General features: G+C 38.4%; 3 protein-coding genes, 1 long non-coding RNA gene and 1 pseudogene across 5 annotated transcripts; 3 read left to right on the top strand and 2 right to left on the bottom strand.

Moving 5' to 3' along the window:
• Positions 1-13,300: 13,300 nt before the first annotated feature.
• On the bottom strand, positions 13,301-33,771 carry LOC121994641 (annotated as a pseudogene).
• A 3,216-nt stretch (positions 33,772-36,987) lies between these two features.
• On the top strand, positions 36,988-44,455 carry LOC121994640. Its single transcript, XM_042548602.1, has 7 exons — positions 36,988-37,585; positions 37,821-37,882; positions 38,030-38,093; positions 40,243-40,317; positions 41,442-42,103; positions 42,203-42,730; positions 44,105-44,455. Exons 1-7 carry the CDS (start codon positions 36,988-36,990, stop codon positions 44,453-44,455), a joined length of 2,340 nt encoding a protein of 779 aa, XP_042404536.1.
• Positions 44,456-47,330: 2,875 nt separating this feature from the next.
• On the top strand, positions 47,331-54,533 carry LOC121995925 (phosphatidylinositol glycan anchor biosynthesis class U protein-like). Its single transcript, XM_042549715.1, has 14 exons — positions 47,331-47,598; positions 47,689-47,736; positions 48,491-48,551; positions 48,748-48,780; positions 49,277-49,401; positions 49,794-49,928; positions 51,392-51,468; positions 51,558-51,823; positions 52,719-52,775; positions 52,862-53,030; positions 53,645-53,702; positions 53,779-53,864; positions 53,942-53,998; positions 54,122-54,533. The coding sequence occupies exons 1-14, from the start codon at positions 47,460-47,462 to the stop codon at positions 54,200-54,202; spliced, it is 1,392 nt and encodes a 463-aa protein (XP_042405649.1). The 5' UTR covers positions 47,331-47,459; the 3' UTR covers positions 54,203-54,533.
• Positions 54,534-54,734: 201 nt separating this feature from the next.
• Positions 54,735-56,282, bottom strand: LOC121995926 (E3 ubiquitin-protein ligase ATL4-like). The gene has a single exon (XM_042549716.1). It carries the CDS (start codon positions 56,144-56,146, stop codon positions 55,103-55,105), a length of 1,044 nt encoding a protein of 347 aa, XP_042405650.1. The 5' UTR covers positions 56,147-56,282; the 3' UTR covers positions 54,735-55,102.
• A 223-nt stretch (positions 56,283-56,505) lies between these two features.
• On the top strand, positions 56,506-66,181 carry LOC121995930. Of its 2 annotated transcripts, XR_006115935.1 has the most exons (7): positions 56,506-57,170; positions 57,243-57,395; positions 57,469-57,554; positions 57,784-58,022; positions 58,177-58,302; positions 64,465-64,749; positions 64,838-66,181. It is a non-coding gene; the product is annotated as an uncharacterized LOC121995930 (long non-coding RNA). The 2 variants fall into 2 exon arrangements; XR_006115936.1 differs by lacking the exons at positions 56,506-57,170; positions 57,243-57,395; positions 57,469-57,554; positions 57,784-58,022; positions 58,177-58,302 and adding an exon at positions 64,299-64,388.
• Positions 66,182-72,089: the final 5,908 nt, after the last annotated feature.

The following is a 72,089-nucleotide window of genomic DNA, read 5'->3' as shown; positions in this document are numbered from 1 at the left end:
AGGAAAAGCAAAAGAAATAGGCTAATATCGGTCGGGACATACCTTCAGGATGAAGGTAGGCTAATGTCGGTCGGGGCATACCTCGATAGGAGGTAAGCCTATATCGACCAAAATACGCCTCCCAGGAGGAAGATATATATACTTTAATGGGAGTAGGCTAATATCGGCCGGGACATACCTTTAGGATGAAGATAGGCTAATATCGGTCGGGACATACCTCGATAGGAGGTAAGCCTATATCGACCAAAATACGCCTCCCAGGAGGAAGATATATATACTTTAATGGAAATAGGCTAATATCGGCCGGGACATACCTTCAGGATGAAGATAGGCTAATATCGGTCGGGACATACCCCGATAGGAGGTAAGCCTATATCGACCGAAATACGTCTTCCAGGAGGAAGATATATATACTTTAAAGGGAGTATGCTAATATCGGTCGGGACATACCTTGAGGATGAAGGTAGGCTAATATCGGTCGGGACATACCCCGATAGAAGATAAGCCTATATCGACCAAAATACGCCTCCCAGGAGGAAGATATATATACTTTAAAGGGAGTAGGCTAATATCGGCCGGGACATACCTTCAGGATGAAGATAGGTTAATATCGGTCGGGACATACCCCGATAGGAAGTAAGCCTATATCGACCGAAATACGTCTCCCAGGAGGAAGATATATATACATTAAAGGGAGTAGGCTAATATCGGTCGGGACATACCTTCAGGATGAAAGTATGCTAATATTGGTTGGGACATACCCCGTAGGAGGTAAGCCTATATCGACCGAAATACGTCTCACAGGAGGAAGATATATATACTTTAAAGGGAGTAGGCTAATATCGGCCGGGACATACCTTGAGGATGAAGGTAGGCTAATATCGGTCAGGACATACCCCGATAGAAGGTAAGCCTATATCGACCAAAATACGCCTCCCAGGAGGAAGATATATATACTTTAAAGGGAGAAGGCTATTATCGGCCGGGACATACCTTCAGGATGAAGATAGGTTAATATCGGTCGGGACATACCCCGATAGGAGGTAAGCCTATATCGACCGAAATACGTCTCCCTGGAGGAAGATATATATATATACTTTAAAGGGAGTAGGCTAATATCGGTCGGGACATACCTTCAGGATGAAGGTAAGCTAATATTGGTCGGGACATACCCCGATAGGAGGTAAGCCTATATCGACCAAAATACGTCTCCCAGGAGGAAGATATATATACTTTAAAGGGAGTTGGCTAATACCGGTCGGGACATACCTTCAGGATGAAGGTAGGCTAATATCGGTCGGGGCATACCCCGATAGGAGGTAAGCCTATATCGACCGAAATACGCTTCCCAGGAGGAAGATATATATGCTGTAAAGGAGGTAGGCTAATATTGGCTGGGACATAACTTCAGGACGAAGGTAGGCTAATATCGGTCGGGGATATCCTTTCAAGGGGAGAGCCAGTACGGGCCGGTCGATCAATACCTTGGAAAGATACTGGATAAAATGCAGCTTATTAACATAAAAAGGGTGCAAATAGAAGCTGCATGAGAAAGGATCATAAATGAATATTTCAAAGAAGATAATTAATGAGGATATCTGTAAAATGTAAATGCATGACAGGTGTTATATATTTTGCCGGGAAATATGCTTCCAGATTATTTTGCAGGTACTAAACGACAAAGAAGGTACATCTGGGGTACAAAAAAGATTCCTTAAAAGTCATCTACCACAAGTACGTCGCTGACGTCATCTCATAACGAACTCTAACAAACCGGGGTCCACTTCATGAATACGGAGGTTATATGAAGTGGTATAAAAAGGGGAATCCTCTCCGTTGGCGAGGTAAGTTCACATTATTGTGCACATTCATAACCCTAATTTTTCCAGCTACTGTTCACCATCTTCTTCCTCCTTCTTCCACACCGAGAGAGATCACTGACTTGAGTGTCGGAGGGCCTAGCCAGGGATTCCCACCCCGGTCTTAGGTCACTTACGATAGTGTTGGTTGGTCTTTGGTACGCAGGAAAGCTTGGAAGCTTCGGATCAGAGTTTCTTCTCTTCCGAGTAGTCGTTCTTCTTCATCATCGGGTCTTCATACGAGGAAAATCTCCGGCGACTTTATTCTGTCCCGATCCGCTTTGGATTTCTCGGATCGGTATTCTGCAAACGTTATTCTCCATCGGCATGACATTATTCTTCATCAGTACGGTGGGTTTCTTTCTTCCAGATCTCCGTCTTGTCCAGCTTCTCAGACAGGATCAGTTAAAAAAGGAAAGTTTTAAAACTTTTAAACTTTCTTTTAAACCATGTGGCCTAATTCAAATAAGGAAAATTTTATAATTTTAAAATCTCTCTTTCAAAACTTATAAATATCTACAAAGAGAAGATTTTAAAAATTCAAAACACCCCTCATACTTTGAATTATGTGGTCGGCCCCTTCATATTGCTTGTGGTCGGCCCCCTTTGACAAAGTAGTGGTTGGCCCTTGGCTTAGTCGTCAAGCCTTGGGTCGGCCCCCTCTTAGACACCAAGATGGGCTTTTCATGGGTGGATATGAGGCATTAATGAGGCTACGACAATGACCTAGAGGAGAAATTGGTTTTGGCCTCCCGACAAGCTCGAGTATCCCATGTTCGCCCCGAACATACAATTCAAGTTCATTAATAATAACTCATTCCACTAGAGAGTTATTATTGCACTACCGCATCAATCCCAAATTACATTATGGGCTCCTTATCATGAGTGTGTTAATCTCCCTGTATTTAAGATATCGAATATCCATTAATTTAATGAGTTACTGACAACTCATTTAATTAACATCTAGCTCCGAGAGTAATACCACTCAACTTTATTGTCATATCAGACTAAATCAACCTGCAGGATTTAACATGGCAATCCTTATGAGCTCCTCTTGGGGACATTATCAACCTAGATTACTAGGACACAGTTTCCTTCTATAATAAACAACACACACTGTAGGTAATATCATTTCCCAACTTATCGGACTTTTTGATTTATCAAACTAAATCTCACCCATTGATAAATTAAAGAAATAAATATTAAATATATGTGTTTGTCATTATATTAGGATTAAGAGCACACACTTCCATAATAACCGAGGTCTTATTCTTTTATTTAGTCAGTATAAAAAGAAACTGCCTCAATGGTCCTACTCAATACACTCTTAGTATACTAGTGTAATTATATAGTCAAGATAAACTAATACCTAATTAGACTACGACTGTTCTAATGGTTTGTTCCTTTCCATCTTGATCGTGAGCTACTATTTATAATTTATAAGGAACTGATAACATGATCTTCTGTGTGTGACACCACACACCATGTTATCTACAATATAAATTAATTGAACAACTACACTTAGCATATAAATGTAGATATTTTTTACCAATGTGATTCTTTATTTTAAAATAAATGTTTACAAAAGCTAGGCTTTTAGTATGCACTCTAATAATTCTATGGGATGCTTTCTCTTGGAACCTCGATCCAAAGCGTGGGTCGACTCTTTGGAAACTTCAGGCAACTTTCACGGTCAGGAGGCGGTAGTTTGCTTCTCAGAGGCTGCTCGTTTCTTAGCTTCCTTGAATAGTTCGTACTCTTCAGCTGTCATGGTTACATTGATTTGACCAGAGTCCTCCATCTTCACATTCTAGAATAGGTAGATGTGTTCCCATAGACGGCGCCAAATTGATCCCATCCGGAAGCTGAGTCGAATAGAGGTTGGTCGCGCTGTCCTTGGTGTTGACGGAAAGTCATGGAGACGCCTTGTTGACCTGGTACCTATTGGAAAGGTTCCCATGGGTGAATGACGGGGGGTGATGACTAAGATAATGAGGCTAGGGCTCTGCACACACTCGGACAAGCCACCCTCCCGTTAGAGGCCCAAAATCAGGGAAAAAGTCCCCGGGACAGGCCCTCCGATGCTTAAGTCAAATACTTTTTCCCCAGAAGTACAGTGAACCAAAAGGATGAAAAGTAAAGGACGAATATGAAAGGATGAGTGAGCGTACCTGCATAAGGGAAAAAGCCTCCCTTTTTATATGGCAGTGGGTACTTCTGGAGTCTGACGAGTGTCAGGGAATATCGGGTGTCAGAATTTGTCTGGTGGTGAATGACACATGGCTTCTTCCTATCGGCCTAAGAAGGGATCGGTGGGCAATGAGCCCTAGACCATTAGCATATTCCCTAACATGTGATGATTATTCTCTGACAGGTTGTTACGATTCCCTGGCTTGATTGTCGTATAGTGCGTGCCCACCTAGGTCCGTTGACCCTAGACTAAGTCCTCGTACCTGCAAACCTTGACCTGTGGGCACAGAACTGCATTCCCTGGCCTATTTTTGTCACCTCTTAAATCCAGACATGTATGTACAGCCCTGCATTTGCCATTCGATAAATCTCGGTAAATCCAGACCTGTGCTTAAATCCAAAATTTGTATGTCCAGCCCTGCATTTGCCATTCGGTAAATCCCAGTAAATCCAGACCTGCACTTACTGCCCTGCCAATCGAGACCCTCACTTGTCATTTCTTAAGTCTCGTCCCATATGCACGACCCTGCTCCGTATTTTATCTTGTAAGTCCTGAACCGTACGTCCTACCTTCCGAGTTCCTACTTGCTGTTAGAGTGTATACTAAAAGTCTAGCTTTTGTAAACATTTATTTAGAAATAAAAGAATCACATTGGTCAAATGTCTACATTTTATTTGTTAAGTGTAGTTGTTCAATTAATTTATATTGTAGATAACATGGTGTGTGGTGTCACACATAGAAGATCATGTTATCAGTTCTTTATAAATTATAAACAATTACTCACGACTAAGATGGAAAGGAACAAACTATTGGAGTAGTCGTAGTGTAATTAGGTATTAGTTTATCTTGACTAATAAATTACACTAGTACACTCTAAGTGTATTGAGTAGGACCATTTTAGGTAAGTTCTTTTTATATTAACTTAATTAAAGAACTAGACCTTAGTTATTATGGAAGTGTGTGCTCTTAATCCTAATATAATAACAAGCACATATATTTAGTATTTATTTCTTTAACTTATCAAAGGATGAGATTTAGCTTGATAAATCAATAGGCCCGATACGTTGGGAAATAATATTACTTATAGTGTGTGTTGTTGATTATAGAAGGAAATTGTGTCCTATTAAATCTAGGTTGAGAATGTCCCCAAGAGGAGCTCATAAGGATTGTCATGTTAAACCCTGCAGGTGGACTTAGTCCGACATGACAATGAGATTGAGTGGTACTACTCTTGGACTTAGATATTAGTTAAGTGAGTTGTTAGTAACTTACTTAATTAGTGGATATTCGTTATCTTAAACACAGGAAGACTAACACACTCATAATAAGAAGGAGCCCATAATATAATTTGGGATTGGTGCGGTAGTACAATAATAACTCTCTAGTGGAATGAGTTATTATTGATGAACTTGAGTTGTGTGTTCGGGGCGAACACGGGATACTCAAGCTCATCGGAAGGCCAAAACCAATTTCTCCTCTAGGTCTCTGTCATAGCCTCATTAAAGCCTCAAGTCCATCCATATAAAGCCCTTCTTGGTGTCTAAGAAGAGGGTCGGCCCAAGGCTTGGTGACAAAGCAAAGGTCGGCCACCATCTTCTCTTAAGGGGGTCGGCCACAAACTTTGTAAAGGAGTCGGCCACAATAATTCAAAGATGAGGGGGTGTTTTGAATTTTTAAAATCTTCTCTTTGTAGATATCTACAAGTTTTAAAAGAGAGTTTTAAAATATAAAAACTTTCCTTATTTGAATTATGTCGCATGGTTTAATAGAAAGTTTAAAAGTTTTAAAACTTTTCTTTTTTAACCATCCTCATGGTTTTAGAAAAAAAGGAAGAGAAGTTTTAAATTTTAAATCTTTTAATTTTGAAACCATGGTTAAAAAAGGAAATTTTAGAAGAGAAGTTTTAAATTTTAAAACATGGTTTTAATTTTTTAAAACTTTCCTTTTTTAACATCCACTTTATGAAAGAGAGCTTGTAAAATTTTATAAGAGGATTTCTTCTTATAAAATTATTTTCTTCTCTACTTGATGATGTGGTCGGCCACCCTTGCTTGGTGCCCAAGCAAGGGGTCGGCCAATCAAAGTTTAAATCAAATCATGATTGATGATTGATTCAATCAAGAGGAAAGAAAAGGAAAAATTAAAAGAGAAAAGGAAAAACAAGAGGAAGATTTTAATATTTGTAAAAAGTCTTTCCTTATTTGCCTTGGGCAAGTAATATAAATGAAGGGGAGAGGAGGTCTCATGATATAACAATTCTTATTCTCTTGGTGGAGACTCTTCTTGTGGTCGGCCCTCTCCTCTCTTCCTTTCCCTTTGCTCTCTTGTTCCCTAAAGGTGGTGGTGGTCGAAACATAGAGAAGGAGAAGAAGGCTATTGGGTGTTGTTCATCTTAGAGGATCGTCAACCACACGACGTCCAAGGCGAGGCGAGGAATATAGTAGAAGATCTCGAGGTCATTAGCATACAAAGAGAAGGTATAACTAGTAATTTTCTTCCACATCATGCTAGTTATTTTTCTTTGTATGAATTCCAAACACAAGAGGCATTAGATTCTAGTTTTTCGGATTTGTTTCGAAGTTGTGTTTTTTTTGTTTTTCGAATTTGTGATTCGATTGTTCTTTTTGGTTAAACCTAGAGTTATATAAGGAAATTAAATATTAGATTTCCTTAAAAGGCTTTGTCTGGGAAGTGGTGGTTGCTCCCATATCCAAGAAGGCCTAGTGTCTCGCCATGTTTAACTTGGAAGTCAATTTTGAAAATTAATATTTAATTGAATTTATAACATAGGTGGATTTGGATCAATAGTGTTAAGTTTTGCTTGCGATCCAAGTCTAAACCATTAAGAACAGATAAGTTAAATTTGGAATCAATAATGTTAAGTTCCGTTTGTGATTCCTAATTTAATTTCTAAAGAACACAATAGGTAATTTAGGAAAGGTTCGACACTTGTACAAAATTTTTATACAGTGGAACCGGTACGATCTTCCTAGGACTAACCAACAATTGGTATCGGAGCTAGGGTTTGCCTCTGTGTGTTTTGGTTTTCAAAATTAATTATGCACATGTCATACATAATTTAGGCAGGATAATAGTAGGATGTGCTAACTTTTTGGTTGCAGACTCCAACTATTATGACATTTAGATATTATGTGTGATTGGACCCTTGGACATGTCAAGGGCATTATTTTGTGTGTGCATGATTGTATTTAACTAATATAGCAGGAGCTATATTAGCCCTAGGTTTTTAGAATTTTATTTTTTCGATCTAGATTACATGTACATTCCTTTATGGAATATAGGATCGATATATGTAAAATTCTATTTTTGTCGCGGATCGTATCTTTGCGAGACGTGGTGCTATTGGAGGACCAGAGGCACAGCAGAATAAGAACCAAGATAGATGCGACAACTCAACCCGATGGCGGTGGCTAATGATGGCAGCAGCTAGGGTTGGAGCATACTGAAGACAGTGATGGAAAAGGTCATAATAGTTGAAAAATTAATTTTCAAAGTTATTGCGTTTATTTACTGTGATGTATATGTGCATGTGATGTATGCTAGCATAGGTTAAAATTCCTTACCTTAAATAACTAAGTGATAGAGGAATTTTAAATAAATTCCACGGACTCCATTACTGGTTTATAAGTGATGTAATAAGCTTGCGTATTGGCTCTGAGTGTCTCCCTCCATAACGGATGGGTTTGTTGCGGATCACTAGATCAAACTTCCTTTATGGATGGTTATAGGAAATTATTTAGTAGCGTGTGATCTTCTCCAACTAAAGGGGCACAATCCTATTTAATGGACTAAGTATCAAGTAATGGTATACACTTAGACGCATTCAATAGTATCCTCCCCAACGGAGTCACTACTATTATTTTATGTGACCAAAGGAAAACCAACTATTAATTTTATTTGTCATAAAATTAGGATGACAAGATAATAAAATTAATGGGTTACACCCTCCTCTTACAAATGTTGAATTTGTATACGTCCACAATAACGTGGCATACAATATTCACGATGTTTTGAGGTGTTGGTAAATTTAAATAGTATTGTTTGAGGAATCAATATTATTCTAAATTTAGAGTCCTGACCAAAATTTATTTTGTAATTCTTAGAATGACTTTCAACCCACTGGCCATTATTCTGAAAGAGAATAGACTTACTGGTCCCAACTATATAGATTAGAAAAGAAACCTGGATATTGTCATTACTGCTGAAAGCTATAAGTTTGTACTGTCAGAGGTATGCCCAGATACACCTAATAGTGGCTCTACCCCAGAGGAGATTGAGTATCATAAGAAATGGGTAAAAGCAGATGAGATGGCGCGGTGTTACATTTTGGCTTCAATATCAAATGTATTGCAACATCAGCATCAAGATTTACCAACTACTTATGATATAATGAACAATCTCAAAAAATTCTTTGGGCACCAGAGTCGAACTGCTAGGCATGAAGTAATGAGAAAGTTAATGACAGCCACCATGTCTGAGGGGACACCCGTAAGGGATCATATCCTCAAAATGATGGCTTATCTGAATGAAATACAAGTCCTTGGAGGAGAAATCGATGGGGAAACCCAGGTCGATATAATTCTCCAAACGCTACCCAGAAGTTTTGAGCAGTTTCGCCTGAACTATAACATGAATAAAAGGGAGTATACGTTGGCGGAACTTCTGACATAACTACAGGCAGAAGAAGGTATATTTCGACACAGTTCTCAGATTCACTATGCTGAAAATGGTTCTACTTCTAAGTCGAAAGACAAGAAGAAGAAGAAACAGGTCTTTTCAACAAAGAAGGTGAATAAACCTCAGGGTACATGACAAAAAGCTTGAATGAAGAAGCCGAAGGGCAAGTGCTTCATCTGCAAGCAGTCAGGACATTGGAAGGCGGACTGTCCTCGTAGGAATCAGAATAATAAAGGTATATCTCATTCTCTAGTAGTTAAAATATGTTTAGCGGTGTTATCTACCAGCACCTGGTGTGTAGATACAGGAGCCACTGATTATGTCTACAACTCTTTGCAGGGGTTCCAGGAAACCCGACGACTATTTGAAGGAGAGATAACTATCTACATCGGCAATGCTACTAAGGTGGCGGCTGTTGCAGTGGGAGACGTCTACTTATCTTTTGATAGGAATAGAAGTTTGGTTTTAAGAAATTGTCTTTATGTACCCAGTTTTAAAAAGAATTTAATTTCAGTTTCTAAACTGTATTTGGATGGATATTCTGTTTCTTTTAGTAACAATGTGGTTATAAAGAGAAATAAGGTTATTATCTATTCTGGTGCATTGATTGACAATTTATATACTTTAAATCCAATTTCTCCCACAATATAAAATATGAAAATTAATAACACATCTTCTAACTCTAATAAGATAAATGAACCTTTGGAAATGAACCAAACATATCTTTGGCATCTAAGGCTTGGTCATATTAACTTAAGTCGGATTCAAAGGCTTGTAGCCGATGGACTCTTAGGTTCATTAGAGTTGGAAAACTTTTCAACCTGTGAATCTTGCTTGGAAGGTAAAATGACCAAGAGACCTTTTAAGGCCAAGAGATATAGAGCCAAAGATGTGTTAGAACTGGTTCATTCTGATTTGTGTGGTCCTATGTCTATCCAGACAAGAGGTGGTTATAAATATTTCGTCTCCTTTATAGACGATTATTCAAGATACGGATACATTTACTTGATGTGCCGCAAGTCTGAATGCTTTGATAAGTTCAAAGAATATAGGGTTGATGTGGAGAAACGTCTTGGTAAAAGTATCAAGACACTACGGTCTGACCGTGGTGGTGAATACCTCTTTGGAGAGTTTAGGAATTACTTATCAGAAGTCGAGATTCAATCCCAATTATCTTCACCTGGTACACCCCAACAGAATGGTGTGGCAGAACGAAGGAATAGGACTCTTATAGAAATGGTTAGATCGATGATGAGTTATTCAGAATTACCAAATTCATTTTGGGGATATGCTTTAGAAACAGCAATGTACATTCTGAATATGGTACCTTCTAAAATAGTTCCTTCTACTCCCATGGAATTATGGAATGGGCGTAAGCCTAGTCTGAATCATATCCGGATATGGGGTAGTCCATCACATGTGCTGAAAGGAGATACTGACAAGTTGGAATCACGTACAGAAGTTTATCTGTTTGTGGGATATCCTAAGGGAACGAAAGGTGGTTTATTTTGTAATCCTAAAAATCATAAGATCATTGTTAGCACCAATGTTCGATTTTTAGAAGATAATTATGTAATGAACCATAAGCCCATGAGTAAAATTGTTCTAGAAGAAATAAAAGAGAACACGTCTACTTTAGTACCAACAGTACAAGATGAAGTATCATAAGAGACTGTAACATGTGTCACAGATGATGCATAGTTACAGACAGTGCTTCGTCGTAGTGAGAGGGTTGTGAGGTAACATGAGATATTCATGTTTTTGGGAGAATCTTCGGATTTGATCCCGGGGAAACATGACTTTGATCCCCGGTCATATGACGAAGCACTCCAAGATAAAGATGCAGTATCTTGGCAAAAGGCAATGAATTCTGAAATAGAATTTATGTATTCTAATAAGGTCTGGGAGCTTGTAGAACCATCAGATGGTGTAAAAGCCGTTGGATGCAAGTGGATCTACAAACAGAAAAGAGAGACAGACAGGAAGGTAGAAACCTTCAATGCAAAGCTTGTTGCGAAAGGGTACACTCAGAAAGAGGAAATCGATTATGAGAAGACTTTTTCGTCGGCAGCTATGTTAAAGTCTATCCGGATGCTCTTATCCATTGCTGCTCATATGGATTATGAGATTTGGCAAATGGATGTCAAGACAACTTTCCTGAACGGAAGTCTTGAAGAAAACATCCATATGAAGCAACCAGAGGGATTCATTGAAAAAGGCAAAGAGCATCTAGTATGCAAGCTAAATCGGTCCATTTATGGACTGAAGCAAGTTTCAAGATCTTGGAACATCCGGTTTAACGAAGTAATCCAGTCATATGGATTTATTCAGTGTCCGGATGAGTCTTGTGAAGTGTAACAGAAATGTGGTAGTATTTCTTGTACTATATGTAGATGACATTTTGTTAATTGGCAACAATGTTAAAGTGTTATCGGACGTAAGGGTATGGTTGCCCAAACAATTTGATATGAAGGACTTAGGAGAATGTGCACACATTCTTGGGATCAAAGTCATAAGGGATCGAAAGAAAAGAATGTTGTTCCTATCTCAAGCTTCATATATAGATACAATCCTTACTCGTTTTAGCATGCAGAACTCCAAGAAAGGTTTCTTACCTTTTAGGCATGGAGTAGCTTTATCTAAAGAGATGTCTCCAAAGACATCAAAGGAGATAGAGGGCATGAAAACAGTTCCTTATGCTTCGGCTGTGGAAAGCATAATGTATGCAATGCTGTATATGAGACCTGATATCTATCTTGCCGTGGGCATGGTTAGCAGATATCAGAGTAACCCTAGACAAGGACATTAGACTGCTGTAAAACATATATTGAAATACCTGAGAAGGACTAGAGATTATATGCTAGTTTATCAAGCAAACGATTTGCTCCTTGTGGGTTCCACGGATTCGGATTTTCAATCAGATAGGGACAACAGTAAGTCTACATCAGGCTATGTGTTTACTTTAGGAGGTGGAGTCATTGCATGGAGGAGTGTTAAGCAGAAATACGTTTTGGACTCAACCTGGAAGCTGAATATGTGGCAGCCTCTGAGGTAGCCAAAGAAGTTGTATGGCTCAGGAACTTCCTAATGGACTTAGATGTGATTCCTGGTTTGTCCAAAATCATCACAATTTATTGTGATAATAGCGGTGCAGTTGCAAACTCGAAGGAACCACGAGCCCATAAGGCAAGTAAGCATATAGAGCGCAAGTACCACCTAATACGAGACATAGTCAAGCGAGGAGAAGTTGTCATCGCCAAGATTGCATCAACATATAACCTGGTAGATCCTTTCACTAAGGCCCTTCCGGCAAAAGCTTTTGATCAGCATGTGGAGGGGATGAGAATCAGATGTATGGCAGCAGATATGGCAGCTTAGTCTTTTAGTATAAGTGGGAGATTGTTAGAGTGTATACTAAAAGCCTAGCTTTTGTAAACATTTATTTAGAAATAAAAGAATCACATTGGTCAAATGTCTACATTTTATTTGTTAAGTGTAGTTGTTCAATTAATTTATATTGTAAATAACATGGTGTGTGGTGTCACACATAGAAGATCTGTTATTAGTTCTTTATAAATTATAAACAGTTGCTCACGACTAAGATGGAAAGGACAAACCATTGGAATAGTCGTAGTGTAATTAAGTATTAGGGGGCGTTTGGTTCAAATTTATCAATTGGAATGGTAATGGGTTTGATTATGGAGTCAATGGGAATGGGAATCAGGGTTGCATTATCAATGATTGGTTCAAAATCTAGAATGAATATGATTATAATTGATGATGTTTGTTTCGAATCAACATTAGTAATGGGAATCAAATAAATTTCCAATTTTACCCTTATTAGTTAATGCATTAAAAAATATTTAAATTTAACTTAGTATATCCAGTTTTAAGTACAAATTGAACTCACAAATTAACTTGAAAATAAATGCAAACATCGATCACAGTATGTATGTGTATATATATATATATATATATATATATATATATATATATATATATATATATATATATATATATATATATATACTAGTGTGATCATGCACACGCGTTGCATGTGTAATATAATAATATATAAATTATTTGGGCCCCAACAATAAACTACTGTAATGGGCTTTCATATGAAAAAAATTATTTTAATTTAATATTATACTTATCTTAGTAAAAGAAACTAAGAAAAGTATATTTTTTAACATCGTCGGCTTAAAATATTTATAGAAACTTCTTTAATCATAGTGTTATCAATTCTAAGATGTGGGACTAAAGAGAATTTTATTTTTTTATATAAAACAACCAGAGAAAATTAATGATGAGAAAAATTCATAATAATACGTCGTAGCTGAGTCTCGAACTCTATATCACTGATTGTTTCGCTTGTGGAATTACTAATAAACCTTGGAATTATTTTTAGTGTGAATAGAAAAAAGGACAGTAACGTAAATTCATTTTAGGCTTCACCAAAGTTAGTTAGTAAAGGGGGGAGATTTTTAATAAAATAGTAAGATATATATATATAAGAATATTAATTATAATTAGTGGCAGTCAATCCAGATTATTTTGGTTTCCACGCGCAAGCCCACACGACTGGATTCTCCTTCCACGTTAGGTACATGCCCAACGTCTCCCCCTCCACTAGTAGCAGCGACCATCCCGGCCGGTACCGCTTCAGCAACACCTTCAAGTCATCGATGATGTCATCGCTGATGTTGAACGTCTTGAAGCCGCACCGCTCCAACCGTCGGCACCACTGCCTCCCTCTCTCCCTTTGCTCACCGTCCACCACTGCGTCTGTGCCGCCCTCGCACGCCAGCAGTCCGACGAGGCTCCGGAAGCACTCCCTCTCCAGAGCAAGCCGCTCGTTGCACGTCGCCGGGAAGCTCTCCTCCAGCATATCGAAATAGGAGTCGTAGAACCACAGGCACTCCTCGAAGGACTCCATGAACTCGCCCGTGGCGCCGAAGTCCACCTTATCCTCCACTACGGTCAATACCCTCGGTCGCAGCGCCGCCGCAGCCCGTAGGAACGAGTCCCGCGAATCCCCACACCCGGCTCTCCGAAGAGCGCCGACGCAGTTCACCGCGACGACCTCCCCTTCGCGGAGCTCGAACTTCTCGGGGTGCAGCGCGGGGGCGGCGATAGCCCGGAACTCAAGCGGCACGCCCATAAGCCGCGTGAACTTCTCGATGCGCGCTCCGACGGGGGCGGCGATAGCCCGAAACTCGAGCGGCACGCCCATAAGCCGCGCGAACTTCTCGATGTGCGCTCCGATCTCGGCCACGACGCCAGCGGTAGTGGAGGAGACGACGGTGAGCCGTGCGCGCGGGGCGTCTGCGTCGGCGCGCGAGGTGAGGGCCTCGAGGAGCGTGGGCCACTGGGTACATAAGGTGTTGCTGACGTCAACGATGTGGAGAGCAGGCTTGCCGTCGAGGGCCTAGAGGAGGGCGTCGTTGGCGGCGACATGGCCGAAAATGGACCACGGGGCAGCCTCCTAGAACTTGAGGGCAAGGCGGCAGGTGGAGGCGAAGGTGTTGGGTTTTTCGGGCCGCGAAAACCGCTTTTCGCGTCGCAGAAACCCCGAATCACCCAAAGCCATAGATCCGTGCAAGGAAAAACCGAATGAAATACAAGTACGAGTTTCAAAAACTTTAGATCTACTCCTAGATCTATGTGTTGAGAGCTTTTACCTTTGAAGCGTGCCCTCGCAAAATTCCCGCTCGTCCAAACGGTGCCGAATCTCGAGAGTGTCAAAATAGACACTCCTCTAGAAGTATCCACACGAACTAATTAGGTGGAGAGAAACTAAACAAAGGTGTGCTAGCACCCTTGATCAGCCACGGCAAGAAGAGGAGAGGGAGAGCTTGAGAGGAAGAAGATACAATAATAATCACTTGAATGAAAATGAATTCATATTCATTCAAATTGTGGCCGGCCACATTTCCCAAATGTAACCCCTCATTAATGCATTAAGTTGTCATCAAAGAGGGAATGTAACCTCCATGAGGTGGCACTCACTAGTAACTCCCATGAGGTGGCAACCATGATGATGTGGTGCATCATCATTGGTCCACATCAATGCCAACTCACCAATGAGTTGGCATAAAGTCAAGTCAAACTTGACTTTTAATCTTCCTCTCAAGTCAAGTCAAACTTGACCAAATCTCTTCCATGGTTGATCTAATCTAACCATTTGATTCAAGCCAACTTAATATAATGAATCTAATTCATTAAATTAAGTTGATTTAATGAGTCATAATCTAAATTAGACTCATTGAATACATGAATCAACTTGAGTCCAACTCAAGTTAGCCCAATTAGGATTACTCTTAATCCAATTTTGATTCATCAAATGAATCTAATCCTCTTGGTTCATCATATGAACCTAATCTCCATCTAATTGTCCTAAGTGTGTGACCCTATAGGTTCTTGTAACGTTGGCAATGCCCTAAACCCATTTAGGAGCATAAGTAATGAGCGGTATCTAGCAACACATCATTAACTACCCAAGTTACAAGAATGTCGAGATCCGACATCACCTTGTGACTACTAATTGTGACTCCTCACAAAATATGACAAGTGTCCTTCTATCCTAGACATCTAGATTGATCAATGTGAGGCATAGACCGTGTCATCCTCTGACCAATCTAAATCTTGAACTCCAAGTAGACTCACTAAATCAAATGAGCTCAATATCCCATATTACCTCATTTGGGCATGGCCATGCATTTCGTGGTCTCACTCTATCAAGAATACCGATGTCTCTCCCGTCATATAGGAGGGATAGATCCCATCTACATCACTCACATCCCTCTGCATAATTTGTTATATACCCAGTAATCGCCTTTATAGTCCACCCAGTTACGGGTGACGTTTGACGAAACCAAAGTACATAACTCCTTATGTAGGGATCTATGGTGACTTCAGGTCTAAGGACTAGTAGTCATACTAATAGCCACATGAGAAAGTATATGACACTCATATAACGATCCATGATACTTTCTCATGGCGGGTCATTCAGTATACATTCTCTAATGTATACCCATGTGTCAACTTGATATCTCTATATCCATGACTTGTGAGATCAAGTCATCGAGTTGACCTACATGCTAGTCTTATTGCATTAACATTGTCCCTGAATGTTAATACTTGACTAGGAATGATTAAGAGTAGTGTTCCCTATATCATCTCACTATCGGTTCAACTAACCGATTGATATAGGTGAGAACCATCTACTCAAGGACATTATTATACTTAGTTTATTTGGCACCAATACAAGTAAGTATAATAATCAAAATCTAAATGCCTTTATTAATATACAAGAATATGATACAATGAGTCCATACAATCATCAAATGATTGGCTCTAGGGCTCTAACTAACAATCTCCCACTAGCACTAGTGCCAATCAGTATAGGCTCTAAGGCTTAATGACCTAGTGTGACCATCATGCTTTCTCTGTGCCAAAGCCTTGGTCAAGGGATCTGCGATGTTAGCCTCTGTAGGTACTCTGCAAATCTTCACATCTCCTTTATCGATAATCTCTCGAATGAGATGGAAGCACCGTAGTATGTGCTTGGTCCGCTGGTGTGAGCGAGGTTCCTTCGCCTGTGCTATAGCTCCATTGTTGTCACAATAGAGCTCAATGGGGTCAGCAATGCTAGGAACCACCCCAAGTTCAGTGATGAACTTGCGGATCTAAACTGCCTCCTTTCGCCTCGATGAATGTACTCGACTAGAATCGCCATCGTATCCCGCTCGAACTCTTCCTACCGACAAGACCACCATTAATGGAAAATACGAACCCCGATCGCGATCTATAGTCATCCTGGTCGGTCTCGAAGCTAGCATCATGTAACCCTTTACGCCTAGCTCATCATCGCCTCCATATATCAAGAAATATTCTTTAGTCCTTCTTAAGTACTTAAGAATATTCTGACCGCTATCCATGACTTTCACCGGATCCGATGGTATCTGCTCGTCATGCTCAAAGCATACGAGACATCGGTCGAGTACATAGCATGGCGTATATGATCGATCCTATGGCCGAGGCATAAGGGATCTGATCTATGTCTCTCTCCTCTAGAAGAGGGACCTTGGGTCTCGAAAGACTCACGCCATGAGCATAAATCCCTTCTTGGAGTTCTGCATGGTAAACCAAGGAGTACCTTGTCAATATATGTACTCGACTTAGGCCAAGCAATCTCTTAGATCTATCTCTATAAATCTGTATCCCTAGAATGCGGATGCCTCACTAAGTCCTTCATTGAGAAGCAACTCCCTAGCCGGGTCTTGACAGTGAAGCATATGGATGTCCTTCCCAATGAGTAGTATGTCATCCACATACAATATGAGAAACTCCCACTAACCCTCTTGTAGACACAAGGCTCATCTTCGTTCTTGATGAAACCAAACGCTTTGATTGCATCATCAAATCAAAGATTCCAGCTTCCATAAATGGACCTATACAACTTACATACTTTTCCAGTATTCTTTGGATCTACAAAACCCTCAGGTTGTGTCATGTACACATCCTCGAGTAGGTTTCCATTCAGAAACGCGGTTTTGACATCCATCTGCCATATCTCATAGTCATGGTAGGCTGCAATAGCAAGCATGGTCCAAATGGACTTAAACATCGCCACTGGAGAAAAGGTTTCATCATAGTCAATACCATGAATCTGCTTGAAACCATTAGCTACCAAGCGACCCTTATAGATAAGTCCATCCATGTCAGTCTTTCTCTTAAAGACCCACTTACACCCAATGGGTTTGACCCCTTCAGGTGGATCAACCAAAGTCCATACTTGGTTAGTGTACATGGATTCCATTTCGGATCTCATGGCCTCTAGCCATTTCTCGAATCTGGTCCCTGTACAGCTTCCTAATCTATGAGCATAATGTCATCATGGTCAGACAAGAGAAATGAGTATCTCTCAGGCTGACGACGTACCCTATCAAACCTGCGAAGAGGTATGTCTACTTGAACCGGTTGTTGTTCCTCAACTCCTTGTGGAACAACATCATCCACAACACTTTGTGGTTCCAGTTCAATTTCCATCGAGGCATCAGTGCTATTGTTCGCATCTTGAACTTCTTCAAGATCGAACGCACTCCCACTAGTCTTTCTCGAAACAAAGTCCTTTCTAGAAAGACCCTAGTCTTTGCCACAACTACTTTATGCTGACTGGGAATGTAAAAGTAATATCCCTTAGTTTCCTTGGGATATCCGATGAAATAGTACTTGTCAGATTTGGGTCCTAATTTGTCTGAGACTTGACGTCGTACGTAAGCCTCATAGCCCCAAATCCTCATGAACATTTATCTAAAAGCCTAGCTTTTGGTATAAACATTTATCTAGAAATAAGAATCACATTGGTCAAATGTCTACATTTATGATAAATGTAGTTGCTCAATTAATTTATATTGTAGATAACATGGTGTGTGGTGTCACATACAGAAGATCATGTTATCGGTTTCTTATAAATTATAAACAGTAGCTCACGACCAAGATGGAAAGGAACAAACCATTGGAAGGTCGTAGTGTAATTAGGTATTAGTTTATCTTAACTATATAATTACACTAGTACACTTAGAGTGTATTGAGTAGGACTATTTGAGGTCGTTCCTTTTATACTGATTTTATAAAGGAACAAAGACCTCAGTTATTATGGAAGTGTGTGCTCTTAATCCTAATATAATAACAAGCACATATATTTGATATTTATTTCTTTAATTTATCAATGGGTGAGATTTAGTTCGATAAATCAATAAGCCCGATAAGTTGGGAAATGATATCACTTATAGTGTGTGTTGTTGATTATAGAAGGAAACTGTGTCCTAGTGATCTAGGTTGAGAATGTCCCCAAGAGGAGCTCATAAGGATTGTCATGTTAAACCCTGCAGGTGGACTTAGTCCGACATGACGATGAAGTTGAGTGGTACTACTCTTGGAGCTAGATATTAATTAAGTGAGTTGTCAGTAACTTACTTAATTAGTGGACATTTGTTATCTTAAACACAGGGAGACTAACACACTCATAATAAGAAGGAGCCCAAAATGTAATTTGGGATTGGTGCGGTAGTTCAATAATAGTTCTTTAGTGGAATGAATTATTATTGATGAAATTAAGTTGTGTGTTCGGGGAGAATAATTTCATCGGGAGACCAAAACCAATTCCTCCTCTCGGTCCCTATCGTAGCCTCTAGTATATAGAGATTTATACCCACCGCATACCCACCTTCTTACCCATCCTATAGGGGCCGGCCAAGCTAGCTTGGAGACCAAGCTAGGGCCGGCCATGGGTATGTTCATGGGTGAATTCATGTGGCCGGCCCTATTAAATAAAAAGGAATTTTAAATTTTAAAATTTTTCTTATGTGGATAATATAATTTAAAAGAGAGTTTAAAATTTTAAATCCTTCCTTTTATAAGATTCTACAAAAGATTAAGAGAAGAGTTAAAATCTCTTTCCTTATTTGTAGATTAAAAGGTCGATTTTAATTTTGGTAAAAACTTTCCTTTTAATTATATTCATGATTTAAAAGAAAGTTTAAAAATAAAAAATTCTCTTTTATTAGTTTCTACAAAAGATTAAGAAAAGATTTAATATCTTTCCTTATTTGTAGATTGAAAGGAGATTTTAATTTTTAGAGATAACTTTTCTTTTTGGAAATTATCCACATGTTTAAAAGAAAGATTTTAATTTATAAAATTTCTTTTTATTAACCAATCATGAAGGGATTAAAATTATTGGAGAAATTTTTATAAATTTCTAGAAACAAATTAGGAAGTTTTAATTTTGTTTTAATTAAAACTCTCCTTGTTTTGGGGAGAAGAGGTCATTATAATTTGAAAAGAAAATTATTTTAATTAAATAAATTTTCCTTTTCAATGGAAAAAGAATTAAGGAAGTTTTTATTAAATTTTCCTTATTTGCCAAGACCAAGGATTATAAAAGAGGGGGTAGAGGAGGCTTCAAGGCGAACGACTCTATTATTTTTCTCCCTCTTTTCTTCCTTGGGTGTGGCCGGCCCTTTCTTTCCTCTCCTCTCCTTTGTGTGGCCGAAACCTTCTCATGGTGGAGATAGCTTTGGTGGCCGGATCTAAGAAGGAGAAGAAGGAGAGAAAAGAAGCCTCTTTTCTAGCATCCCTTGGAGCATGGTGGTGGTGGCCGAACCTCTTCATCCTAGGAGAAGTTTTGATGGCCGAAACTTGCAAGGAAGAAGAAGGTGCTTGGTGGTTCTCATCTCGGAAGATCGTTGCCCACACAACATCCAAGGTTAGAAGAGGAATACGGTAGAAGATCAAGAGGTCTTTCTAAAAGGTATAACTAGTAATTTTTCTTTCCGCATCATACTAGTTATTTTTGGAAAAAAAATACCAAATACAAGAGGCATACAATTCTAGAGTTTTGAATTTATTTTCGATATAGTGTTCTTTTGTTTTTCTTTTCCTTGTGATTTGATTGTTCTTTTCGGTTAACCTAAAGTTATTTTAGGAAATTAAATATTAGCTTTCCATAAAAGGTTTTGTCTAGTCGGTGGTGGTTGCTCCCATATCCAAGAAGGCCATGTGCCTCGCCACGTCAGTACTGGGAACCAATTATGGAAATTAATATTTAATGGAATTAATAACTTAAGGTGATTTGGGTCGAACGTGTTAAGTTTCGCAGGAGACCCAAGTCAAAACTTAAAAGAACGAATAGATTAAGTTTTGGATCAAACGTGTTAAGTTCCGCAGGCGATCCAAAATTTAATTTAAAAGAACACATGGTAGCTAGGAAAAGGTTCAGACCTTTGTACAAAATTTTTGTACAGTGGAACCTCTAGGTTTTCCGATTAGCAACCAACAATTGGTATCAGAGCTAGGGTTTTGCCTTTGTGTATTTGGTATTAGTTTAATTATGCACATGTCATACATAATTTAGGCAGGATAATAGTAGGATGTGCTAACTTTGTGGATGCAGGATCCAACTATTATGGCTTATAGTTTTATGTGTGTGATTGGACCCTTGGACATGTCAAGGGCATTTATATGTGTGTGCATGATTGTATTATAAAATACAGCAGGAGCTGTATTTAGTTTTATTAGGATTTTATTTTTGATCTAGATACATGTACATTCCTTTTATGGAATATAGGATCAAAATGTAAAATTCTATTTATGTCGCGGATCGAATCTTGCAAAGCGTGAAACCTTCTAAGGACCAGAGGCGCAGCGGAACTAGGAGCAAGATGGATGCGACAGCTAGACCCGGTGGCAGTGGCCAAATATGGCAGCAGCTTGGGATGACAACACACGGAGGACAACTAGAGATAAAAGCCATAATAGTTGAAAATTAGATTTTCTATTTATTGCTTTTATACTGTCATGTGCATGTTAGTTTACATATTTAGTAGGCTAGCATAGTTAAAATTCCTCATTTATAAATAACTAAGTAGGAGAGGGATTTTAAGTAAATCCCATGGTCTCCATTACTGATTTGTAAGTGATGCAAGCTTGCGCGTTGGCTCTGAGTGCCTTCCTCCATAACGGATGAGCTTGTTTGTGGATCACTAGAACAGACTTCCATTTTTGGATGACTATAGGAAGTTAATTAAGAGCGTGTGATCTTCCCCAACGGAAGGGGCATAATCTTATTAATGGACTTAGTGTCAAGTAATGGTATACACTTAGACACATCTAATAGTATCCTCCCCATCGGAGTCACTGCTATTATTTGTGTGACCAAATGATACCAACTATTAATTTTATTTGTCAAAAAGTTAGGTTGACAAGATAATAAAATTAATGGGTTGAAACCCTCCTTTTACAAATGTTGAATTTGTATACGTCCACACTAACGTGGCATGCAAAATTCACGGTGTTTGAGGTGTTGGTGAATTTAAATAATATTGTTTGAGGAATCAATATTTTTTAAAAAATTCAAAAGTTTTTGACCAAATATTTGATCAAAGACAGATCAACTATTAATTTTATTCGTCATAAAGTAAAGTTGACGAGATAATAAAATTAATGAATAAAATCTTCTCTTCGATTTTGTATACACAAAATTCATGGAAATTTTAAGGAGTTGATCTTGACCAAATATTTTTGTGATTCTTAGGATTTAAATATTTGTCAATCCCTTAGTAGTCATACTATAGAAAAGGCTTAGTAGTCCTAATTGTAATGATTGGAAATAGGACTTGGACATTAAGGTAGACTGTCTTCTTAAAACTAAGAACAACATAGGTGTATTTAATTCATTAGTTGAAACATGTTTAGTGGTGTTATCTACCAGAACCTGGAGTGTAATCATGTCTGCAATTCATTGCAGGGTTCCAGGAAACCCGGCAACTAAATGAAAATTAAAACACCGTCCACATGGGCACTACTGTAAAAATGGTAGCTGTTGTAGTGGGAGATGTTTATCTTTTGATAAGAATAAAACATGGATTTTTGAGTAATTGTCTTTACGCACCAAGTTTAGAAAGAACTAGTTTTCAGTTTCTAAACTATTCAAAGAACTTGATATTCTGCCTCTTTTAATAACAAAGTTGTTATTAAGAAAAAGAGGGAAGTTATCTGTTCTGGTACGTTGGTTGGCAATTTATAAATCCAATAACTCTCACGATGCAACAAATGGAAATTAGTAACACATCTTCTAACTTTAAGAGAAAGTAACCTTCGGAAATGAACCAATTATATCTTTGGCATCTAAGGCTAGGTTATATTAACTTGAGTATGATTCATTGGTAGTTGATGAACTTTTGGGTTCATTAGTAGTGGAAATCTTTCCAACCTGCGAGTCTTACTTGGAAGGAAAAATAACCAAGAAGCTTTCAAGTCTAAGGGGTATGGAGTCAAAGATATGTTGAAATTGGTTCATTCTGATTTGTGTGATCCTATGACTATCCTGACAAGAGGTAGTATTGAATATTTCGTCTATTTTATAGACAACTATTCAAGATACAAATAAATTTACTTAATGTACCGCAAGACTAAGTACTTTGATTAGTTCAAAGAGTACTAGGCTGATGTGGAGAAACGACAAAGTAAAAAGACACTATGGTGAAATCATAGTGGCAAGTACCTCTTGGGAGAATTTAGGAGTCACTTATCAGAAGTAGGGATTCAATCTAAACTAACTGCACCTGGTACACCTCTACAGAATGGTGTAGTAGAAAGAAGGTATAGGACTCTTATGGAAATAAGTAGATTGATGATGAGTTATTTTACCAAATTCATTTTAAGGATATACTCTGGAAACGGAAGTGAACATAGTACCTTCCAAAGTCAGAACTCTCTACTCATATAGAATTGCTGAATAGGCGTAAGCTTATTTTGAAGCATATTTGGATTCGGGTAGTCCAGCACATATGATGAAGAGAGACAATGATAAGTTGGACAGGAATTCATTTGTTTGTGGGTTATCCTAGAGAAATGAAAGTAGGTTTATAGTCTTAAAAATCAGAAGGTCATTGTTAGCATCAATGACCAATTTTAGAAAAAGGACTATGTAATAAACCATGTGCCCATAAGAAAACTTGTTCTTAAGGAAATAATAAAAGACATGTCTAATCTAGTACCAATTGTACAAGATGAGATACCACAAGGAAACTGCAACACGTATCACAAATGATACACAATTACAGAAAGTGCCTTGTCATAGTGGGAGAGTTGTTAGGCAACCTAAAAAGATTCATGTTTTGGGAGAGTTTTTGGACTCGATCCCTGAAGGACATGAACCTGATCTCCGGACATATGACGAAGCACTCCAAGATAAAGATGCAATATCTTGGCAAAGAGTAATGAATAACAAAATTAGAATATATGTATTCTAATAAAATCTGGAAGCTTGTAGAACCACCAAATGGTGTAAAAGCCTTTGGGTATAAAAAGGTCTAGACAGGAAGGTAGACACTTTCAAAGCAAGGCTAGATGAAAAAGGAAACTTTTTCACTGGTAGCCATGCTTAAGTCTATCCGGATTCTTTTATCTATTTGGTAAGTGGATGTCAAGACAGCATTCCTTAATGGAAGTCTTGAAGAAAGCATCCATATAAAGCAACCAGAAGGGTTCATTGCAAAGGGCTAAGAGCATCTTGTGTGCAAGCTCAATCAGTCTATGGACTGATACAAAGCTTCAAGGTCTTGGAACATCCAGTTTATCAAAGTAATCCAGACCTTTGGATTCATTTAGTAACTGGATAAGTCTTGTGTATACAAAAGGTGTGATGGAAGCGTGGTGGTATTTCTTGTACTATACGTAGATAACATTTTTGGTAGTTGGAAACAATATCAAAATGTTGTCAGAAGTAAGGGTATGGTTGTCCAAACAATTCGATATAAAGGACTTGGGAGAATGTATATATTCTTGAGATCAAAGTAATAAGGGATCGTAAGAAAAGAATATTTTACTTATTCCAAGCTTCATACATCGGAAAATCCTTGCTCGTTTAAGTATGCAAAACTCCAAGAAAGGTTTCTTACTTTTTAGGATGGAGTAACTTTATCTAAAGATATGTCTCAGAGACATCAAAGGAGATAAAGGAAATAAAGGCGTTCTTTATGCTTCGGCTATCAGAATATATGCTATGCACGAGATCGAAATCTGTTTGCCAAGGGCATAGTTAGCGGATATCAAAGTAACCCTGGACAGACAATGGACTGCAGTAAAGCATATAAGTACCTTAGAGGCACTAGAGATTATATGCTAGCTTACAAGGCGCTTAATTTGGTCCTAGTGGTTGCATGGATTTCGCTTCCAATCGAATAGGGATAATAATAAGTCAACCTCGGGTTTTGTGTTTACTTTAGGAGGTAAAGTCATAACTATGGAAGAGTGATAAGCATAGGTGTTTTTCTGGACTCCACCATAGAAGCTTAGTATATGGCAAGCCTCTGAGGTAGCCATAAAAGCTGAATGACTTAATAACCTCAAGATAGACTTAGATATGATTTCTGGTTTGTCCAAATATTGTTACAATTTATTGTAATAATGTTGGTGCAGTAGCAAACTCGAAGAAACCATAAGTCTATAAGGCAAGTAAACACAATAGAGCGCAAGTACCACCCAATACGAGGAATCGTATAAACGAGGAGAAGTTGTTACCGCCTAGATTGCATCAGGTGATGACCTATAGATCCTTTCACTAAGGTCCTTAAGGCAAGAGCTTTTGATGGGCATGTTGAAGGATGAGAATCAGATGTATGGCAGCAGATATGGCAGCTTAGTCTTTTAGTATAAGTGGGAGATTGTTAGAGTGTATACTAAAAGCCTAGCTTTTGGTATAAACATTTATCTAGAAATAAGAATCACATTGGTCAAATGTCTACATTTATGATAAATGTAGTTGCTCAATTAATTTATATTGTAGATAACATGGTGTGTGGTGTCACATACAGAAGATCATGTTATCGGTTTCTTATAAATTATAAACAGTAGCTCACGACCAAGATGGAAAGGAACAAACCATTGGAAGGTCGTAGTGTAATTAGGCATTAGTTTATCTTAACTATATAATTACACTAGTACACTTAGAGTGTATTGAGTAGGACTATTTGAGGTCGTTCCTTTTATACTGATTTTATAAAGGAACAAAGACCTCAGTTATTATGGAAGTGTGTGCTCTTAATCCTAATATAATAACAAGCACATATATTTGATATTTATTTCTTTAATTTATCAATGGGTGAGATTTAGTTCGATAAATCAATAAGCCCGATAAGTTGGGAAATGATATCACTTATAGTGTGTGTTGTTGATTATAGAAGGAAACTGTGTCCTAGTGATCTAGGTTGAGAATGTCCCCAAGAGGAGCTCATAAGGATTGTCATGTTAAACCCTGCAGGTGGACTTAGTCCGACATGACGATGAAGTTGAGTGGTACTACTCTTGGAGCTAGATATTAATTAAGTGAGTTGTCAGTAACTTACTTAATTAGTGGACATTTGTTATCTTAAACACAGGGAGACTAACACACTCATAATAAGAAGGAGCCCAAAATGTAATTTGGGATTGGTGCGGTAGTTCAATAATAGTTCTTTAGTGGAATGAATTATTATTGATGAAATTAAGTTGTGTGTTCGGGGCGAACACGGGATGCTTAATTTCATCGGGAGACCAAAACCAATTCCTCCTCTCGGTCCCTATCGTAGCCTCTAGTATATAGAGATTTATACCCACCGCATACCCACCTTCTTACCCATCCAAGCTAGCTTGGAGACCAAGCGCTGGCCATGGGTATGTTCATGGGTGAATTCATGTGGCCGGCCCTATTAAATAAAAAGGAATTTTAAATTTTAAAATTTTTCTTATGTGGATAATATAATTTAAAAGAGAGTTTAAAATTTTAAATCCTTCCTTTTATAAGATTCTACAAAAGATTAAGAGAAGAGTTAAAATCTCTTTCCTTATTTGTAGATTAAAAGGTTGATTTTAATTTTGGTAAAAACTTTCCTTTTAATTATATTCATGATTTAAAAGAAAGTTTAAAAATTAAAAATTCTCTTTTATTAGTTTCTACAAAAGATTAAGAAAAGATTTAATATCTTTCCTTATTTGTAGATTGAAAGGAGATTTTAATTTTTAGAGATAACTTTCCTTTTTGGAAATTATCCACATGTTTAAAAGAAAGATTTTAATTTATAAAATTTCTTTTTATTAACCAATCATGAAGGGATGAAAATTATTGGAGAAATTTTTATAAATTTCTAGAAACAAATTAGGAAGTTTTAATTTTTGTTTTAATTAAAACTCTCCTTGTTTTGGGGAAAGTGGTGGCCGGCCATTGCAATTAAAAAAAGAAAATTATTTTAATTAAATAAATTTTCCTTTTCAATGGAAAAAGAATTAAGGAAGTTTTTATTAAATTTTCCTTATTTGTCAAGACCAAGGATTATAAAAGAGGGGGTAGAGGAGGCTTCAAGGCGAACGACTCTATTATTTTTCTCCCTCTTTTCTTCCTTGGGTGTGGTCGGCCCTTTCTTTCCTCTCCTCTCCTTTGTGTGGCCGAAACCTTCTCATGGTGGAGATAGCTTTGGTGGCCGGATCTAAGAAGGAGAAGAAGGAGAGAAAAGAAGCCTCTTTTCTAGCATCCCTTGGAGCATGGTGGTGGTGGCCGAACCTCTTCATCCTAGGAGAAGTTTTGATGGCCGAAACTTGCAAGGAAGAAGAAGGTGCTTGGTGGTTCTCATCTCGGAAGATCGTTGCCCACACAACATCCGAGGTTAGAAGAGGAATACGGTAGAAGATCAAGAGGTCTTTCTAAAAGGTATAACTAGTAATTTTTCTTTCCGCATCATACTAGTTATTTTTGGAAAAAATACCAAATACAAGAGGCATACGATTCTAGAGTTTCGAATTTATTTTCGATATAGTGTTCTTTTGTTTTTCTTTTCCTTGTGATTTGATTGTTCTTTTCGGTTAACCTAAAGTTATTTTAGGAAATTAAATATTAGCTTTCCATAAAAGGTTTTGTCTAGTCGGTGGTGGTTGCTCCCATATCCAAGAAGGTCATGTGCCTCGCCACGTCAGTACTGGGAACCAATTATGGAAATTAATATTTAATGGAATTAATAACTTAAGGTGATTTGGGTCGAACGTGTTAAGTTTCGCAGGAGACCCAAGTCAAAACCTAAAAGAACGAATAGATTAAGTTTTGGATCAAACGTGTTAAGTTCCGCAGGCGATCCAAAATTTAATTTAAAAGAACACATGGTAGCTAGGAAAAGGTTCAGACCTTTGTACAAAATTTTTGTACAGTGGAACCTCTAGGTTTTCCGAGTAGCAACCAACACATAATGTCATCATGGTCAGACAAGAGAAATGAGTATCTCTCAGGCTGACGACGTACCCTATCAAACCTGCGAAGAGGTATGTCTACTTGAACCGGTTGTTGTTCCTCAACTCCTTGTGAAACAACATCATCCACAACACTTTGTGGTTCCAGTTCAATTTCCATCGAGGCATCAGTGCTATTGTTCGCATCTTGAACTTCTTCAAGATCGAACGCACTCCCACTAGTCTTTCTCGAAACAAAGTCCTTTCTAGAAAGACCCTAGTCTTTGCCACAACTACCTTATGCTGACTGGGAATGTAAAAGTAATATCCCTTAGTTTCCTTGGGATATCCGATGAAATAGCACTTGTCAGATTTGGGTCCTAATTTGTCTGAGACTTGACGTCGTACGTAAGCCTCATAGCCCCAAATCCTCATGAAAGACACCTGGGCATCTCTCCCAGTCCATATCCTATATGGTGTCTTTATCACGGCCTTGGACGGAACTCGGTTGAGAATGTAAGCTGCCGTGTCTAGAGCATATCCCCATAGATATGTCGGAAGATCTGTGTGACTCATCATAGACCGTACCATATCTAATAGGGTACGATTCCTCCTTTCGGATAGACCATTCCACTGTGGTGTTCTAGGAGGAGTGAGTTGAGATAAAATCCCACACTCAGCTAAGTAGTCACGAAACTCATGGCTTAAGTATTCACCACCTCGATCTGATCGAAGTACCTTAATACTCTTGCCAAGCTGGTTCTGTACTTCATTCTTGAATTCTTTGAACTTTTCAAAGGATTCAGATTTATGTGTCATCAAATACACATAATCATATCTACTGAAGTCATCAGTAAATGTGATGAAGTACCTATAACCGCCTCTAGCAGCGACATTGAAAGGGCCACATACATCACTATGTATGAGTCCTAACAAATCAGTCGCTCTCTCGCTGTGCCCACTAAAGGGAGTCTTGGTCATCTTGCCTCATAGGCATGACTCGCATATCTCATATGATTCAAAATCAAATGAGTCCAGCAAACCATCCTTATGGAGCTGGGATAAGCGCTTGTCATTTATATGACCTAAGCGACAGTGCCAGAGATAAGTTTGATTCAGGTCATTTGACTTGAACTTCTTGGTATTTATGTTATAAATAGGACTCTCAAGATCTAGAATGTAGAGTCTATTTATCAGAGGTGAACTACAATAGAACATATCGTTTAAATATACGGAACAACATTTGTTCTTTATTGTAAACGAGAAACCTTTCTTGTCTAAACAAGAAACTGATACAATGTTCTTAGTCAAAGCAGGCACATAACAACATTCATCTAATTCTAATACAAGCCCAGAGGGCAGAGATAGAAGATAAGTCCCTACAGCAACAGCAGCAACCCGTGCTTCATTGCCTACTCGTAGGTCCACCTCGCCCTTTGTCAATGCCCTGCTATTTCTCAGCGCCTGCACATCAGTACAAATGTGAGAAGCACATCCAGTATCTAATACCCATGATGTAGAAATAGATAGATTGACTTCTATAACATATATACCTGAAGTGGAAGTCTCACTTCGCTTCTTCTTAAGATCCTCCAAGTATACCTTGCAATTCCTCTTCCAGTGCCCGGTCTGACCGCAGTGGAAGCAGGTAGCATCCAGCGACCCCTCCTTTCGACTTCAGTGCCTTGCCTTTGCCCTTGTCTTGGGACTTTCCCTTGCCTTTGGGCTTGTCCTTGCCCTTATGTTTCTGAACCATCAGAACAGTGTTGGGCTTAGCTCAGCAGTTCTCAACATGCTGAGCAGCTCGGCCAATGGCTTGTCAATCTCGTTCATATTGTAGTTTAGAACGAATTGACTGTAGCTATCTGGCAAGGATTGCAAGATCAGGTCAGTGGCCAGCTCTTGGCCAAGAGGGAACCCCAACCTTTGTAGGTTCTCTATGTACCCAATCATTTTGAGTACATATGGGCCTACTGGAGCCCCGTCTGACATCTTGCACTGAAACAGTGCCCTTGAGATCTCAAATCTCTCATGCCTCGCTTGACCTTGATACAGTTGACAAAGATGTTCAACCATATCGTAAGCGCCCATTAACTCGTGTTGCTTCTGAAGCTCAGAGTTCATGGTCGCGAGCATTAGACAGGACACATCTAATGCGTCATCTTGATGCTTCTTGTAAGCATCTCGGTCTGCTCGCGTGGCAGTGGCAGGAGGAACCTCCGGAATGGACTGCTCCAGAACGTACAGTTTACGTTTCTGAGTGAGAAGTTTGCTCCGTTGAGCTTGTCCTTCTCAAGGACAGATCGCAGGGAGAAAGTGTTCGTATTTGACGTCATGGTTATCTACAACAGAAAATTTGCAGAAATAAATATCATATTCTTTTAAAATCATTTAATTAGGTCTTTAATTAAATGATGCTCCCACTGAATTCTATAATTCTTGTGGGACAAGATCCACATCATACTAACCCTTGAATTAGCTTTGGCTAATACGCCCAAGGCTTAGTATGATCGGTAGGTAACAATTACCAATTACATCTCTATGCAACTCTTGTTTATAAAATCAATATCCGCATTTATATTAAAACTCGAGTTAGCTTTGGCTAATACGCCCGAGAGTTAATATAGATGTGATTTTGACCTATCTTTTCCAACCGTTGGAAGAATGCCTATAGTTGACTCGATCTAACCGAGCAATTAGGAATACTCAATCTAATTGAGTTTGTATTCACCCGTGCGTTGATAGGCGGGACCAATATTGTCCCTCCGTACCCTACCAAGATAATATGTATTGCTCTGCTTTGGCAGATTCAACAATACATGTGATCGAGGTAGTGATAGGTATCACAGCACGGTTAGGCATTTAGAGTTGGTTCGATCGAGATCTAATCTAATCGAAAAGGATGCATCTTGTGCACGACTTAGATCTAATCTAATCGCAAGGGTGCATCATGTGCACGACTTAGATCTAATCTAATCGTAAGGCACTAATTAATTAATTACTTATTAAACATGCATCATATACATAAGCAATTAACTAATTAATCTATTTGTGATTTAGTCATGGCCCCACTATGATCTTCTCAAGCCAATGAGAAGATCGAATGGTCAACCTAGGGTCAACAGCTTCTCCAAGCTCCTCCCTTTGACCACCTTGTGTTGCTCGTGCCCGCCTCGGAACTCCGTCTCGTGTTGACCCTCCACCGCTTCAATTTGTACATTACAATTTGAAACTCGAGTTACATTCGAGTCTAAATCTAATTTACAACCAGAATATATGAGAAAGGCACGACGCACAGGTCACAACACGCGCAAACACATAACGGCACGCAGGCCGTATTATGAATTACAACACAATCCAATCATATTAGGTTTTTGGGCCATGACTATCACAAAATTAATATATAATTCAAAATTATATATTTTTCATAATTTTCTATAATTTTAAAATTAATTTTTTACAATTTTTACGAGTAAAATTTCCCGGCGGTCCCGTTTAGCGGTTTCGGGCGCAATCGCGGAACGGATCCCCTTGCGGGGCCAGGGGCAGCGCCCCTACCCACGATCTAACCATCGCGAGGGTTCCTTTGTGATCCAACAGCGCCTAAACTCGCTGTCCCAAAATGATTTGGGTCGAGACATTGCCGTTTCGGAAAAATCTTCCCGGCAGGTTCGTTTTTAGCGATTTCGGAGCAAATCCCCTTGCGGGGTTAGGAGCAGTACCCCTACCCACGATCTAACCATCGTGAGTTGCTCCTTTGCGATCTAATGGCACCCAAGCCCTCTGTCCCAAACGGATTTGGGGCAAAAACGAAGCCGTTTAAGGAAAAACTTCCCGGTAGCCAAAGCCTACAAGTGCCGAGATACTTGTGCTTCGCTTCTACGGAAAAATTACCCATAAAAACATAAAAAAACTAAATTTTACAGAAAATCACAGAAAGTTTAGTTTTCATAAAACCAAAAATTAAACTCGTACAAGCCTTGCACGTGGCTCTGATATCACTGTTGGGTTTTTCGGGCCGCGAAAACCGCTTTTCGCGTCGCGGAAACCCCGAATCACCCAAAGCCGTAGATCTGTGCAAGGAAAAACCGAATGAAATACAAGTACGAGTTTCAAAAACTTTAGATTTACTCCTAGATCTATGTGTTGAGAGCTTTTACCTTTGAAGCGTGCCCTCGCAAAATTCCCGCTCGTCCAAACGGTGCCGAATCTCAAGAGTGTCAAAATAGACACTCCTCTAGAAGTATCCACACGAACTAATTAGGTGGAGAGAAACTAAACAAAGGTGTGCTAGCACCCTTGATCAGCCACGGCAAGAAGAGGAGAGGGAGAGCTTGAGAGGAAGAAGATACAATAATAATCACTTGAATGAAAATGAATCCATATTCATTCAAATTGTGGCCAACCACATTTCCAAAATGTAACCCCTCATTAATGCATTAAGTTGTCATCAAAGAGGGAATGTAACCTCCATGAGGTGACACTCACTAGTAACTCCCATGAGGTGGCAACCATGATGATGTGGTGCATCATCATTGGTCCACATCAATGCCAACTCACCAATGAGGTGGCATAAAGTCAAGTCAAACTTGACTTTTAATCTTTCTCTCAAGTCAAGTCAAACTTGACCAAATCTCTTCCATGGTTGATCTAATCTAACCATTTGATTCAAGCCAACTTAATATAATGAATCTAATTCATTAAATTAAGTTGATTTAATGAGTCATAATCTAAATTAGACTCATTAAATACATGAATCAACTTGAGTCCAACTCAAGTTAGCCCAATTAGGATTACTCTTAATCCAATTTTGATTCATCAAATGAATCTAATCCTCTTGGTTCATCATATGAACCTAATCTTCATCTAATTGTCCTAAGTGTGTGACCCTATAGGTTCTTGTAACGTTGGCAATGCCCTAAACCCATTTAGGAGCATAAGTAATGAGCGGTATCTAGCAACACATCATTACTACCCAAGTTACAAGAATGTCGAGATCCGACATCACCTTGTAACTACTAATTGTGACTCCTCACAAAATATGACAAGTGTCCTTCTATCCTAGACATCTAGATTGATCAATGTGAGGCATAGACCGTGTCATCCTCTGACCAATCTAAATCTTGAACTCCAAGTAGACTCACTAAATCAAATGAGCTCAATATCCCATATTGACTCATTTGGGCATGGCCATGCACTTCGTGGTCTCACTCTATCAAGAATATCGATGTCACTCCCGTCATATAGGAGGGATAGATCACATCTACATCACTCACATCCCTCTGCATAATTCGTTACATACCCAGTAATCGCCTTTATAGTCCACCCAGTTACGGGTGACGTTTGACGAAACCAAAGTACATAACTCCTTATGTAGGGATCTATGGTGACTTCAGGTTTAAGGACTAGTAGTCATACTAATAGCCACATGAGAAAGTATATGACACTCATATAACGATCCATGATACTTTCTCATGGCGGGTCATTCAGTATACATTCTCTAATGTATACCCATGTGTCAACTTGATATCTCTATATCCATGACTTGTGAGATCAAGTCATCGAGTTGACCTACATGCTAGTCTTATTGCATTAACATTGTCCCTGAATGTTAATACTCGACTAGGAATGATTAAGAGTAGTATTCCCTATATCATCTCACTATCGGTTCAACTAACCGATTGATATAGGTGAGAACCATCTACTCAAGGACATTATTATACTTAGTTTATTTGGCACCAATACAAGTAAGTATAATAACCAAAATCCAAATGTCTTTATTAATATACAAGAATATGATACAATGAGTCCATACAATCATCAAATGATTGGCTCTAGGGCTCTAACTAACAGAAGGAGACGCTGCATTCGGCGACGGCGAGGGAGGTGTTGTAGCAGTGGTCGCCGAAGGCTATGGCTCGGCAGAAGAGGGCCTGCAGGAAGGCATAGGCGAGGCGCTGCTCGCAGTCGCCATAGGGGGAGGCGAGCTTGTTGAGCATCCAGAGGAGGCGGTGCAGGTTAGCAGAGTCCTTGTCTGCGAAGGCACGGGCGCAGTCGCTGAGGAAGTCGGCGGCCCACGGCTTGGCAGGCTCGACGGATAATAAAGGATCGAGGTCGAGGTCAAGGTCGAGGTCGAGGTCGAGGTCGAGTTGGCGAGCGGACGTGATCGGAGGTGGGGCGTTCGGCGAGGTGGCGACGTTCGACGAGGTGGAGGCGTTCGGCAAGGTGGCGACGTTCAGCGTCGAGCGGCGTTAGCGTCATTCGAGAATAGGTTGCAAAGTGGAGAGGAGGAGAGAAATGCGATGGGAAATTAGGTTAAGGGTATTTTTGGTATTAATGAGAAATTGTGATTGCTGCAAATATAGGAATGGGTGATTGAAGGGGTGGGACACCGGAATAAGCCATTACCCACTAATAACGAATCATTCCCTCATTTATATTCCCATTGTTGTAATCCAAACGTTAACATTGATTGTTATTTCCATTCCTTACTTCTATTCCCTTAAACCAAACACCCCCTTAGTTTATCTTGACTAATAAATTACACTAGTACACTCTAAGTGTATTGAGTATGACCATTTTAGGTAAATTCTTTTTATACTGACTTAATAAAAGAACTAGACCTTAGTTATTATGGAAGTGTGTGCTCTTAATCCTAATATAATAACAAGCACATATATTTAGTATTTATTTCTTTAACTTATCAAAGGATGAGATTTAGCTTGATAAATCAATAGGTCCGATAAGTTGGGAACTAATATTACTTATAGTGTGTGTTGTTGATTATAGAAGGAAATTGTGTCCTATTAAATCTAGGTTGAGAATGTCCCCAAGAAGAGCTCATAAGGATTGTCATGTTAAACCCTGCAGGTGGACTTAGTCTGACATGACAATGAGGTTGAGTGGTACTACTCTTGGACTTAGATATTAGTTAAGTGAGTTGTTAGTAACTTACTTAATTAGTGGATATTCGTTATCTTAAACACAGGAAGACTAACACACTCATGATAAGAAGGAGTCCATAATATAATTTGGAATTGGTGCGGTAGTACAATAATAACTCTCTAGTGGAATGAGTTATTATTGATGAACTTGAGTTGTGTGTTCGGGGCGAACACGGGATACTCAAGCTCATCGGAAGGCCAAAATCAATTTCTCCTCTAGGTCCCTGTCATAGCCTCATTAAAGCCTCAAGTCCATCCATATAAAGCCCTTCTTGGTGTCTAAGAAGAGGGCCGGCCCAAGGCTTGGTGACCAAGCAAAGGTCGGCCACCATCTTCTCTTAAGGGGGTCGGCCACAAACTTTGTAAAGGGGTCGGCCATAATAATTCAAAGATGAGGGGGTGTTTTGAATTTTTAAAATCTTCTCTTTGTAGATATCTACAAGTTTTAAAAGAGAGTTTTAAAATATAAAAACTTTCCTTATTTGAATTATGCCACATGGTTTATTAGAAAGTTTTAAAGTTTTAAAACTTTCCTTTTTTAACCATCCTCATGGTTTTAGAAAAAAAGGAAGGGAAGTTTAAATTTTAAATCTTTTAATTTTGAAACCATGGTTAAAAAAGGAAATTTTAGAAGAGAAGTTTTAAATTTTAAAACATGATTTTAATTTTTTAAAACTTTCCTTTTTTTAACATCCACTTTAGGATAGAGAACTTGTAAAATTTTATAAGAGGATTTCTTATTGTAAAATTTTATAAAAATTATTTTCTTCTCTACTTGATGATGTGGCCGGCCACCCTTCGCTTGGTGCCCAAGCAAGGGGCTGGCCAATCACAGTTTAAATCAAATCATGATTGATGATTGATTCAATCAAGAGGAAAGAAAAGGAAAAATTAAAAGGGAAAAGGAAAAAACAAGAGGAAGATTTTAATTTTTGTAAAAAGTCTTTCCTTATTTGCCTTGGGCAAGTAATATAAAATAAGGAGAGAGGAGACCTCATGATATAACAATTCTTATTCTCTTGGTGGAGACTCTTCTTGTGGTCGGCCCTCTCCTCTCTTCCTTTCCCTTTGCTCTCTTGTTCCCTAAAGGTGGTGGTGGCCGAAACATAGAGAAGGAGAAGAAGGCTATTGGGTGGTGTTCATCTTGGAGGATCGTCATCCACACGACGTCCAAGGCGAGGCGAAGAATACGGCAGAAGATCTCGAGGTCATTAGCATACAAAGAGAAGGTATAACTAATAATTTTCTTCCGCATCATGCTAGTTATTTTTCTTTGTATGAATTCCAAACACAAGAGGCATTAGATTATAGTTTTTCGGATTTGTTTCGAAGTTGTGTTTTTTTTGTTTTTCGAATTTGTGATTCGATTGTTCTTTTTGGTTAAACTTAGAGTTATATAAGGAAATTAAATATTAGCTTTCCTTAAAAGGCTTTGTCTGGGAAGTGGTGGTTGCTCCCATATCCAAAAAGGCCTAGTGTCTCACCATGTTTAACCTGGAAGCTAATTTTGAAAATTAATATTTAATTGAATTTATAACATAGGTGGATTTGGATCAATAGTGTTAAGTTCCGCTTGCGATTCAAGTCTAAACCATTAAGAACAAATAAGTTAAATTTGGAATCAATAATGTTGAGTTCCGTTTACGATTTCTAATTTAACTTCTAAAGAACACAATAGGTTATTTAGGAAAGGTTTGACACTTGTACAAAATTTTTGTACAGTGGAACTGGTACGATCTTCCTAGGACTAACCAACACTTGTCATGTGCCATATAGGCCTAACCCCTGAATGCCACATAGGCTCGATCCTGACCGTCTTGTAATCTTGACCTTTGACCACTACGTGGGTCGGACTTTTGACCTCCACGTGGGTTTGACTTCTGACTTCCACGTGGGCTTGACTTCTGACCTTCACATGGGCTTGACTTCTGACCGCCACGTAGGCGTGCCTTCTGACCTCCATATGGGCTTGACTTCTAACCACCACGTGGACTTGACTTCTGACCTCCACGTGGGCTTACCTTCTGACCACGTCAACTATCTGACATTTCTATCATACATCGTATCAGACGGTTATGTAAAATACTTAATTTATAATTAATAAAGTTGAGCCTTTAGTATATTCATTAATGTGAAAATGTTCTTACTTTTTAAAAATAATCAATTTTTTTTTAAAAAAAAGTATTTTAAAATTTATCTTTTACGATGTGACCCAATTCTGTTTAAAATATCCTTTAATCTCACATCCCTTCGGGTCGGACTCGATATTCAGGTCAATAGGTCATAACTATGATGACTCATTTGACACTTAAATCAAAGAAAATGAAAAAGACTACAAAATTTAATGCTTTCGCACGCCGGACTTGGAGTGTTGCCGAGTGTGAATCTCATACTGTTCACCGACATAAGCAAAGCTTAATTTATTAAAGAGATAGGTCCGCCCACAGAATCTTTAATCAGTTTTAATTATATATACGATCGACGTGCATTGCTGCGTCCATCATATCTATCGCACGCTAGCTAGCTCGTCACGATGGAGCGCGCGTCCCCACCAGGCAGCCCACCGTCCTCCGACGTCAACGACGAGGAGGAGTCGACGGACGTGTCGACGGACGTAGACGAGGGCGATGACGACGAGTTGGAGCAGTTCAATCCGCCGCGATCGTTCGACGAGGGTTACTACAAAATGGTTAACAAGCTGATCCTCGACGAGGGCACGGCGGAGCTCGTGTGGCTGGCCCAGAACAAACCGGATCGCAGCCACGTCAACCTCATGGACGACCCCGTGCTCAGCGTCGTCATCGACAGCCGGAAAACCCAGATGGCGCTCGAACTCATCAAGCGGCTTCCCGCCGACAAGCTCGAGGCTAGAAACTGCAACGGCGACACAGCGCTGCATGTGGCCGCCACCATAGGCGACGGGAAGGTGGCGAACGCATTGCTGAACAAATCCGACGATCTAGCGGACATAAGAAACAGCAAGGGGGAGACGCCGCTGCACAAGGCGGCGCTCTACGGGCAGCAGGAGGTGTTCCAGCTTCTGGTGGACAAGGGGAACAGCTGGGCGCCGTTCGGACGGACGTACGAAGGCGCCACCACGCTCCACTGCGCCATCATGGGCAACGCGCCGAGTACGTACATGCGCCCCGATCGATCTAACTTGCTTAATTTCTAGGGAAATAATTTTTTTTTTTATTTTTTTTAAAACTGACTCCATTGCAACTGCTGGTGACCATCCCGGAGGCATTCCGCAGCCAATTGGTTCTCGGATCACTTGATAACTTTCTCTATAACTGTAATTTACTCTCAATTATATATATATATATATACAGTATATATAAAGTGTTTGATACTTAAATGTATCAGGGATTCCCCTGGATGACGAGTCTCTCGATTACCCTCGCAAGCAAAGCATAAGAGATATCGAGGTAACAAATTAATATAACTCTTAAATATATCTGAGGATTTTAATCTATATGCCCTTTTTCTATTTGAAATTACAAAAAAAAATAATATACTGGTGTATTATTTTCATGTAATAATGCTCTTTGCCCCTAAAAATTATCTGCAATTAGGATCAGGACTTTCATGATGAAAATTCAGGAGAAATAAAGAAGGACAAAGATGAATTAGAAAGAGGTAACGAGGCATTTCTTTCGAATTTTCCTTCTAAATACAGTGGAGTTGTAGAGTTCATGTGCATTTTATTTCACTTGTGGTGAATTGGGGCATAGCAAATAGATAATGTTAGACACAACAATTTGACTTATAGACCAAAAAAGGGTAGTTTGATGTAAGAAGCTCATCTTAGCGTCAGTTTTAAGAATCAATTATAAGATGATTGATGTGAGAATCAATTATATGTTGCCCCTTTCATATAATGAAAGTAATATCTATGGACTCCTTGATTAAATAAGATCACAAAATATATGGTCATACTAAAATAAAACAGTATAAGATATTGAGCTAATATGATTAAGTGTATTTAGAGATCAAGAAAAGACATAGATTAATGAGAAGATGACACGATCTATACCTCGTAAATCAATTTAGATATCATGGACAAAAAAAACTAAGTTATTCAATAAAATAGTCATAAACAGGTTAGATCATATCTACGACATTCTCATTACTTGGATAATCATGATATGTTGCTAGATGTCATTCATTACTTGTGTTTTTAAAATATGATTTTAGAGTCACTGTCAATATTACGAGAACTTGTTAGGTCACACACAGAGCGCATCAATTTGAAATTTGTTTTAATTTAGTATGACTAAAATAAAGTGGGTTTAAGTTTAAGTTTGGAATTAATTCCGGATGTTAAACTTGTTAGATTAATGGGTTAATATACTTTTATCTTAAATTTATTAGATTAATGATTAATCCGATATTCGTTTAAGTTTATTTCAGACATACCCAAACCAAATGAAGCTCACGTTTTATTAGTGGGTTATAATTTGGAGACCGTCTTATTATATAAGACTTAGAGTACTTGAGTAGGTCACAACATGTCTTATCTAATAAGATCGTGCGAGAACATCTCATCTGATAAGTTCTTGTAAAACCATGTCTTACCTGATAAGATTGTATCAACCGTAAAAGTTTTAGTTTGATTTCAACTTATATATACATACGCATAAAGCTAGCACTGATGAACAGTATGCGTGAGAGAAATTTATGGTGACTCTAATTATACTTGTGAGATGAGTTGTGGTTGTGTTTGTGTAGATATTGCAAGAGACACAAATGCATTGATTGTGCTTAGATTGATCAGACTCTCTAGATTCATAAAAGGGATTCTGTGCATTTAAAGGTAACAACCTACACCAATGCTACAATTAGAATTTGCGTGGATCTTTGATCAATTTCTTTCTGTTATATTTTTTTCTTATTTAATTTTCGCATGGAATCCAACCGCTTCGACCAATGCGATGACAAGGTCCTTTGAATAGACAAAAATAAGCCAATGTATACTGGTTGAGATGGATCAATTGAATGCACCAAGCAAATTGGATATTCAAGCAAGTTAGTCGAGATGGGTAGATCAAGAAAGTTAGATATGAAATGAATTCATTAACAAATCAAATTGAATGCACCAAGCAAATTGGATATTCAAGCAAGTTAGTCGAGATGGGTAGATCAAGAAAGTTAGATATGAAATGAATTCATTAACAAATCAAATTTGGCAAGACAAACATAGTAGATGGAGTGAGCAAAGCCAAGTGAGCTAAGTGAATGAAGTAAATTAAGTAGAACATGCATGTAGATCAAATTCTACAAGCTGTGTGAACCCATCAAACCTAGTGCAGATTGAGCCTTTTGAATAGATAGACTATCTAAATGGATGAATATAGGTCGTCAAATTTACCATATGGGTCATGTGAACCAAGTAGTTCTTTCACTTTATATGCTTAAAGAACAATCATATGTACATGGTTTATGAAATAAATATTTACATCATCGATATCAATTATTCTATTTAAAAATTTTATCTTAAATTTTAAATAAGATAATTAAAAAATTCTTTACATTAGTTATCCTATTTATTTCCTAAATTTTATATTTATAAATAATATTTTTCTAAATTTAAAGCATGAATTCTATTGTCTAAATATTATATAGTAAAGTTGATATATAGAATAGTAAAAAAATAGATATTTAAATTTAATAAAATAATTTTTTATTTTAAGTCAATATCCAAAACAAAATGTTGTTTCAGATGTTTTACTTATGAAATTTAATTGCCTTATCTTATATATTGTTGTGGATGGATGTTTGCATGCAGGGACATCGATTCTTATGTTATTTTACAAGATTTTAAGATCAATTCGCATATTTTCTTTCAAACTTTTACGGCAAGGTAAGTTCCCATTTCATGGATTCGTATGAATTAACATTTTTTTTACTCAAGTCTAATTTTTATTCCAAATTTGTTAAACCCCCCAATTCAAATATCTCTAAAAAAATTTTAAACTAGGATAAAACCCAAAAGGTGCCGATTATTTTTGTTATCATCGTGTTATTTCCTTTTCAAATTATCTTTTTATTGAATAATTCATATTATTATACAGTCCAACAAATTTAACAGTCAGAGAGAATTTCATTGAGACTTGAGAGTAGGGATGTAAATGAATCAAAATTCGTGGCTATTCAAAATTTGATTTAATAAAAAATTTATTTGAAGTTATTTATTTATATTATTGAGCTGAGCTCGAGTTTGATTTCGAGCTCGATAATTTTATTAGGCCGAGCTTGAGCTCAAGGACATTCAGCTCGTGAGTTCGTGATTATGTTCATTTATAGACTCGCGAGTTCGGACTTAAGCTCGGCTCATTTAAAGGGCTTGAGAATATGTTCGTTTATAGGCTCATGAACTTGGGCTCGAGCTCAGCTCGATTAAAGGGCTCGCGAACATATTCAATAATGTGTTGAGTTTGAAAATTTAATGTAGTAGTTTGAGATGTTCAATGTATTAAGTTTATTTTATTTTAGTTATTAGGTTTGTTGAATATTTATTCAAATGAGTTTCTGAACTCGTTTAACAAGTCTGTAAAATGAGCTCTAAAATGAATCTTAAAATAAGCTAAAAAATGAGTTCTAAAACGAGTCCGAACTTGCTTAACGAGTTAGGTTCATTAACTATAATAATCGAGCTAATAACAAATTGAACTCAAACTATTTATAAGCTTGATAATTTCAAAATGAACTGGGCTCGAGTACGAATATAACTTAAATGAATCGAACTCGAGCCTAATATTATTTGGCTCATGTTGATTCATTTATATCCGTACTTGAGAGAGAGCGTCCTTTTCATTTTTCCCTTTAATCTTTTATTAATTTGCAGTTAATCATTAACAGTTTAACACCATTACAGCATTTGACAAAAGGTAATTTTAAATTTCAAAAAAAAATATAGGGGCATTTCGAAAATTCAGATATATTGGGGATGGGGAATGTAAATCTAAAGAAAGGGGAATTTTGCAGTTTCACACAGCAAGGTTAGACGACTGTACGAGTTGAAAGAAGTTCACAGAGACACCTTGAAGCTCATAGAATTCCTAACGAAGTACCGCGGGTACTTCGGGCTCTTCATCTCGGGAGACAGAAGAGACTACCGGGTTGGGCCTTCGTCGCGAGAGGCGCGCCGTGACAATCGAGAACGTAAGAAAGGGCCAGAGTCCGAGCAGCGCGACCTCCTGTTGGCGTTCGTCGACAAGCTCCTCCACCTCGACGATGCCACCCGCGGAAGCGACGCGCCGGCAGTCAAGGGGCTCCTCCAAAGCGCGACCAGGGCTCTGGAGTCGATGTCGTCGAAGCGGAACTGGAAGGAGTCGCCGCTGATCATGGGGGCGGAGATGGGCCTGCCCGAGTTGGTGGGAATGATCCTGCAGGTGTGCCCGGAGTCGGCGACGTACGTGGACAGCCGCGGCCGGAACGTCCTACAGGCGGCGATCGAGAGCGGCAGCCGGGAGATCGTGGAGATCATCCGAAAGAAGACGGCGGGCCACAACCCTGTCCTGCCCTTCTGGCTGCTCTCGCACACCAAGTCGGGGACGAGGAAGACCATCCTGCATTTTGCTTCGGAGAGGACTCCTCCCGATACGGACGACGCCGTGCAGTTGCAAGACGAACTCCTTTTTTTTGAGGTAAATAAACAAATCAATCAAAAGTTTTTTGTGCTAATTAATTCTTCAATAGCTAATTAATCTTGAGAAAGTGAAGTTTTCTCACCAAATTTTGAGTAGTCGGTGAAAGACATGGTGCCGAAGGAGCTGGTGTACAGTCGGAACGAGGAGGAGATGACGGCGCAAGAGGTGTTCAGCGAGAGACACAAGGAGATGTTCCGGAGCTGCAAGAACCAGCTGATGGAGATGGGGAAGACCTGCTCGGGGCTGCTGGCCGCGGTGGTGTTCGCGTCGAGCTTCTCGATCCCCGGCGAGAAGGACGAGAAAACAGGGAATCCGGTGTACATGGACAGGCTGCCCTTCAAGATCTTCTCCCACACCTACGTCATCGGCCTCTCCTGCGCCACCACCTCGCTGGTGCTCTTCCTCTCCCTCCTTTTCGTGCCCTACAAGGAGCAGCAGTTCCGGCGGGCCATTCCGACCAAGTACTTCTTGGCCTGCTTGTCCTTCGTCATGGCGCTCCTGGCGCTGCTCGTCTCCTTCACCTGCAACATCTTCCTGCAGATTTACGGCGGGCAGAGGACGGAGTCCGACGATCTGATTCCGCTCATACTGGAACTCACTGTCTTCCCTGCCCTCTGCTTGATGGTGCTGTATTACAGGGGAGCAACCGTTTGGCCGGCGTTCAGGCGTATTTGGAAGTAGACAACCAAAGTCGTGCATTCATTAGTGTGTCTGGAGTGCTGTTTGTCTTGTTGGATTGCTTTTGTGCATTTTTTGCCTTGTTTGTCTTGTTCCTGAGATCCATAATGCAGAGACTTCTTGATGTTTTCCTGTAGTTCCAATAACAGATCTCATTTCATGATTCATGAACCTTTTTCCTTCTTCCAGAAAGGAAGTTTTGTTTTCATCAACATCATTATTCTAAGCCTCAAACCTATTACAGCAAAACAAAGCAAAGGCATGCCTCAGTCATTTTGCCCTTGACAAGTGATAACGAACGACCATTAAGCTTGTGCAACCTCAGTGCAGAAACAATGTCCTATATCACTATCACTAAGTTGTCATCCTGCAGCCACAAGCTTGCATCTTCTTCACCTTCACTAGATTGCCTACAATCGATGCAGTCACGATAGGGTTCCAAGTATCGTTGCCTAACAACAATGCAAATTAAAGCATAAGGTCCTCAGTTAATCCTCATCAAAAGAAAGATCCAATTCAAGGCTCTAGAATTGGCTCTGTTCATCATTGACATAGAACTCCAATGAAACAGACAGAAAAGATGAGCTTTCTGATTCAAAAGTGTTCTAGCATCAAGAAATTAGGCATCTACTAAAAAATTCAAAGATCCTTGATGGAAATCTTCACACAGCGGAAACTCATACATCACCCAACCGGTCCTTTCACCTCCTGGAGCTCTCCCATGGTAAAAAACAAGAGTCTTTATCAACCCATATATTGAATGTTCACAGGCAATTTTTCGGTCTTTACTAGTGGCTTTCCAATAGCCACTGGATATTTGCGGTCTCGTAGGCAGAAGAAAAACCACTCTTTTTCCCTTCTCGGAAGCAAGGATTTGTCTGCATTTATCAAAACATGATTGCTAAGATCTTTTTTTCTCTCATAACTGAAATTCATGATCTTCAACTAACAACAAACACTCGAAAAACTGTCTTTAGTTTGTATGGATGCAAAATATATACTTCTAATAACTCAAGTTACAGTTTGTTTTCTTCCAAACTTAGAATTAGATTCAACAATCTTCTAACGCCCATATTCTGACAAAGCTGTTAGTTGCAGGCATGGAATCAAGCATTCAATCTCTTTCCATTTATTTGAGATAGAGATGAAAAATATTCTCTTATTGCTTAAAAAGAATGAAATCCATTTTTTCTGTTCTGTTTTCTCATGTTTGCAGTTCAATCACCCTATACGTTTATTAGGCTCTCTGTGGCATTTCATCAAACAGAACATGAGCGACTATAAATTACCTGGCAACTCCCATGGCTCGTATTTATACAGTTCGACCACCGGAATGATCTCCAGCTCAAAGCTAAGTCCATCCACCTTCCTCTTCAAGTAGTATCCCACCAACTCATCATCGGTAAACCGGAAACTGGAAACCAGGCGGTAGCGACAAAGAACTCATCTTTAATCTCCGAAGAAAACTCAAAATTTCAAAAGCAAAAGAAGGCAGTAGCTCTTCCACAAACCGAGCACGGAAAACACCATGTTAAATCATCATCAAACTTGCAAATCTTCGCTAAAGATGAGATTTTGGATGACCGAAAAGAGGATGCAGCTCTTGGACGCCAGAATCATCCTCCTGCGAAAGATGATATTTTTCCTTTTTGCTTCTCGTCACCAAAGTGAAATTTTGACGAGGTGAGAGAGAGGGAGTAGCGGCACCGGAGGGAGAGGCGAGGGATTTATAGCGGGAGCCAGCGCTTTCGTGTCCACCCGCAGCGAATTCGACGTCCTCCATCTGTTTCACTTGAGCAGGTTTTTGCCGCTGGTAATCAACTCCGACCAACGATTTTGGTGTTCTCCGGAGTCACCTCAGTTTAGCTGATCTGATATTGTTCTCAGATTGACTCACAGAGTAATGTGGTTAGAATATTGATCGAAGAATTATTATAGATAAGTCATCAAAGTCCTCAATTCTACTTTCAACCAACAATCAGATTATCCTGGTCCCTGATACTCGATACTTAAGATAGATCTAACGAATATATAACGAACATAATAAATAATAAAGTAATAAAATGTGTATAGAATAAAAAAATTATAACGTACCCTAATCCAGGGGCGTCCTCTGATGGATCAATGAGCCAGTCGTAACGCCGATCGAATCGTCGTGACCCAAAAAATTAAATGAATACGAGACAGATGAGGAGTTGGATTTCACTACCCAGAGTCGAATGCGACGACGTGTAGACCGAAACATGACAATGACACGTAGGCTGAGATATAGTATCGGCATGTAGACCGGGATATGACAGTGACACACAGACCAGACTACGACACACGGGTCAGAATGGGACAACAGCGCTGCTGACAAACTAGATCAGAAGGGCTGGCTAGGAAGAGATGAGACCGAATGGCGCATCTGATCTATAAGACAGAGAGAAACACAACGGGTGCACATTAACTAGGATTCGGAGGCTCGATCGACGGTGAAAGCATACAACAATGTAGATCGAGAGCCATATCAACGGATTGGAAGGCGAGAGTGTCGAGTAGTCGGATCCGACGGCAGGGGTGCCAACAGCAGAGCCAGCGGCTGGGGGCTGCTCTCCGTGGGGTTGTGGCGTGGATGATGACGCTGGAAGGCGAAGGCAGCAACGTCGTGGCGTCAATGGTAGTTTAGGCCTCTGCGACAGCACTGGAAAGGGAGAGGGAGGCGACGCCGGGAGCAGTTGCATGCGTGAGGCAGAGACGGTGCTGGTGAGAAAGCTACCGGCGATGGCTGTGGACACTAGAACAAAGAGACAGAAGTTCTATCGTGGAGCTAAGGAGAGGGAGGCGGCGTCAGTGTCGAAGGAGAAGAGGAGGCAGCGTTGGTGTGTAGAGGAAAACGACCTGTCCATCGGAGAGAGGCTGGAGGCCGGATGCAAGGAAAGAGGAGCAGATGTCATCAGCGGCCGTGTGGTTAGCGACTCTCGTAGCAGAGGCGCCCCGAGCGAAGGAAGAAGGGAGGCTGCCGTCGTAAGGGAGAAGGCGATAGGCCAATGGTCGATGAGGAAGGTAATGCAAGAGGCAGCAAGGGGCTAGCGTAGCCGGCGACGGAGGCCGCGCAAGTGGCATCCGCGTGCATGGACGCGGCGACGGTGGACCCAACCCCTTGGAAACAGGAACCCCCTGAACACTACCTAAAAGGATGCTACAATGTCCAAAAGAATGCTCCTCCCTCTCTACTTCCCACATCATTAGCTTTACAGCTTTATGCCTTATTCACCTTCCCTACAAAGACAGGCTAGGAAAGGATGCATCAAACAGTCATTCCAATGCCCGAACTGAAAATTCTCAATGCATCCCCTGAACAATTCATTGCAGTTAGATTGCTAAAAGGGCCTGTAATTCTTCAAGAATAATATAGTCGACAATTAATACTTTGATAAAGTGAGCATGATGGCAATAGAGTTCCAAACCTCTTTTCCTCACCTCATTCACTGAATCACTGTTGGAGAAACTAAACTAATTGGGTGTCTGAAAGCAAATGGAAAGCAGTGAAAACAGAACCGCGAGAAGTTGAATTGATTAGTCTATAAACATCAGAAGCAAAATGATTCAATTAAATTTGGTGATGAGAAAGATGAGATGAGAAGTGTTTCGCTTTTGAGGTGTTCTTTCGGCAGAAACTTGCAATGGATCAACAACGGCGCTTGTTGTCTGTTTTATTCTATCTTTCAAATCTTTTATTCTCTTCGATTCGAAGACTTTTAACTAATATTAGAACAACTTTAATTAGCATTGAAGCAATTTCATGATGATCAGTGTTCTTTTATTGAAACACTATTTATTCAATGGCGGATTTTACGCTAATTTTATTGAGCAAAGCGAGAAAGCCAAGGCGGAGAACCGCCAATTCCTCAGTCATCCGCTTGCATCAAGCAGTACGCCTGCAGCCTTGCGGAAAAGCACTGCTCCGGGGTTTTCGCCACTGCCCTACAGCACCCCGGCGCCAGCCGCAGCTTGCCGGAGGATCCGGACGTCAGGATGGAGCGCACGCAGCCTTTGACGGCGGTGATCGGGCCCAAGCATTCCTTCACGGTCGGCGGTGGAGGCACCGCTATCTGCTGCGGCAACGGTGTGTGCGGCCGCCGCCGCCAATTCCGGCAAAACCACTGGGCTTCGTCTTCTGAGCAGTCCCTGAACCCCAGCCTGAATTGCGCCTCCGCCGTCGGCGGCCACACGCCAAGGCTCGCCACCACCACCAGCAGCAGAAGCGGCAGCAGCTCCATCGATCGCTTCATGGAAATAGCTGTGATTGTGGTTGTGGATTTGTTGATGAGACAATTGGATTTGAGGATGCATTTTTATAGCGTGGTTTGGGAAGGTTAATGTAGAAATTGCTGTTACTTATGTTTAATTGCAAGATTTATACTTTAATTACATGTTTCATCTCTGCATTAATTACTAAGAGTAACCGTGATGCTTTAAGACTATTGTAATTTTCGAAATGCCAAAAATAAAATTTTAAAGGCATTTTATAAATGGGCCGGGCCGGGCCGGGCCGCCCGGCTAAGAGCTGGTTGCACTTTTCAACTGAAGGACCTACACCGGATCTGTTACCCTACGCCGATCGCCGGCCTCCGTCGCTCGTGTCAACGGCGAACACAAAGCGTCGCTCGTGTTAACCGGAAGGAGAGCAGCCATGGCGGGGATCAGAGGCTACTGGACTCTGGCGGCGGCGGCGATCGCCTTCCGTATCCTCCTCCTCTTTTGCTTGCCTAAGGATTTCCACCTCGGATCTCATCCTGAGATCACAACCCCTCTCACCAGCCTCCGTCGCCGTACGAGCCCTGTCGCCTGCTCCGTTTACTCTCTTCTTCCTATCATTTACACTCGTTAACTTCTTTAGTCTTCTATTTCTGTTCTTACAGTGGCGGAAGGTTACTGGCTCAAGCAGGCGTCCATGTCGCCCTACTCAGGTCAGTCCATTTCCACGAGTTCCTACGGGGGAAAGAGCTGAATTGGTCTTTTCCGAGCCATTTTGTGTCAAGTATATTGAGCAACAAAACGAATCTAATGTGCTACCGAAATGACCACTAGCTTTGCTGTTAGGAAAAGAAAACAAGGGATGCTTTGAGCTTCCATATTAGTTTCTTGAGAAAATATAAATGACTACTCGAAGTGGAATCAAATACGATTTGGGATAAATGAATGCCTATAGTATGTAAATGACTTTGTTTGTGATCATCTGAGCTTGTATTGCAAATATTATGCTGTATATTTATTCTTATGTTGCCGGTTATAGAGTGATTAATGTACTTTTGTTTGCACGTAATACTTGTATTGAGGCAATGTCTACTGCGAGTCATTTGATACCTGCCAGCAAGTCACCATGATTAGTTTGTTTGAAAAGACCAATTAAAAAAGAGTGTCTTTGTAGGTGAATAGTTTCAATTTTATATAATTGTAGATTTACCACCTGCATGGTTGCATGTTGTTCCTATGAATGGTATAATTGGAGTGCCTTTTCTGTTTTATTTTAACCTGTGGAAATGTGATAATCTGCTAGCTATCGTAGATGTTTTCAAACCAAGTCTATTGGTTACAATCAGATGTCTGTATCCCTTTGCACTAGAATCTGCTGCCTTTTGGCTTGGAACTTAATTGATCCTCATAAGAAGAAGAACATACCTCCTTTATTGCATTTATTAGTTTTTGGTCCCTTTTTTCCAGGTTCGATGTATCATGGCTCCCCTGTGCTACTGTCAATTCTCGGGCCCCTTAGTACTAAAAGGTATGTGCCATGCTAATTAGGGAAACTATATAACTAAAAAAAGATGAAATAACTATGGTTTATGCTTATATATGCACATTTTGTTTTGGAAGAAAATGATGAAAGAGTTTCAGAATAAATTTTTAAGTTACATTGTTTAGTTTTGATATTCATTAGCCAAATTCACAAACATCTCCTTTGGGATTCAATTTTGCAGATCTGAAGGGCGACCTCCTCATTTCTACTGCAGGTAGCTCCTCATTTATTTTATGTAGTCTCATAATGAAAATCTTATGTTTTGTGCTTCTGCAATCCTTTTGTGGCAGGCTAACATTACCAATTATGAAACTATTTCTTTTATCTCATGTGGTACTGGCATAGCTAACTTTAACTGTCTATGGGTGTCATATTAGCTTGGTTATTTGCTAGTTAAATAATCTCAATTTTGATGCACTTCATGAGCCACGCACTAACGTTATGTCAATATGTCTGATCATGCAACTCTTAGATACTACATCTGTTCATCTTTTATTATATAATTTATATGGCCTCACTTTTGATTCTTAATCTTATTATTTGTTGATTGAGAATCATCTGTCCTCATTGGCTATTCTCTTCTCAAATGACTTCTTCTGCTGTTTTGCTTTTGAAACTCTCAGAATTCTTCTTAATGAATCGTTTTCATGTTGCTGTTTTATAATCATAATTCAAATTTAGAAATTTAAATCTCATCAATGCGAAAACAGTCTGCTGTTTGTGCTTGTAGACTTTATTACTGCCACCCTTATCCGTGCAACCGGCAAGAAGCTTATGCTGTCACGTTACAAGCATTTGCAGATTCTCAACCTCTCAAAGCTAGTAGAAACTTCAGGTCTGTCCAAATCCTTGAAACGGCATGGGTAGAATGTTTATCATCTTCACTTTAATTGCTTATAATTTTTTCTCATGTACACTTCTTTTTCAAACCCCATCTAGTGGGATAAGGCTTGGTTGTTGTTGTACACTTCTTTTTCAAAGTGTGCCAGTGCATATATATACTATATGAACTAGCACTCGTTGACAAATTTCTTAGACATGGAGCATCTGTATGATTGCCATGTGCATCATAAAACTCGTAATAGATAGAAGATTTAGAATTGCGTCTATAAAATATGTTTAATTACTTAGTGTAGTACATGAGTTAAAATAAACAGACGGAGAAGTGAAGCAGGGTAGGGGATCATTTGAAATAAGGCACTAATTTCATCTTACTTTTGTTGTCAGGTTTTGTAGATTCTGGAGATTTTGCTGCTTTAATGTATCTTTGGAACCCAATGACGATTGTCATTTGCATTGGATCATCTACATCACCAATTGATAATTTGATGGTTGTCATGGCTATATATGGAGCTTGCTCAAGTAATCAAAGCCTCTTTTCTTCTCTTATCGATGACGTCTTGATGTCAGATAATTTGTCTTGATGTCAGATATTTTGTACCAAGCTTTGATTTTCTGAAAGTTTCTTTCCTAATATAAGTGTTCGCTGTTTATTTATTGAGAGTTCTATTGCATAGATATATATTGTTAGTGAATATTAAGCATTCTTCTAATTCTATGTTCTTTAATAAACATTAAACATGTCCCCTCGGGATGGTGCGGTGGTTAAAGCATAGGGTGTTGCCACATGAGGTCTTGGGGTCGAAATTCGGCGCGTCCGAGCATGCCTTACTCCATGCCTTACTAATGGCTAGTAGCCACCTGTGATTTACCTCCTCCATGTTGGCCTAGGGACAGATTGGCAGGGACACTGGGGCGAGCGAATCGTCTTTTGCCACGTTTAATAACATTAAACAGGCACTACAGTTGGAAAAATGATTCACATATGAACTAGAAATTTCACGAGTTACTAATTGAAATGCTATTCCTGTAGGATTAATTATTAGCCTTTTGCAATGTACCATTTATTTTGATCCACATCTAATCTGATTTGTGAAGTAGTTCTTCTTCTTCTTCTTTCTTTCTTTCTTTCTTTTTTTTTAATTTTTTTTACAGGCTTATTCCATGCATATAGTATTAGCAGCGTGTGGTTCCCATTTTTTGATGGTACAATTTGACACATTTCCTCACCTAGTGGGAAAAGACTTGGTTGTTGTTGTTGTTGTTGACAATTTGACACATTTAGGTTACTTCTGTTAATATGCATTTGGACTATTTTATGTTTTTTTTTTAAAGTCCTAAAATTGTCAACTCAAATCGTAGATGATATGTTTTACTAAGCTAGTAGTGCCACTACTGGATTTTTTTTATACAATCAGGCGAGGTGAATTAATCATGTCCAGAATTGTGGTTTTATGTATATGCTGTAAAACATCAGATTATTTATTTTTGTGATAAATACGTAAGTTTTCACTCAAATTTTCAGGAGTGGTTTTCTTTTAATCCAATTGATACAGAAAGTACTATCCATACATTCTTCTCGATTTTCCATGTTAATTTTGTTTGATCAGTTTCATTTTTGGATGATGATAATCATGTTTTATTTGTGTTATGCAGCTAATTTCCTTTCTACTAATTATTTGTTTGTTGGCTGATATGGTTATTATATTGTTGCTTGTGGTTAGAAGTTAGGTGTATTTTTTTTTAATGGAATTAAAAAAAAGGGTAGTCTGATGTATAAAGCTTTTGCCAATGAGGAGTCCCGGGAAGGGTCTATTGTTTGCAACCCCTACATTTCAAGAGGTTGTTTCCACTAATGGAAGTAAAACCCATCAGATAAATTTGGAACCTTAGATTTTAGCTGTTGGGTGCTAGTTATTGCTTGATTCAGCAGAAGAATTACTATTATCGTTGTTGCTAAAAGGTAATTTTTTTGTTTTTGCCAGGAATACCTCCATTAGCAGCTTTTGGATGGGTTTTTGCAGTGCACCTATCTCTTTATCCAGTTATCTTGATTGTGCCGGTATTCTTTTTGCGATTCACATAATTATTTCATACATCTACTTATTAATTAAAAATAATGATTTCTTTAATTGATTAACTTTACTGCAGATCATTCTTTTGTTAGGGTATGGTCTGGATGCTCCTCCTTCAAAATCGTTTCTTCTGAAAAATTCTTATGCAAGAAAAAACAGTACTTTAGCAAAGATTCAGGTCAATTCAGGAACTTCAAGTCAAACAGATAAAGCAATTAATCATTTCTCATGGATTCCAGTGCTACATTTTGCATTATGGGTGTCTGTGTGGTTAGGCTATGTATTATTCTTGAGTAGTATATCCCTCAAGGGGATTGGAAGCATCACAGAAATGTTCAGGAAGTAAGTTTTACCAGTGATGACTAAAGTATCTTTGTTATTCACTTTTTCTTTGCTGATGCAATATTTTTTCTATACCTATTTCTTTAATCCAAAACCGTAAATGTCAGTCCCAAGCTCAGATGAAAAAGGTTGTGGGTTGTGTTAGGTTGCTACCTGACATCAAATTTAAGGTGAATGTTCTATGAATGGATCCATCAAGCCTATTTCTTTAATTCACCTCTAACTTGTGTATTACTACTGCCTGAAGATAGAAAATCTACAGTTACAATTCATTGCTAGTTAGATTCTTAAATTGGAACCTTTTATCTCAAGATCACCTTCTTCCATGATATATACTGTTTGCCTGATTCATATCTGACAAACCTAAACACCTATATAGATGTAATTGTACCTCGTGGGCTAGGTAATATTCTCATGATACTCTTTAGGAGCATATTGTAATTTTTTCATGAAGTGGAAAATCAAGAATGCGATGAAGGTTGTTTCTATATCAAAAAGAACAGAAGTTGGAGTACATATTTTGCTGGTTTCCATGTATATTCGAATTTCTGTTCTGCACCCATCACAAAACATTGTTAATGCTTCATTATATGCATCTTCGTACTATCAAAATTAGGGTATGATTTAAGATGTTTATCTCACTTATTTGAATAAGATTATTTCTTCCTTGAGATTCAGTTACCAGTTCATACTTTGAGAAATGATTGTTCAAGTAATTTACAATTGTTTTCTTGTTTTTATTCTGATAGATGTTTTAGGCAATCTGTTATGCAGACGTATCTTCTAGAACTGCTATCTGCATCTCCCTTATTATCAATTTTTGATGTTCTTTCAGCAGAAATTGCTTCAAGAAATGTCCTTTTTTAATTGCTTGCTTTTGTGTTTGTTTTGGCAGAACATATGGGTTTATTCTTACTGTTGAAGATTTGTCTCCTAATATAGGTTTACTTTGGTGAGCATATTGAAGGTTTCCTTTGTATGTATCTCAGTATGCTTTGATTATTTATTTGCCTGCTCATATGTCTACAATGACTGCAGGTATTTTTTTGCCGAAGTTTTTGACTTCTTCAGGAACTTCTTCCTTATAGTTTTTCATGTCAATATTCTCTTCGTGATCTTGCCGTTGGCTATACGTCTAAAACACCGGCCGTGCTTCCTTGCTTTTGTGTATATTGCAATATCTTCGATGCTAAAGTCTTATCCATCAGTAAGTTATCCCCACTTGAGAAAATTGATTATAAGTCATCCTACGCCTCTAACATTTAAGTTTCAGTTGTTTTAGTTCCTCAAATTAGGCAGTTAATTGGTTCCTTTACTGGAGTTAAGAGTATATATTAATTTCCTCTTTTGACTCGGGGTTCTTAGTGTGCACTATGAACTCTGAAACTTCTCTAAAAATTAACCTTTCTCTGGAAGAAAGTGATAGTCTTCCATAGCATAATGTAAACATTACATTCAGCTCATATACATCATTCTTCTTTATGAATGAGAATTTGTTTTTCCTTTCAATCTTGTCTTATTAGCTGCTAGTCGTCGACTGCAATGACTAGACAATTTATTCAAACTATTTGCAGATTCTTGGTACTGAGCAAGTCAAGAAATTCATTAGATCACCATTAAGCCAAAGGAAAAACAAGAATGTATAAAACTGTAGAATGATCATAGGCTATGATCAAAGAAATTGGTCAAGTGCCATGCAATTTCTCTTATGTTACAAAGTGTTAATCCTAGCTGAACTAAACTTTTCAGGATTAATCTCATGCTGGTTTCACGTATTCTTTGTTCAGTTAAATTTGAGTATTAATTTTTCCTGTTCAACAGCTTGCTGATTCGACTCTTTACCTGAGCCTTGTAACACTATTCTCTAATGAGCTCGCAGGTAAATTCACATCCTCATCTTCTCTGTCTCTTACTTGAACATTGACATGTGATGACAATCAAAGTTACTCATGCAGATATGCAATTTTCTTTCTTCCTTTTTTGCGGGTATATTGCAGTCTCTCTTTTCAGCCCTGTCATGCACAACTTGTGGATTTGGAGGGTAATTCTCTCTTTATTATTCTTATTGTAGTAGTTTTTTTTCCCGTTTCATAGCTGAAAGGTTCAAAACGTTAACAGGGGACTGGAAATGCAAATTTTTACTACGCCACCGGCCTTGCTTATGCTTGCTTACAGGTACTTGTACATTTGATTTCACGAAACATCAATTTTGAACCCTGATTATATTTCAACATGATTGCATAGACAATCCACTGTCTAATCTAATATTCTATTTACACGAGAGTTGCAATTTTACAGACTATCCTGGTGGTTGAGAGCGTTGGCTCAATGCTGAAGCATGACCGGTTGCTCAGAAAGACAGTCGAAGCTGAACACTGAATCAAGCTTAGTTTATCATACCAATATTGCCTCCATGCCTCTGTTGCTTTGTTAATTGGATAGTTATCTTCCCTGACCAGTTAAATTATGGACCTAACGTTGAGATAATGTTTTAGCAGATAATTAGAGCTGTGTGACAGTGACAGTCGACGAGCATGCCACTGTTATATTTTTGCTGATGCATCGACATCGACGGCGACCCGTGCATCCCTTTTGTCTGCTTTATACGTATGTATGAACTTCATAGTCTGTCACCTTCGTGACCTTGTTTTGGATTCTTCTAAACTAAGTTGAAAAAAATGCTCACAGGAACAACAATCCATCACTATCCTACCTTATCTTAATCTTGTTTATCTTATGTAACCCAAAATAATCTGAGCACTGATTCTTCTCTGATACATAAATTACGGACAAAGGATGGTCCATGGCATGAACGGACTAATTTGGATGAACTTCATTTTTAAATGATGAGGTACATCCAAGGGCAGGGATCCTTTGATCCTGGATCCCTGGATCAGTCTTGAGCCCTTGTTCATTCATTGGTTGGATGTGTTGGATTCTATCTGTTTAACAGGTGGGGTCAATCCATCCACCCAATGAATGAATAGGGTCTTTTTTGATTCAAAAAATTCTGAATCAGAGGATTTGATCTTATCCATCCAAATCAAAGATATAAAAAAGTGGGACCATCTGATCCGTAAATTTGCTGTATCCCTACTCAAATGATTTGGATTAAGTGGGGCTAATGACTGCATTAAACTATTAGCCATATTAAATCAAGACCTCAGCAAGAATTTCAATGGCAAAACGGTCAAAAATAATAAATGTGGAATAGAGTGGGCATTTTCGTCATTTGGCTGATGCGAAAGAAGCTTCCATGGGGAAGAGGGGAGATGACGGTTATGCCCCTATCAGCCACCTGTAGAAATCGTAGTAGCCGCCCTCCTCTGCCTCCCGCCGCGCGCTGCCCTCCAAATCCCGCGACCACCGCGCTCCCTCGCCGCCGTCGTAGCGGTGGCTCCACCTCCCAGACAACTGTAAGGAAGATATAGCGGAGGAAGCGGAAGATAGCCACCCCCTTCCTCCTCCCCCTGCCGCCTCTGCCACCTCCGCGCCCGGCTGCGAGGGCTCCGGCGGCGCTGACGCTTCGCTCTTTTCTTCCTTCACCATCCTCCTTGGGATCCACGACACCACCGCCTCCACTTCCTCGTCCACAATGTACTCGAACGACGACCCTAGCGAGAACGCCCGCAGATGCGGCGGAAGGTTCCCGGCAGCTGGATCCGACTCCGATGTTGTTTCTCGCCGGCTGACGCTTCCGATCTCGACCTGGAAGCTTCCTGGAGTGGAGGTTTCTTGGCGAGGCGGCGGCAGGGGTGTGGCCGGGAGAGTGATGGAAGTGCGGCAGAGAGGGCACGAGGGGGCGGATCGGAGCCATGGATCGACGCATTGTGAATGGAAGGCGTGACGGCAGGCCGGGAGGAGGCGGAGCTCGTCGTGCGGGCGGAAGGGGCTGAGACAGACGGCGCAGTCTGGGGAGGATTTGGGGAGGACGGCCAGGGAGGATGCGAGGGAAAACAGAGGGAGCGAATCCACCAGTGCTGCCTTGTCTTTGTCAGAGAAACCGGAGTTGGAGTCAGGGGAGTCAGGTCGCGGTGGGAGTGTTGGAGGTGGCGGAGGTAACGGAGGGGGTGTTGCGGCGACAGAAGAACTGCGGATACGGGAGGAAAGGAAGCGGAGGAGGAGGTGGATGGAGGCGGAGGCGACGAACACGAAGGCCACGATGGCGGAGACGATCAAGAGGCTGGGGTTGAGGGATAAAGAGGCGGAGCTGCTGGTTCCTTCAGGATAGATCTCCTCCGCCGGAGGTTGGAGCTTGGGTGGCCGCTGCAAAAGCGGAGCGGACGGCGGCGGCGGCCGTGGCAGCGAGGAGGGAGAAGCCATGGAAGACGCATAAATTTGGTTCGCTTCACTCCTTTCCGCATTATATGTTTCCGCATAATTATTAGAACGCCCTTAAATTTATTTTTTATAAATGCCCTTAAGGTTTCACTAATATCTCTTAAAATATCCCCTTCAATAATTTAAATACCTTTTTTACCCTTATACTTATTAATAGAAAATATTTAACAAAACTTCAAAATATTTTAAAAGTTACTTTATATTAGTTGATTACATTAGTCATAATTTTAATTTAAAATATAAATATCTTGAAGTAGCATTTATTTATATATGAATACATAAATTAATTTATCCTTAGACTAGTATTCACATCTTAGTCAATAATTAAATTGTGAGGAATCAATTTTGGAGTGATCTTCAAGTAAAGAACAATATAAAGTCAACTAGAGAGGCCCTTAAGTTATAGAGTTTACTTATTATTTAAATATATTTTGTAAAACAAATAAATTTATATTGCTATTAATAACACATTTTATTTATGATAAGATCAACACAACATGCTAGATCAAGTGATAAAGGATGTTATTCTATAAAAGCTTTATCATGTTTAGTATATGAATAGCATGATATGAGATGAATTGTTACTCTAGTTATAGACCCTGTATCATATATCAGAACCAAAAACTAAAAGTCTTGACACTTTAGTTTAAAATGTACCATGGCAACAATCGAGGAGAAGCAAGACGACTGTGGTTTACTACCCCAGGGAGACTTTCAAACCACTGGAAAAAGCTATGGCCTGTGGATGATATCATTGAAGCAATTGTGGCAATGCGTTGGGTGAGGAGTGATGGTCCCTCAAGATGAAACACTGATGGGGACCAAACCAAAGGCAGTCACTCTCCTTGTCTCACAGAAAGGAAAAGCTACTTAGGAAGCTTTAGCAGTTGGAGTAGTACATTCCCTTCTTCCTCCAGAATTGGGCCACAAGAGCTCTCAGTTTGCAGAGGTGCAGTGGTGTTTGCCCTAAACAACAGTAACTCTGTGGAGATTTCCAACAAAGCAAGTAGGTTTCTTTTCAGCCTTTCAGAGATTATATCTACATGTGTCTGCCATTGACTGTCTAACTCTTCTTTAGGTTGCCAAATTACTGCAACTTTCAGATGTCTGTATGTCAAGAACACATTGGTTGGGTAAATGGTAGGCCCTTAATTTAATTCAACTTTTCAGTTGTCTGAGACTAGTTTGCTTATCATGAGATTAAGTATTGGCAACTTACTTCAACAATCAGGTACGCTACAGTTTAAGAATTTTGTTTATTTTATGATGTATATAAGATAATTTTTGCAAGGAACATCATTCAGTTACGAATAGCATGGAAAAACAAAGCAAAGATACCTTAACTGTCCTTGGTTGGTGCTTAACTGATTCCTGCCTCTTGAAATTTCAGGTTCTTATTACTTTTATTATTTGTCAATTAATTTGATTATGAAAGCCAACCTTTGAATAAATAAGTCATCATTGAGACAAATTTATCTCATCATTATCCTGCAGCCTAGATTCCAAAATGAGTAAACAACGACAACAATAATGATAAAGAAATGTGTATATATTGCAAGCTTTGTACTTTGATTTGATTGTTGAGAGGCAAGCTACTTGAACTCAATTTATTCTTGTAGATTGTCATGATGCTTCCAATTTGCTTTGCGGGTTGGTGTCTGGGCTTTTGTACTGAATACCAGAGCACTCAGATCTTGTAGCAACCATTAGGTGGTTATATGTTGTATCGATCCATTAAAAATTCCAAGGATCTACTTTTATTTTGATGAGAAAACCATCAATCTCACTTTCAAATCCTGTGAAAATTTTGGCGCTCGCTGTCTTTTGAGATTTAACTCAGCTGAAGCAAATGACTCAGGTTGATTTAATATTGCTGGCTGTATTTTCTTTCCCCTGCATTATTAGCATATTTATATTTCCCCATATGAGTGGATTGTTGGTAAATGTTTCTCATTGTGTTTAGCTGCTTCTTGGAGCTTGATTTGATTAATGGCTTCGTCATCTCTGTCTAGGGTGGCAAGCTCTGTGTATCAATCTCTGTTGTGTGTTTTTCGAATGTTGAAGCTGAAGTCGAAGCCAAGACTCAATGGACTTAACCAGCCTAAATGCTTCCAATGTGCCATTGTTGCTCGTTCAAGGTAGATATGTCTGCTCCTATTTCTGAGTTGCTAATTTTAATAGATGTTTTGCCTTTTAATCTCATGAAGATTCTAGTGAGAAATGGCCATTGCCAATCCAAACATGCTCTGGTATTCATCTTTATTTTACTTTATGCGGGTATCCATGTGTTATAATCCGTCTAATCGTGATCAACCCGGCCTTATGAAAATTTCCATTCACCATCAGAGTAAATATGAAAGTGTAAGTGGCAGTCCACACAATGGCCTAGCGGTCCCCATGGTTTAAGCACGGGAGGTAAATTTCTTACACTCTCTCGGTTTTAAACCTAGGTGCATGCGAGACCCAATATTGATTATTACATCATAGTTCGGGGGCTTGATTTTAGCTTTCTTTCTTTTAGATAATGTTCCACTTATAGGTTAACAAGTTATGATATGCCCTCCGGGACTACAGTGCAATGGTTAAGAATCAAGGGTTGAATTTTAGTTGCGATGTACCGTAAAGATTTTTCTTTAGTGGGACGACAACTTTAAGAATGTTGGCCGCTTGGATGCATTGGCGGAGTCACGTTAACGCCTACCTAAGTTTTAGCCTGACGGCTCAACCGTGTTGAGAAGAAGATAAATTCGGATTTGTAGTGGAGAAAGAAAAAAAAACACGGAGAGAAAAAGAAAAGTAGCTTGGAGTGATGGTGTTGACGTCGACGCTCGTAGCAAGTAGATCATCCGGACGGGTTCTACCATTGTTTGGATGGACCTCTGTGAACATTTTTTGATATACCTTGGTGATCGACCGGTGGAAAATTTTCATGAAGTTAGTTCGATCATCTCTAAAATTAATTGGTTCAAATAGCTAGATATTAAATTATATAAAAAAAATAAGTTATGATATTATTATAGTCGTTTACAGTCCAAGACAAGAATAATGGTGTCATTTATAATTCTTACAAAAACTGACTGAATTTGTAAAATTTTAGTTTCTTTAATTATTTAGAAAATGAGTACTTTTAAAAGTATATAAAAAATATATTGACAAAAATTATCATTATCCTTAAAATTTTTATTCGTAAAAATAATGTTGTCCTACAGTTTGGATAAAAATTACTGTATGTTATAACAACAATAGCTATAATAATTTTGACTAATTAAAATTAATATTAAAATATTTTTGATTTTTTAGTTAAATTTATTATAATATTGCTGAAATAAAGATATTTTTAAGAATGAAAAATAAAATACAATTATTATTTTGATATTTTTTAAATTTCTCTATCCTTTCCACTTCAGATTTTTAGCATAATTATAAATCATATATCCTAATTTTAAAATTACATAATTATGTATCCACTTCTATTTTTGTCCCTATTATTATTCCCAATCGAGTATCTTTTTTAAGCAGTGGAATCAAATTTTTTTTTTTTACTGATTTTGACCTATTTGTATTTAAAAAAATTACCGTTCGTAATATGTTGAATCAAATTAATATTTGAGGGTATATTTACAATCATGAGAATTAGACAAAAAAAAAAAGAAATATTTTAATGTCATTTCGAGATATTTAAATCAATTAGTCAATCATGAGAATTAGGTTGGCATATTCGTGTTAAAAAATGAATGCTCTCAATATATATTAAGTCAAATTGGTATTTGAGGACATATATATAATTATAAAAATTAGACGAATTCATAAGATATGAAATCTCAGAATGATATGAAACTAATTTTTATGTGTTTATATAGTTCTTATGATTGTAAATATATTTTTAAATATTAATTTAACCTAATATATCGAGAGTAATAATTTTTTAAATATGGATTGATCAAAACTTATTAAAAAAATCAATTTGTCAACTTAGGAAGCAAATTGCTCCCCCTTTTGACAGCACACCCCTCCCTCCTCTCTCTCCCTTTCAAATGACATTTCTACCTTTTTTTTTTTAATTTTTTTAATTTTATTTAATTTTTATTTAGTTTTTTTTTAAAGTTAATTTTGTTTATTATTTTTTCATCAATTTTGACACATGTCAAAACACTCCATTCCTTTAAATTATCCCTTTTCAACACTTACATATGTCAGAACCTCTTCTCTCTTTAAATTATTCTTCTTCCAACCCTTGACATATGTCAAAATATGTTATCCATTTAAATTACCTCCTTCCAACTCTTGCACATGTCAAAATCTCTCATTTCTTTAAATTACCCTCCTTCTAACTCTTGACACTCGTCAAAATCTATCATCTTTTTAAATTACCCCACTTTCAACTCTTGACACATATCAGAATTTCTCACTCTCTTTAAATTATCCACCCTCCAATCCTTGACACATGTCAAAACACCTCTCTTCCTTTAAATTACCCCCTCTAATCTTTGACACAAGTCAGAATCTCCCCTCCCCTTAACTCACCCTTCAGCTTTTGACACATGTCAAAACCTCCTCCTTTAAATCCTCCTCTCACACTTCATTTTTAGTCACTCTTTAGTCACACATTCCTCCATTGTTATCTCCCTCTCAGCCTCTCCTTCTCTCTTCCTGAAATATAGTTATTTTCTTAGCCATTACTTTTCGTAATGTATAGAAGAAAATTATGGATGACTATTTGAGTTTATTTTCAGATAGTTGGTCAATTGAGAATGTGGTTCTTACTGAAAAGAGCATCTCCAACAATAGTCACGATTATACAGTCGAATTTACCGCAGATCAAGTTAGTTATTATCGTTATTTTATGCATATTCGTTATTTATTTTATAAGTAAAGAAATTATGTTAAGATTGCATAATGTCATACTTATACATCTTTGTTATAATTTTTTATATAGATGTTTAAGAATAGAGAATATATGATAAATTAAGTAAAGACAGTTGATCTGAAGAATGATATTGTAGTGGTTATTAAAAATTTTACTAATTTAAAATGTGACAAGTTGTCAAAGTGCTATCTTATGTGTGAAAGAGTTGGAAAGTACAAACCACCACGAAATCTAGTTAATGGGCAATCCTTAAAAAAATATTGGGACTAAAAAATGTGAATGTCTATTTTAGCTGTAAGGTATACTAATACTTCCAGATGGTGTAATGTATGGTTTAAGGGTTGTCTGTGGTTTCCATAATCATCAATTAGCAGAATATATTGATGGACATGAGTACCCTTGTAGGTTAAAAACAATAGAGAAAGAATTTATACTCGACATGGCCAACAACATCACACCTCGTGAAATTCTTAGTATTTTGAAGGAAAGAGACCCATCAAACATTACGGGGATCAAAAGAATTTACAATGTTATTTTCACAAATAAATCCACTAAACAGGACGACCTAAATTCTATTCAGTATGTCTTGGATCAATTAATCAAGAAAGAATACCTCCATAATTATCGTACAAATCCAGACACCAGCGAAATCACAGATATTCTTTGGGTTTATCCAAAAAGTCTAAAGCTGTCTATCAATTTTTCATCTGTGTTGATTATTGATATCACATACAAGACCAATGAGTATTGGATACCATTGGGGATTGTGGGTATCACATTCACAATGTGAACTTACTCACTTATGTACGCATATCTTAGTAATGAGATGACAGAGCAACTGACATGAACATTAGGTACATTAAAGAAGTGGATGGTTGAAAAGAAGGCGTCGTTGCCATTGATGTTTGTTTCAGATTGGGATTTGGCGCTTCTTAATGCCATTGAAACATGTTTTCGCAATGCACATCACATCCTTTATATTTGGCACATAAACCAATGCGTAATGAAGAAATGCACCCCTATGCTTGGTCTGGAGTGACAACATTTTTATACATCATGACACTCACTCATTAATTCATCGACAGAGTGGTCTTACCAGCAGAAGTGGAATGTCATGCGCAAGGAGTATCAATGATTTGAGGGTGTTCTAAATTACCTTTGGGATATATTATTACACTCTTACAAAGAGTGGTTTGTTTCAACATGAGCTAATATATGTATGCACCTCGGGAGCAATTCAAATCAAAGGTATAGTCACTTTGTAGCTTTATTATTTAAATTTTGTTCATTATTGTATATTTTAATTTTTTTCAGTATTAAAACACAATGTATTTTTTTATTATAGGCAGAGTCTGCACATGCGAGATTGAAGTTATATTTGCGAGATACCATGTCATCCCTACAAACATCTTTTGAAAAAATACATAAGATGTTGAGAATTTGGTTCGAGGATATTAAGAAGTCATTTGAGAGATGTCTCAACATTCCACACTATCAAAATTTATATGATGACATTTTCAGTAAAATAAGGTGTCGGATTTCATTTGAGACAATGGAGTTGATTTTTGGTCAGCTAAAATACGTTGAGGAAGCATCTCATCAGCTAGCCGACAGATGCAACTGTTTTATCAAAATTGTATACGAATTTCCATGCGAACATGATCTTGCACATTACCGTTATTTTTCCATTCCAATTCCGCTACAAAGTATCAATGCTCATCAGAGGAGATTGTCGATGCACGTATATCGGTTTAATGACAAGGGAGCACGACCCAATAGGACATCCCACATTATTGAGATATTAGATGAGATGGATACACATATGCGAAAGCATATAATAGATAAGTTTTTTGATATGATAGATTTATCTCAAAGTACAGTTCGAGCTCCTTCATACAACACAGAATATAGAGGTCGACTTACGAATAGAGATGAGTAAAGTGAACGTCGCATGCCTTCTTTTGCAGATTAATAAATAAAATTGATTAAAAAATTAAATTAAAAAAAATACAAATACGAGAGCTAGCTGCTTTTAAACAAAATTAATAAACAAATAAAAATTAAATAAAATTGAAAAGAATATACAAAGTTAAAAAAAGGTATAAGCATCATTTGACGGTAATGATGGCAAAGATAAATAGACTTACTCTCAATGTCCCGACTAATTTATTTCAGGATCAATATAGAGGAGGTAAATCACGGACGATTATTAACTTTTAGAATAATAATTAATACATAAAAAAAATATTTACTTTAGATATATTAAAATTTGAACCTCAAATTTCATAAAATAACTTTATATATTAACCAATACATCATCTTAGAGGACTGTAGAAGCATCATTTGAAAGAGAGGGGGCGGCGGTGCTGTGAGAAGGGAGAAAAGCAGCTCTCACTTAGGAAAGGTACTCATCTGTAAATGGTAACCGGCATAAAAATAAAAATAGATATATAATTTAGTAATTTTAGAATTAGTATACATTACTAAGTAATTTTGAAAACCCGTGGTCAGGTCAAAACTGTTTCTACTTAAATGCACGGAATCCAGTGATTAGTCCAAATCAAACAAGTTATCTAAAGCATTTAATAAAATAATAATAATAATACAATGTAATCAATAAAACGATAAGCCTCCATGCATGCAAACTTTTCCGACGTGGATTATTGACTTTATCAAAGTCTTTGCTTGCATTAATTTATTTCACGTGGACTGTAGACTGCAATTCCCACAACCACTCCCTTAATACATACACAAATCAATCACAATCTTATCTCTAAATAAACACTTCAGATTTTCAAATATTAAGTAAATCGAATATAATATCAAATCAGTTTAAAATTTATCTGTTAATTTATCAAAATTAAAACTACCTTGAATATCTAATAAATTGAAAAGATATTCTGCTGTACCATTTCTCCAATGGAAATCTATGCCTTTTATTCTTTGTTTTTTTCTTCTTCTTTCTTTCCCACAGTATTCCTTTCTTATTCGTGGTGAAATCGAAATCAGATAGAGCACAAGTTGAACAAGGCACCTTGTGATGAGATTCCCTTACAGCATTTGGATTTGTCTGCTAAGCAAACTGCTGTTTTCCAATTTGATCTATCTCTTCCAACTGGTTCCTTCTTGTGGACCATCCACACACAAAGCAGCGAGTTTGTTGGGGAATTTATTGAAATTTAAGAAGACAACCAATAGAAACTTGCACAAAGAACCAAATGACTCAGCAGCTGATATGATGATTTCTTCTTGCACTCACACAAGAAACAAAATAGTGCCATCACAACCCCCCTCATATTGTCTCAAGAAACAAAATCCAAGCAAATGAATGTACATTGATCTTCTCCATTTGCTGCGGTATCAACCGGAATTATTGTAAGCCGCGATTAGCTCTTTGAATACAGGATTAATTTTAAGTTTCCTTCATTTGCAGCTATAGCTCTCAGATTTTCCATCTTCAGAGCTGTCTCCATGCAGGCCTGAATGCAGTGGACTCATCAGAGAAATAGATTGCGAGACACTATGATGCGATGAATTAGTGTATTGTTCTTCGGGTATCCGTAAGCCTCCATCAATTGCTCTGCTTGTTTTTTGAGTGTGCAATCTGTATTTCTGTGTAACAATGATGATACAGCTGGATTAGGATTAGTAAGATGAAACTACATGTGGAAATTGGAAAGAAGAATCCACCTGCAAATGGCTCTTCACTTCATCATTTGTGAGTTCATCGACTAGCATCATTTCTCGAATCTGCTTAGGAGTAGCCACTGCATCATAATAAGAAAGGTTTTCTTGTTTTCTATCAGATAGAAGATGAACAAATCGACCAATTTCCTTTCTCCACATGAGCAAAATAGTAATTCTGAAGTATAGACAGCAATAAGAGCTTCATTCAACTGAGGTCTTACCATGTGCACCACCGAGCTCCTCGGTCGCGAGCACAAACCGCCGATGCAGCTCCTGAGACCAGCACCTCCTCATCTTCCTAGGCTGCTTCTGTTGCAGATGCAAGCCACAGTGTGTGCCAGGTGCTGCCGCCAGAGATGCTTCCAGGGATTCTTTAGTACACTTATGGTAACTAACTGGATGGTTCTTGACGGCCGGAGTCACATAACCATGAGTGATCGTGGTAGAGCACAGAGAGAGGTCAGACAACACAGCGGCAGACTCATCGTCCTCCTTGGAGCTGTATAGTTCCAATACCGGCAGGGACGTGTCTCCGCCGTTCCGAGAATCGAATACTGATTTCTGCAATCAGAACCAAAGGAATCCATTTAAGATAAAAAATACTCCGAGAAGTGAACAAAGATTCATTTTTTCCCCAAATAAATGACAAAGAATTATGTATTTCTAACCTCTTTAAAGTTCATCTTATCATGTTTCTGGTCATCTTTACTTTCCTCGCAGATCCAGAGTTGGAACGAGCTCGTCCAGTTCTTCTTATCTCTGAAATCCGAGCTACTCTCGTGGATTTTACCCTTAATCGGCATGAATTCCTGGAACACACGCCCGAAACCCTCGGCGCGGCACCGATCGATCTCCCTCTTCAACTCCTCGATCACTGCGATCGAAATTCCCAAACAAAAGAACCCTAATTTTAACCTACAAGGATCCTAGCGAAATCAAATAAAGGAAGGGCAGAAGGGAGGAGCATCGGACCGACCCTCGCAGACGAGGCGCATGCAGAGAGGGAGCTCGCGCTTGAAAGCTTCGATCTTGCGCTTCTCCTCCTCCAAACTCTTGATGGACTCCTCCAGCCACGACACCTGCCGCCCTCTCTCCCTGCTCTCCGTCACCGCCTTCTTCACGAACCCGACCGCGACGGCCCGCATAGCAGACAGGTCAAACTCCGATCCCATCTCCACCACTGCCGAACCCATCATCGCCGCCTCCGTCTCCGTCTCCGTCTCCGTCTCGATGGGATGTAACGATGGAGAAGACGAGAAAGAGGGCGATTGATTTATAGACGAACCGGTCCGGTCCGACCAATCGAGCCAAGATTCGCGGCGACTCGTCGCCGCGTAGCGCGACGCTCTGAGATCTCGCGGCGCCGAGATGCCGCTTCTCAGCTCTCCGGATTTGGAATCTTTGTGTCCTATTTAGCATTTTTAAATATATTTTTGGTTATGATTATTTTAAGTGATTATTTATTTATTTCTCTCCTTTTATTTTTTCTACGAAGCAATTTTTATTGAATTTTCTGGTTTTGTCAATGGTCAAATAAATCAAGCTCGCGGAATCTATTTTTTAATATATAATTGAAATTCGTTGATCTTTATCTTAATTTGATAGTTTTTGTTTCAAGATTATCATGGGCAGGTGGTGAATTAGGAATCTCAAAAATTTAGATAAAAATAATAAGATGGTATCGTATCCTATTTGGAATAGTATACTTTTGAACCTATATATTTATTTTTATCTAAAAATTTAAATATATAAAATTATAAAATATACATAATGATCATTGGCATCAACTTTCCTAAAAGCATACATGCATTAATAGGATATTATAACACTTGATGTTAAAATCATTGTGAAGAGATATTATAGTACCTCTTCTCTTGAATACGTTCAAGGTCGTCCACGTGTTGAAGTAAACGTCAAGTCCATATATATATATATATATATACATATATATATATATATATATATATATATTTTATTTATTAAAAAATTATAAATTTTATAAATGATTGGAACAGTAAAATTTTAATATTTTTTTATAAAAAATAGTAAATTATTTTTTTAAAGTAAGGTTATTATTAAAAATAAATAATTTAATTATTTTAAAATGATTATTGGTAATGTAAGATTATTGGTTGGGCTGTAAGACTCATAAATAATAAGTGGTAATATTAAAAAAATGTATGTGAAAGAGAGATGTTATTATAATGAATATGTGACAGTAGGCTTTTTGATGAGGTGGTGGGTTGTGGATGCTCTAAATACATAATTTATCTTAAATTTTATATTTTATTTAAAAAAAATCTTTGTATTAGAATATTTCATAAATAGTACTTCTCTAAATTAATTCTCTAGATATTAAAAGATTATTTAATTTGGAAGAGAGAAAAAAAAAATAAAAGAAATGGATTGGATAATGAAAATTAGATATTACATAAGAAAAAAAATAATAAAAAAATAGAAGAGAGAAGAAAATAATAAACAAATAAATATAATGAAAATTTTAGGATAACTAATGTAATGTATAGTGAAAAATGATTATCTAAATCTAATAAAGTAAATAATTTATTCTTTAATATTTAGGGAATATATTGTAACGATCCAAATTTTCTCATTTGGAGTTCTAATAGTGGTTAAAAATATTTAGAAATATTCTAGAGATTTTTAGAAATTTTTAGAGTATTTTTATGTAATTTTTGGAGGTCGTTTGGTATTTTTACTAAATGAAAGAAGTTTCGACAAAAAATTCGAACCCGAGACCTCCGGACGAGCCAAGCCCGTTGCTGATTAAAAGGGGAATGAAATTTAAGTAATAGTTAATAGGAAACAGAAAATAAATGGGAAAAAGGGGTTCATCTGAGGAATCGAACCCGCAACCTCCTGACCTGGTCAAAGCGCAGCGTGCTAGGCGATCCAAGCAGACAGATCGGTTTAGAAAAGGTAGCGGATTTATTTAAGATAGTTAACAGAATATTGGATTATAAAAGGGATAAGTTGATGTTGGATTTGGGCGGACCGAAAACCCTTTCCCCTCTCTTCTTCTCTCTCACTCGCGACGGTAGAACTCGGGCGGAAAACGAGCCGCGGCTAGGTTTCTCTCCGGCGACCGGCCAAGGGGGATCTCCAAGCGGTTGTCACCACCATCACGATCCTCTCGTCAAGGGGAAACCGTGAGCACAAAGAAGGGGCTGAAGCTCGCAGTTTTTGCAAACCCTAGAGTTTTCTTCCGGTTATAAGCCCAAAAAGCAAAAGTAAGCACTTCCTCACCTGCAGTAGAGTAGTTTCGATTCTTGTTAGTTCTTCTTCTTGATTTTTCGAAGCCTGTTTGTAAGGAGGATTCTTTGAAAATTTCTGTCGTGAAGCTCAAAGAGGGGAATGGATTGTAAAGGGTAGGTACACGGTTTGAGTTCTTCAGATTTTGAAATATGTTGTATTGATATTGTAATAGTTAGATATGACTTTCTTTTGGGCTTCGGATCATGCTATGCAGAATTGGGTTGCTGGAGGCTTGAGTGTAGCTTCGGGATTTGCCTTCTTCTTTGTATTTCTGCTGTAGCATACAAGCTTTGAATAAGTTTCATATAGTTTTTAAGCTTCAGTAGGCTTTAGCTTGGAATGACTATGTGTAGCATTTTGGGTTTCAGTTGTGGCCTTTGAAACTTGCTGCCGGGTGCCTCAAATGGGCAAGAAATTGGAATGCTGCAGCCATCGTAGTTAGCATCCCAAATTTAGGATTTTGTTGTTGTTACCCTGATGGGCACATTCGGCTCATGTTGAGCTTTGCAGGTCTTGTTTTGTGATGCAATGGGTTTGAACAAGTTTTATATAGGTTTCAAGCTTTAGCAGGTTTCGGTTTTTAATGGCTATGTCTAGCGTTTTGGTTTCTTTTAAGTTCCAGTAGGTTTTGGCCTTTGTTTGTGCTATGTATGAGATAGGAACAACCTCATTTGAAGCTTAGAACAACCCATTAATCCTATACTAGCTTTAGAGCTTGCATTGCAGATTTTGATATGTATTATATGCAAAACTCCAATCTTAGAGTAGATTTTATTAAGCATTTCATATGCAGATTTTTAGTTAACATTCAAGTGCAGTTTCATTAAGCTTATAGTGCAGTTTTGTTAGCACAGTATGCAGATTTCTGTTAGCTAAATATGCAGAATTTTGATTAGCATAATATGTAGTTTTATTGAGCATTTCAGTACAGTTTTATTAAGTATTTTCATGTAATTCTGTTAAGCATTTCAGTACAACTTTATTAAGTATTTCCATGCAATTCTGTTAAACATTTCAGTGCAATGTTAATAAGCATTTTAATGTAGTTTTGTATGAGACATTCTCCTATTAGAGGTATTAACAAGTATAAGAAAGATAAAGAAAAGAAATAAAAAGACCAAGGCCTTAAGTAGATCCAAAAGTCGAGACTTTAGGGATTTTGGCACATAAGGTGCTTATTAAAATGCCGAGACATTATATATTAGAAGTAATAAAAGATAACAAGTATTTTACTTTATTTAAGAGGCTAGTACCCGACTTCCGAGGTTGTCGTTAAACAAATCCATGTATCCAATTCCGAGGTCTTGGCCCTGGTAGACCGACGTCTGCTCTTTTAGGATTGGTGGCTCACTATCTTAACCTATTAGGGAACGCGCATAAGATGGTACTATGTCTGGGCCCAAGAGAAGTTGATTATTATTTTGAAGTATTAAAGTATAAGTTTTAAACAAGTGAAATAAAAAGAATAAGATTTTAAGCAAGTGAAATAAGATTCAGAAGGTGTTTAAAATTCAGCAAGCTTTAGTTTTCCTTATGCTAGCATGTTATATATTCTGATTAGCTTTACATGTTTAGCATTCCAGTATGTATTGTTCTTTTGTTATTAGATGAGCATGTGTAGTATTTTCTTTAGAGCTTTCAGTTCTTGGATTTCAGTATATTTACATGCATATTCGAGTTTTTATGAGTTAGACAACACTTACTAAGCATTCGCTTATAGTTTGCATTTCCTCTTACTGCAGATACAGGAAAGGAAAAGTTTTAGCAACGGAAGGCGATAAGGTGGCGTGGATGGTGTGTGATGCCAGGACTATGGGAGAGACTTGGGCATTTTTAAGTTTCCACATTTTAGTGATTAATAAATATTTAAGATTGTATCTTACATCTCTTGTCATTGGAGATTATTCTGTTTTAGATTGTATGCTGAGAGGAGTTTGACACTCATTTAACTGCGTGAGAGTTTGTTATATGTTCTAGCCACTTGTGGCTGATGTATACTATGTTTGTATCTCAGTTTATGGTCACCAGTACAGGGGAGACTCTGTCGAAATTTTTCGGTAAGGACTCCTCGTGGTTTCGATCATACCGATTAAGTAGAGTCAGTAGTTAAGTAACGGTCACCCTTAGAGAGTAGTAGTAAGAAGGGTGGTCGTTACATAGATTTTATTCCCTATATTAAAAAAAATACTTTTCATGAAATCTAAATTTAGAAAATAGATAGGCTAATTGATGTGAAAGTTTTTTTTACATAAAATATAAAATTTAAGATAAATTCTGTATTTAGGAAAATTAATATGAATGCTCTTCTAGTGTCAAAAGCTAAGCTCTCTATTGTAATAGAAGGTGGAATCCACCACTCTAGCGGCTCTACACTATCCACCTCACATGTCCATCTGTGAAGAAGTAAATCGGGAAGCTACAGTTGACCATTACGCAGTGGCGAATCCAGACAAAAAAGGAAAAGGGTGCTCAAAGAAGGGAGCTAGAGTTTGTCTTCCTTCTCGCTGCCCATCGAACTGCAGCATATTGATAAAATTTTTCAAGAGTAAGGGGGTGCTCAAGCACATCCCCGCTCCCCCTAGATCCGCCACTACCATTACGGGTAGGGTATTTTTCTCGACTTTGTTGAGATTTGACCTCTTATCTATTATAGTAATATCAACCCCATAATAACTAACTCAACCATGTTTTGGACCAATTATGAGCTCTCTAGAATCGGTGCATGGTGCATACCAAAGACAGATCTCTTTATTTAATTGCTTCAAGAGTTTTTTCTTATTTGTGTGTATTCTTCAATATTATCATGGCTTGAATATGCTCGTCTATTGTTTGATATGTAATGTACCTATTATCACAGACGAATCTAGAAATTAGAGGTGGGGTGTGCTAATCTCGAGTTGGGTGATTCCTTGATCTAATTAAGTTCACTTTGTACGTTATCATCTCATATTTTTTATATATATTTCACTTAATTAAAAAATTTTATTGAATACTTTTTTTTATTATTTATAAAATTATTAAATTATTAAATTAATTGACCGGTAATGATACATAACCATTCAAAATTTGAAGATCATGATAAAAGGCATGATCGCTAATGCAATGTTAACTAACGTGCAGCTGATGGTGAGGTAGAGGCAGTAAGTTCCGAAAATTGATGTCCTGAAAATTCAATTAAATTCGATGGCAAGAATTTTGGAACAAAATTTGATCCGAGTTGCAACTTAGAAATAGGACTCCTGCATAGCTTGAGGTTGCCATCGAAAATTGGACCAAAATTCGATCCAAGTTGCAAGTTAGGGGTAGAGCAAACTTCTGCATAGCTCGCTAGTTTTCCGCTTGTATCCAATTTCACGTTCCTAAACAACAAAACAAGCACACGAAATCGAGCAACCTCACGCGATGCTCACAGAAGGAATGGGGGAAAAGAAATGGTGGACGAGAGGAGGACCATGAGGACGACGACGACGATAGCTCCTATGGTGCGTATTAGAGTCCAACGGAAAGCTGAGAGGGCAGTCGACGTTGACCTATGTGGTTGCATCCCTCCTGTTTGCCTTCGCTTACTTCTTTGTCTCCCCTTCTCTTCTAGTTTACAGAAGGCGAGATGAGAAAGGCGCAAAAATCAAAAAAAAAAAAAATAAAATAAAAAAATCCAGAGACAAAATTTGGATTGGGCTATAGCCTAAGATAGCCCATATGTACATCCGTCTCTACCTATTATATCAACATCCAAAGAATAAGTGGTACGGCATTTCTTAGTAAGTCACATCGGTTATCAATTTTTAGATATGAAAGTCAGTGTTTGATTAGCAATCAATCTTTTACTTTAAGTAACAAATAAATAACTAAGAGATAAAGTCGTCAATTTGGATTGGATCAATCGAGTTGACCCATCATGTCAAATAGTTTAAATAGATTGAGTTAAATTTTATCAATTTATTAAAAAAAGAGGCCTAAATGGACCAAGCTATGCAGGTTGCCTGTTCAGGTGAGCCGTCCAATGGTGAGTTCAAGTTAGCCAACGAATCGAGAAGGATTTTTTTTTAAAAGAAAATGGATTATGGATTATGAATATACATTGAAATATGTTTATTT

The sequence above is a fragment of the Zingiber officinale genome, chromosome 6A (assembly GCF_018446385.1).
Source record: "Zingiber officinale cultivar Zhangliang chromosome 6A, Zo_v1.1, whole genome shotgun sequence".
NCBI classification, from domain to species: domain Eukaryota; kingdom Viridiplantae; phylum Streptophyta; class Magnoliopsida; order Zingiberales; family Zingiberaceae; genus Zingiber; species Zingiber officinale.
Note: the sequence above shows the minus strand (reverse complement) of the source record. Positions and strands in the feature narration are given on the sequence as shown.

Coding starts and splice junctions, on each gene's coding strand:
- LOC121994640 (XM_042548602.1), top strand. CDS start 36,988: ATGGAGCGCGCGTCCCCACCAGGCAGCCCACCGTCCTCCGACGTCAAC. Junction 37,586..37,820: donor CATCATGGGCAACGCGCCGA/GTACGTACATGC, acceptor TAAATGTATCAG/GGATTCCCCTGGATGACGAG. Junction 40,318..41,441: donor TTTCAAACTTTTACGGCAAG/GTAAGTTCCCAT, acceptor GGAATTTTGCAG/TTTCACACAGCAAGGTTAGA.
- LOC121995925 (XM_042549715.1), top strand. CDS start 47,460: ATGGCGGGGATCAGAGGCTACTGGACTCTGGCGGCGGCGGCGATCGCC. Junction 49,402..49,793: donor AAAGCTAGTAGAAACTTCAG/GTCTGTCCAAAT, acceptor TTTTGTTGTCAG/GTTTTGTAGATTCTGGAGAT. Junction 53,031..53,644: donor TGCTAAAGTCTTATCCATCA/GTAAGTTATCCC, acceptor CCTGTTCAACAG/CTTGCTGATTCGACTCTTTA.
- LOC121995926 (XM_042549716.1), bottom strand. CDS start 56,146: ATGGCTTCTCCCTCCTCGCTGCCACGGCCGCCGCCGCCGTCCGCTCCG.